This window comes from Phaseolus vulgaris, chromosome 11 (genome assembly GCF_051622355.1).
Source record: "Phaseolus vulgaris cultivar YP4 chromosome 11, ASM5162235v1, whole genome shotgun sequence".
Taxonomy (NCBI): domain Eukaryota; kingdom Viridiplantae; phylum Streptophyta; class Magnoliopsida; order Fabales; family Fabaceae; genus Phaseolus; species Phaseolus vulgaris.
The window spans coordinates 34625604-34697692 of NC_143508.1; the positions used below are offsets into that span (position 1 = coordinate 34625604).

The 72089-nt window shown below is 43.6% G+C and overlaps 1 protein-coding gene, 3 long non-coding RNA genes and 1 pseudogene across 4 annotated transcripts; 1 reads left to right on the forward strand and 4 right to left on the reverse strand.

Moving 5' to 3' along the window:
• The first annotated feature begins 4414 nt into the window (after positions 1–4414).
• On the forward strand, positions 4415–4831 carry LOC150023216 (uncharacterized). The gene has a single exon (XM_090297764.1). It carries the CDS (start codon positions 4415–4417, stop codon positions 4829–4831), a length of 417 nt encoding a protein of 138 aa, XP_090153890.1.
• Positions 4832–8002: 3171 nt separating this feature from the next.
• LOC150023217 (uncharacterized) lies at positions 8003–8733 on the reverse strand. Its single transcript, XR_016517716.1, has 2 exons — positions 8653–8733; positions 8003–8331 (listed from the first exon to the last, which is right to left on the reverse strand). It is a non-coding gene; the product is annotated as an uncharacterized LOC150023217 (long non-coding RNA).
• Positions 8734–9945: 1212 nt separating this feature from the next.
• Positions 9946–30804, reverse strand: LOC137832381 (uncharacterized; annotated as a pseudogene).
• A 4468-nt stretch (positions 30805–35272) lies between these two features.
• On the reverse strand, positions 35273–36782 carry LOC137824111 (uncharacterized). The gene is made up of 2 exons (XR_011083213.2): positions 36401–36782; positions 35273–35585 (listed from the first exon to the last, which is right to left on the reverse strand). It is a non-coding gene; the product is annotated as an uncharacterized LOC137824111 (long non-coding RNA).
• A 1838-nt stretch (positions 36783–38620) lies between these two features.
• On the reverse strand, positions 38621–39047 carry LOC137829745 (uncharacterized). The gene is made up of 2 exons (XR_011084076.2): positions 38964–39047; positions 38621–38882 (listed from the first exon to the last, which is right to left on the reverse strand). It is a non-coding gene; the product is annotated as an uncharacterized LOC137829745 (long non-coding RNA).
• Positions 39048–72089: the final 33042 nt, after the last annotated feature.

Consider the following 72089-nt stretch of genomic DNA (forward strand, 5'->3'; position numbering starts at 1 on the left):
AGTTGTGTCGCACAAACAAAGAGTTGCACCGCGGGATGCGCAACCACCCTGGGAATCGCGAAGCAGAGGATCGCGAGTGTTTCACACCACCCAGGGAGTTCCCCATGCCTGTCCATCATGGAGGCAATGATTTCACCCACGTTCGTAGGCCCGAAGGTTACGTTCACGGGGATGGAAGATCCAGAGGCACACCTCACTGCGTTCCACACGCAAATGATGCTTGTCGGTGGTTCTGACGCCGTGAGGTGCAAGTTATTCATGAGCACGCTGGCAGGGATGGCAATGGACTGGTTCATCAGCCTTCCAGAAGGCCACGTGACATCCTTTGCACAGCTATCACAGCTAATCAGGGAGTCGTATATCGCGATCCCCCGCCAGTGTCGTATGATCTCTTCGATGTGAAGCAGTATCAGGGGGAGACGTTGAGGGAATACATCAACCGTTTTGGGGCGCAACTGCTGAAGGTTGGCACCACGAAAGAGCCAATGATCGTGTATGCGTTCAGGAAGCGAATCTGCACTGGGCCATTCTACGAGTCGCTCATCAGGAATCGCCCCAGAACTTTCGCATAAATTAGGCGTTGCACGGTGGAGCACATCGCCACGGAAGGTGAGGTGTGCGAGAAACGTGCAAGTGTCGCACCCGCACGCCCTAGAGCACAGTTGCGCCCACAGCTTGCGAGGGTGAACGAGGCCGTGACAGGGAGGAGAGGTCAAGAGAGGAAGCGCCCCTACGAGGCGAGGAAGCCGTAGGCGAGGGGGCACTCAGGGGAGAATAGGCCGGTTAGGCACGACTTTGTGGTGGAGCTGAAGGACCTCATTGCAGTGCCTAACATCATAGATAGACTAAGGGTCCCTGCGAAGACAGATAAGGTGTTGGGACCACACAAAGACGCGTGGTGTGAATTCCATCAGGCGTTTGGGCATCAGATCACCAACTGCTTAGCTTTGGGCTATATGTTGGACGAGCTAGTGAAGAGCGGGTTCTTGAATGACTATCTAGCTGGATCATCCATAGCCGCGGCCTTGGTGGCATCAGTAGAAGATCAGGCCCCCTGAGATGCCTATCCATGGGGAGGTTCACACCATCTCTGGTGGTTTTTCAGGCGGAGGATGCACTGCCTCTCAACGCAAGAGGTACGTGCGGTCAGTGAATTCAGTGGCTGAGCAGGGGGCAGACGACTCGCTGGACATCGACCTTGCGTTCATGAAGGTTGATCTTCACGATGTCACCCCCCCCCCCATGATAACGACCCTGTGGTGATTTCAGTCGTAATTGCAGGGAGGAAGGTGCACCGTGTGCTCGTGGACCAGGGCAGCTCGGCAGACGTAATGTTCTGGTCCACGTTCAACAAGTTGCAGCTGTCCCCTGATCTGCTGAGGCCATATACAAGGTGCTTTTATGACTTCGCAGGGGACCAAATGGAGGTGCGCGATTATCTAGAGCTGAGGACAACTTTCATGGATAAGGTATCTGGTTGTGAACGCCAATTCGGAGTACAACATTCTGCTAGGGAGGCCAGCCTTGAACAGATTGAGGGGGTGTCGTCTATACAGCACATGAAGCTGAAACTATCTGATCTCAGTGGCAGAGTGATCGTGATTAAGTCCGATTAGAAAGAAGCGAAAAAGTGCTATGAAAATAGCCTGAAAACAAAGAAAGGCGTGTTCATGGTGGTGGAGCACCCACCCAGCGCGGAAACGCCCATGGAGGTAGAGTCCGTGGAGGAGACGCCCAAGGAGGCAGTACCCGCGGCGGAGGCGCCCGCAGAGGTGGTACCCATGGAGGAAACGCCCGCGGGGGCATTACCCATGGGGGAAGCGCGAGGGTGTAGCTCGCGCTGAAAACGCTCAGGATAGGCGTCCCAAGCCGGTCGAGAACATGGTTGAGAGGCAGATTGGTGGGAAGACCTTTAAACGGGGACGACTACTGAGTCAAAAAGAGCAGGACCAGGTGGCGGCAGTAATCTCACGTCACCTGGACGCCTTTGCATGGTCCGCCTCGGACATGCCCGACATCGACCCGGATTTTTTATGCCACCATCTCACCATGGAACCCAAGGTCCGCCCTGTGCGACAGAAAGGAGGAAGTTGAATGAGGAAAGGCGCTTCGTCATGCAGGAAGAGACCAAGAAGGTGCTGAGCGCCGACCACATAAGGGAGATCCAGTACCCTGAGTGGCTGGCCAACGTGGTGTTAGTAAAGAAGGCGAATGGGAAGTGGAGGATGTGTGTGGACTTCACTGACCTGAATAAGGCGTGCCCCAAAAGATTCGTATCCCCTGCCCAGCATCGACGCGTTGGTGGATAGCGCCTCGGGCTGCAAGTTGCTGAGTTTTTTGGATGCATTTTCGGGGTATAACCAGATCAAGATGCATCTCCGTGATGAGTGCAAAACGACGTTCATGACCGAGACATGCTGTTATTGCTACAAGGTGATGTCGTTTGGGTTGAAGAATGCAGGCGCCACCTATCAAAGATTGATGGACAAGGTCTTGGCACCCATGTTGGGTAGGAATGTGCAAACCTATGTAGACGATATGGTGGTGACCTCCCAAGAGAAGGGACGTCACACAGCTGATCTAGAAGAGCTGTTCACCACAATAGCCAAGTACCGCCTCAAGCTGAACCCTGAGAAGTGTGTCTTCGAGGTCGAGGCGAGTAAGTTTTTGGGGTTTCTGCTCATCGAGCGAGGAATAGAGGCGAACCCCGACAAGTGCGCGACGAGGTATCAATCTTTGGAGAAGGCGGCTCTGGCGGTGGTGTTCTCGGCCAGGAGGCTCCGCCACTACTTTCAAAGCTTTACGGTGGTAGTGATAATGGACCTCCCCATCCAGAAGGTGTTACAAAAGCCAGATGTCGCAGGGAGGATGGTCCGCTGGGCGGTGGAGCTATCTGAGTTTGATATTCTGTACGAGCCCAGGGGGTCCATCAAGGGTCAAGTGTACGCAGACTTTTTGGCAGAGCTCTCGCCAGGAAGCACCCAGCAAAAGGAAGAGGTTGGCTCCTAATGAGTTCTCTCGGTGGATGGGTACTCAAATCAGCAAGGGATTGGAGCCGGCGTGGTCCTGGAGGGGCCAAAAAGTTTGCTGATCGAGCAGGCCCTGAGGTTTGCGTTCAAAGCAAGTAATAATCAAGCAGAGTATGAGGCCCTAATAGCTGGGATGCTCTTAGCCAAAGAGATGGGCGCGCGGAGCCTGCTGGGGAAGAGTGATTCGTAGCTGGTCACGGGGCAGGTGATCGGGGAGTACCAAGCCAAGGATCCACATATGGCTGCATATTTGAGGTATGTCCAAGTGCTAAAAGGGGCGTTCGTGGCGTTCGAGTTGGTCCACGTCCCGAGAGAGAAGAATGCTTGTGCTGACCTGCTCGCCAAGCTGGCCAGCTCAGGCAAGGGGGGAAGGCAGAGGACGGTCATCCAGGAGACCCTCAAAACGTCACGAACGTTTGTGGTGGATAACAGGGTGGACGTCCTTCAGATCAGTGCATTCAAGGGAAGGTCGAGGAGTCATCGGTCCTTGACTCAGGACACCGCGAGGGCTCCCAATATAAGTGTTTACCTGGCCTCACCAGAAGGGGAGGACTCCATGCATGTGTGCGCCCTGGAAGATGGGGACACGTGGATGACGCCTTATAGGCGCTACATTGCGGATGGGATCCTCCCAGCAGAACCCGAAGAGGGCAAGAAGATAAAGAGGAATGGGGATTTGCGGAGCGTTGTTCAGACACGGGTTCACGCACCCGATCTTGACATGCGTGAGTGGAGATGAGTGCACAAGGTTAATGTCTGAGCTCCATGAAGGGATTTGTGGGAGCAACGTAGAAGGAAGGTCTTTGGCGTCCAAGGTGGTGCGTGCAGGCTTCTACTGGCCAATGGCGAGGGAGGACTGCGTAAGGTACGTCTAGCGGTGCAAGCAGTGCCAAGTGCATGCCGACTGGCACAAGGTACCCCCAGAAGAGCTGAGGTCAATTTACAGCCCATGGCCCTTCCACACGTGGGGAATTGACATTCTAGGGCCCTTCCCATTAGCAATAAGGCAGATAAAGTACTTGAAAGTTGCTATTGAGTACTTCACAAAGTTGATAGAAGCAGAGCCATTGGCGCAAATCACCGCTCACAAAGTACAACACTTTGTTTGGAAGAACATTGTGTGTCGCTTCGGTGTACCGAGGCGCCTTGTCTCGGACAATGGTACTCAATTTGCAAGCCAGCAGCTGGGAAAACTTAGTACAGAGGTAGGCATCAAGCAAGTGTTCGCATTTTTCGAACACCCCCAGACGTACGGACAGGTGGAGTCCGCCAACAAAATCTTGCTGAGGGGGTTGAAGAGGAGGCTTGAGAAAGCCAAGAGAACTTGGGCGGAGGAGGTGCCCGGGATAGTGTGGGCTTATCACACCACGCCCCAAACTTCCACCATGGAGACGCTGTTCAACCTAGTATACGGATCAGACGCCATGATCCCAATAGAGATCCATGAGATGTCACCGCGCTTCCAGTGTTTTGTGGCTGAAGAGTCCAACGAGGAGAGGAGGGTGAATCTAGATCTGTTAGACGAAGCCAGAGAAGAAGCGAGAATAAAGGTTGAGGCCGTGAAGAGAAGAGTAGAGCACCAGTACAACTCCAAGGTGAAGCCCCGACAGTTCCAAGTGGTTGACTTGGTGATGCGGAAGGCTCATCCATATGAGTTGGAAAACAAACTGTCTCCCAAGTGGACCGGACCCTTCAGGGTGATCGAGGCTCGGGGGAACGACTCATACAAGCTTGATAGTCTGGAGGGAGGCTCCATCCCGCGCACTTGGAACGCGGCAAACTTGAAGTTTTATTTCAGTTAAAAACTCTATGTAGTGTACAGTTAAGGGGACACTCATTTTCCCTTTCGGGGGTTTTTTAACAAGGTCACCCAAGTAAAAATCAGTTTGAGCATACATTATCTCAAGTTTTATTACGATCTAAAGAAACGCTAAGAAGAAATGACGCGGTTCAGTGAGAAACAAACCCGTCGCCTTGGTGTTTAAACACCTCAGCAGGAGTGACGCTGATGTCCCCTCTGGGCGTGGGCACCAAACCGCCTCGAACGTTTAGACACCCCGAAGGGGACTGGCGGGGGGCACACTCTTCAGGCGTGGGCATCGAGTGCCACAGGTAAGTATAACCCAGTTAAAATTTGGGCGTCTTCTCCCTGGGCAGGAGTTAACGGATTCCTTCGGGACGCCTCCTCCCCAGGTGAGAGCGACAAGCCCTCGGTCGCCCTGATGTTTAGACACCTCGCAAGGAAGTGGTGGGGCGCCTCCTTCGAGCGTGGGCATCAGGCGCGAGTAATAAAGTTCTTCTCGCCCTCGTGCGATGATGAGGCCAGTAATAAATCGGATCACCCAGATGAAGGGACACCCCGGGCGAGAGTTAATGGATTCCCTTGGGATGCCTCCTTCCCGAGCGTGAAGTCAAGGGTACCGATCGCCTTGATGTTTAGACACACCGAGGACGAAACGACATTGCATGGTGGCAAGCCTTTCTTCGGGCGTGGGCATCCAAGTGCAAGTTATAAGGACTAGTTGCATTGGACTTTAGACACACAGGGGACGAAACGGCACTGCTTTCAGCAGGCCTCTCCTGGGGTGTGGGCACCAAGCGCAACTATTGTCCCGGTGTTTAGACACCCTGAAGGGGAGTGGCGGGGGTCGCACTCTTCGGGCGTGGGCACCAAGAACGAACAAGTAGGCCTCGGCCAAGAGAAGTCCTCCTCGCCCTCGAGCGATGATGAGGCAAGTTACGCACTCGGAGGTTGGCGCCTCGAGACCGTAAGGTATAACTAAAGTCCTAAGCAAGAGCTCCTTGCCCAAGCCAAGAGGCAATGGCGAGGACAATTAAAAGTTGTGAAAGCGCTATTAGTAAAGACGCAAGTTACGAATTATGAGTAAGCATATGAAGCAGAAGGTGCAAGTAAGAATAGATAAAGATAAAGTTAAACGTCGACATAAGAGTTAAAGATGTTCAGGAGGTTACAGCGTTAAAGCAAAAAGACTAAGACAAGTTAAGGGGACGAGGCACTATGTTGTCGTCAGCCACGTGGTTGTCCGGGGTGAAGAAAGCAATGTCCACCTCAGGGTGCTTGCAAGCCACTTGAGCCAGGGCATCTTCAAACCCATCACCATAGGCCGCTGTGCCATCAGTTAAGAGTTCTGCCTCGACCTCCTTAGCTTTTTCAACATGAGCAGCAAGGGCTTCGGTTTTCTCCTTCAGTGCTTGTTGACAGGTGGCCAGCTCGCCTTCAACCTTGCCCAAAAGTACTTCACGGGTCACCTATCGCCCCTCAAGGTTGGTTATTTTCTCTTCTTTCTCCTTGAGGGTATCTTTCATATCAACTAGTTCCACCCGCAAAGGCACCACCCTGCCCAAGAGAGTGGCGTACTCTTGTCCATGCTCATGAAGTTTCCCTTTGGCCTCACGTTCAGCGTTGCGAACCACCCTCAGCTCTTCGTTGAGAGCGGTCTCTTTGTTAAGGAAGTGCTGCCCTAGCCGAGCCATTTCTTCCTTCAGCTTAGCCACCTCGCTCACCACGGCTTGACGCTGGTCCAGCTCTTCTTTCAGTTTGGCCAGTTTTTCCTTAGTAGCTTGCTCTCGGTGATCATGGATTCGAGTAAGGTAGCTCTCGAGGCTGCAAAATAGGCTTTCGTTCAGCGCATCTTCAGTTACTAAGTTCCCAGATTTAGCTTGTCGCCAACCCCTTATGAAGTGTTGAACGACGTGGGGGAGCTCAGAGGCGGTAGCAGGAGTGGGCTCAGCCGAAGTCCCCACCACCTCCTCGAGAGCAAGATGAGGTGGAGGGGAGGGGGACCTCGGAGGTTCGTCTTGCGCACCGCTGGGGGGTTTGGCGGAAGAAGAATGGGAGGTGGCCACCCTGTTGGTTTTCCTCCTCTTGAAGGCAGGTCCCCCAACAGATTCTTCTTCCTCATCAGATTCGATATGCACCACACCCTTGTTTTCTCCCAAAGGGGCTGGAGGTGAGGCAACTCTAACCTGGCCAGGGGGATAGCCTCGATTGGAGTTGGAGAGTTATGAGCATCCTTTGGAGAGCCAGGGGTGGGGGTCGCCGGGGTTGTTGCAGTTGAAGGCATAGTGGTGGAGGTAGGGGGCGCAGAAGGACCTGCCTTGCCGGCAGTGCCACCGCGAGCCAAGAGTCCCTCGAATCTAGCACGCTTTTCTTCGTTCATCACCATGGTTGCACCAGGAAAAGCAAGTTAAAGGCATTTATCGTTAAAGATGAACGAGAAAGATAAAGCATGCATAGTTAAAGGTGCATGAGAAAGTTATGCTTAGCATGTGGTTAGAGGAATGATGAAGGAAACCCATACCCAGGTATTTGGCAAGGGCGGCGGGGTCGCGCCCATGCTTGATTATTTCAGCAATATTGAAAATCATGCCTAGGCTGGCCAAGACCATGCATGTTTCGCGACTAGTTAAGGAGAGCTCGTCCAGAGTTTTAGCTTTGCTAAATTTGAACTCCTCCACCTAGTATAGGGGAAACACTACAAAAAAAAATGTGTATATTGTGGCGGTTATATTTGTATAAACTGGCGTTTATAACCGCCACAATATACGCTTGTGGCGGTTTTCCAAACCGCCATAGAACTGGCCGCCACAATGTTTAATGTGACGGTTTTACGCTACCCACCGCAATACCCGCCACTTTAAACATAGTGTAAGTAGTGGCAATTTTTATATGTAAGTAATGTCAGTTATAACTATCGCAATTTACATTTATTGAAAAAGATTATGGCACCATAATATACGTAAATAGTGACATTTTTAACTGACGTAATTTAATTCCGAATAAATAAAATTTAACCACCATTTTTTTATAATCTGTTTTATTCAATTATAAAATTTAACCACCATTTTTTCGTAATAAAATAAAATAATGTATAAAGTTATAATAATCTATTCATTTCATTGAAAATTAAAGCACACATAATAATGTTCAAAAGTTTATATGTAATTGAAAATTAAAACACATAAAAGTTCATACATCCCTAATTAAGTTTAAAATTACAACACATAATTGTTCAAAAGTTCATACATCCCTAATCAAGTTTAAGATTAAAACACACATCCCTAAGGTTAAATTGAGATTTTGCACAACTGGGATCTCCGACAACGCAAACATTTATGTCTCCTCTAAGGTTGATGCCTTCATGAGTAAATTTGTGAACACCATCCAGGAGCATAAGAAGGATAGCTATCTTTATATCTGGATGACAGTTGGAGCAACGGTTTCAACTAGTTTGGTGAAAAATTCGGGAGTATTTCTCATTCTTTGAATTTCATCCAGTTCCTGTGTTTGTAAAATCACCCAGGAAAATAAATATAGGGTTAATTATGCTTTTTCAAATAAACATAGGCAGAATAGCAATCAACCTAAAATTCTTAAATTGATTAAAACAAATGACAACAACAGTGATATTCAGTTAATAATTAAAGCAAAATTACAGCTTTTAGATCAACATGAATTATTTACAGCTCTTAGATCAACATGAATTAACACCCAACAAGTTTCATAATAGAGGTTACACCGGCCACAAAAGCTTACAATATAGAATCTAAACTAAAAGATGACATTATAAAGGATATAGATGTAGTGCATCATGAAACTTACAGTAAACAATTGGTCATCGTCATCGTCATCTACTTGTAATTCACATGTCATACTTCAATTAATCTAAATTTGGTTAGTTTCCTGCTGAAAATACCATTTGGTACCAGGTTAGTTTAGGTGCATGCTACTTAAATAAATACAAAATAAAGACCTTTATTGACTACACTTCTCTCTCCATCTTCTTGCAGGCAGTAAATTTCATGCACGTCCATTTGAAGAAATAGCTTAATATAAAACACATTGAATAACATTATATTCCCATGAATTTCTCCACATACTTATACAAGTAGAAAATTAAAAGGTAAAATAAGTAACTTCTGCATGGGAGGCTTGTAGACAGGAAGTTTATGTGCTGGGGCTTGTCATAGTTAGCAAGCCCTTGAGGGGACAGAACCAGAGCTGCAAAGAGCAGAACTACGAATCCATGTTGTTGATGTTTTAGTTGTTGAATGACACAACCAATGCTTGGTATTTATATTAGTTAGGGGACTTGCTGTTAGATACATGTCTCAGTCTATGCTAGTTATTCTATGACACACTATCCATATACCTGTCTGTATAAGGTCAATCTTTGGTATGGATTATCAATGAACGTGTAGATGTTTTTGTCTTTTTTTAGTTGCAAAGTTGGAAATTATAGGAGAACAATTATCTTTTTTCACTTTTCAATGCATCGACGTGGTACTTCCTTTGGAGGGACTTAAAATTGTGGGGTTAGTAGTTCTAGATAATTGACTAGTAGTTAGTTTCAGTTTTGCTTCTCGATTACTTTAGTAATAAAGAAAAAGTGTCTTCACAGGACACACTGAATTTAGATGTGTTTGGTGGTAAAGTAAGAGTAGCTTTATAAGAAGTACATTAGTCATATCTATAGTTTAATGTGAGATTTAAACACATCCCCTCATGTCCTGTATATAAAACCATGGACAAATATGGGTCACCCAATAACAACATTTCCCCATGCTTAGAAATAAACATCTATTGTAGATTAACATGAGTGATATAACGGATCTAAAATGGACTCAAATACAATTTCAGAATTCGTAATTAGGGGTTAACTCACCACACAAAATTGGCTTATATGGTAAGGAGTGTCCAAGCCTTATAATGGCTACATTAGTTATAATACATGATATATTTGTAGCTGATGTGGGATCTGAACAATATTATAATATTGAATTTCAGACAATTTTCCCCCACAAAAACTGTAACAGAAAAAAGTTACTTTAGCCTTCCAATTAATGCTCACTGTGTTACCATCAAACTGTTACTTTCCTGCTTCTTTGATGTTCATTAAGGCTTATGGTGAAACTAAAAGCAATGGAAAATAGAGCATCACAGTTAAGGACTTTAACTATGTGAAATATGGATGTGCAAAGCCAAGCTTTATGCTCCGCCTAAGGACTCTCCATTCAACATACCTACCAATGTTGAACGAGGGAACAAACTTGCTGAAGTTGTGTTGAAGGCTAAGCCATTTGCTTATGCTTCAAAGAAGCATTTCAAAGAATGTGAAAAGCCCAAGCCTTCACCAACTTCATACTAATTCAAAGAGGAAAAATTGTTCTTAATCTGGGCATACATACCTCTGATGTTATTTGCCTCTGCTTACTTATATCTTCAGGGACCGGGTAACAGCTTGCACCAAATGCATCACAAGTTTTCAGGATCTTTATTCTTGCTTGCTCCCCAGAGAAGAACACAACAAAGACAGTTTTCTCAACCTGAAAATAAAAACAGGAATCGGTCATCAGGAAGAGCAATAATAAATTATTAGAAAATAAACAAACTGGGCAAGGGATTGGTGAAAGTAATAGCATGTTAAATACAGATTAACAAAACTACAGCCTAATGATCAATATTCTTTAAATTGATAAGGAAGAAACCATCTCAGTTGAAATAGGATTAGCTGATGCCTGATTGAAAAGCATATTCCCTCTCGAAACAACATCCTTTCAAATCTAAGAACCTTGGATTTACAAATTATCCCACTGATAAATCTTAAACCAGATTGATTTGATGGTGCAGGCGTAATTTCCTGTGAAATAAACCATTTAGACAAAATTGAAAAAGAAAAAAGAAACTAGTAACATAATTTACACTTTATAGAGTAGAAAAATATCAACAGTAATAAGAAATGTCACAAGGAACCTATTCAAACAAAAATGGTGTCTCAACATAGTTTCCATTTGAGAAAACATTCTCCTCCAATTCTCGCTCTTCTGAAACAATAGCACCACGGCTTGAAACAAGAAAACTACATGCTTGAAATATGTGCACAATATTATATATCTTACAAAAATGAGACAGTATGTAGAAATTCGCTAATAAAAAAAACAGAATTACATTCACAGTTAAAAGTAAAATATCATTGATATTTGACGCAATACATTATAATCAGAAGTATAATAGAAAAGAAGATCAAAAAAAAATTCAACTACCTCCAGCGCGCCACCACATGAAATAGGGTTGGTTAGATTGAAATGGAAAAAAAGTGTAGAAGTGGAAGTCGTTTTCGGATAATGAACAAATCCTTCTGCGGAGGTGCCGATGGTGGCGATTTCGGATAATCGCGAAAGGATTTCGTATAGCATGGTGACAACTTCGCAACAGCTTCGTGAGGAGGGTTCATAAGGGCTTCGCAATGAAGGCTTCACAGTAAGGGCTTCGCGGTGTGGGTTTCGCGGTGACGGCTTCACAGTAAAGGCTTCGCGGTGTGGGTTTCGCGGTGAGGGCTTCACAGTTAGGGTTCCGTGTTTAGGAAAAGAGTGGTTTAGGGTTTCATGTTTAGGCAGAGTAATAGGTTTGAGTGTTTAGGCAGAGAGAGGAAATAAATTTTCGTTTCCAATAATTAACAATAAACTAATTTCGATTACCAAAAATATTTTTAAAAATAATTGAGAATAATGAGAGAAGGAAAACTTGTTTTTATTCTGAAGGATAATTGTGACAGTTGAAAATGACATTTTAAAAGATAATTGTGACAGTTGAAAAGGACATATTTTAAAAGATAATTGTGGCGGTTAGTCAAATGATGTATTATGCTGAAATTTGTGGCGGTTATTAATAATCGCCATATTAAAACCGCCACTTTTTACATGATTTTTTTGTAGTGAAAGCCATCAAGAGTCGTGCGGTCGTGGTCAAAGGCGCACACTCTGAAGAATTTCCCCCTGAATCCCTTATAGGATTGCTGGAAGAGGGAAAAGAGTACCCTCCCAATTACGCCACTGAGGCTCACCCAGAGGTTGTTCCCAGGGCTCTTTGCTTCAAAGAAGTGGAGGAAGACATCCACTGAAGGGGAGAGGCCAAGGTACCCCATGAGAAGAGAGAAGGCCCTGATGAATGCCCAACTATTGGGGTGTAGCTGGGCAGGGGCCACGTTCAACTCCGTGAGTAGTTCCCTCTCGAAGTTGTTGAAAGGGAGACGTTGCCCTACTCGTTTGAAGACAGTTTGATAGAAAAAGAAAAAGGGTTCCCCGTTGTTGGAATGGTTGTCCACACAGGCGGGTTCACCAGGTACGCAGGGGCGAACGAAGATGTAAGCATCGTCGTCCCTCCCAAACGCTTTCACTATGGGTTTGCTTTTGATATGGTCCTTCCAATCTTCAGTCGAAGTGAGGGTTGAGGACTCAGCAAGAAGCCTATCAAAGGCCCAAGAGTAGGACTCTCTGTAGTTTACAAGTGGAGGTGGAGGGTTGGCAGTGGGCTTTGTTCACGCCATGGACGAAGAACCTAGAAAAAGAAAGGAAAAAGGTTCAACAAGGGGGGCTATGGTGTCAAACTACGGAAAACCCAGAAAACCCTACCCACGCGAGAAAGTTCAAAAAAAAAGGGAACGAAGAAATGCAGAGAAAATGGGAAATGCAGAAATTTAAACAGACCCAGGCAGTTCAATAGAGCAGAATATCGAATGATAAGAGAAATGATCGGAGCAAAATGTTACCTTTGATGGTTGATCAGGGGAATGTCTTGAGCTTGGAGGAAGACGAAATGCAGGGAATCGCGAGGAAGAAGAAGAAGCTTGTGAGAGAAGTTGGCTTGATTGAAGCCAAGTGTTTGTGCACATTTCAAAGCTTATACTCCCCACCTTTTATTTGAATTTTTAAGCAAGTGACACAAGTGAGGATGATGCCCTCAAAGACTTTTCCTCATGGTTCAAATTCAAAAAGAGAATGTATCAAGGACATATCATGTATTGATGGCGGATGAAGGACATATCATGCCTTCGAAGATTTCGACCAGATAATTCTTTCTAAGATTGATTGTAGATCCAGTACATATCATGTATCAAGGACTTAATATTTCTATATGAAGTTGCCACATGTTGAGGATATATATTGATGGCATTAAGCTCTTCTCCTTGCGGTTTTTGTGGTGGTTTGCGGAAACTTCAATGGATTGTTGGTGGAACAAGGCTCTCCTAAGAGTTTTGGTAGCCTTGGAGGTGCATGAAGAGTAGGAGAGTGAGAGAGGTTCGGCCAACTCTCTTTGTAGGTGAAAGGTTTGAAGATTAGAGACCTAAAATCTTAAGAGATTTTAGGCAAGGGAGTAAGAATGACACATTTTGGCAGCATTTCATTACTCAAATTAATCTTACAAAATGAGAGCCAAGCACCTCAATTTATAGTGAGGGCTGGAAATTCAAAAGAAAGTGGAGGGAAATTCAAATGAATTCCCTCCCAAAAGAGGAGCCTAAATGAGCACATGGGGAGAGGTGTGTCTAGTTTGTATGCTCACCCCCTCCATGGGCTTTCTAGACCGACCTTGGTAAATTTAGAGGTTTTTTTACTAAGTTTACCTAGGTTTGTGTTTTAGGTGCCAAAATTAATTCTAAGAAAAATTTCAAATAAAGTTCCTATGCTAATTTTGACAAGAAATTAAAGTCTACTCTACACTATAGTTTATGGCATTTGAACATGTAAAAGAACGTCTTCTTAGATCCTGTTGGTCATAACTCTAGGGTTGGCCCAAATCTACCCTTTGGTGGACTTGCATGTGGACTTGTGCTTGGGCCTCTTCCATCATATATCTTGCATATGAACAGTTGACAGTGGATGAGAATTTTGTACATTCATGCATCAGAATTGCTGGTGCTCAGGATGCGCAACATATAACAGGTGTAGTAATGTTTCCAATGTTTAATATTGGATCTTGCTTTTTTTTTTCCAAGGGATTGTGGAACTTAAAGTCCAGATTTGATCTTTTATGTTTTGGAAATTTGAGCTGTGATCTTTGTCAAATTTTTCACTTCCTAGGTTTGACTGAGTAAAAAATTTATTCTCGAAAGAGTTTTGAAACTTATAAGTGAGAAATGGGATCCCAATTCCAAATCCATCCTGAAGCTCTGATATGTTACAATAACATCAACACATATTTTTCCTTTCAGAACTTGAAATTTTGAACTGCAAGATCCATCTAAAAACGTTCCATAGGTAACAAACAACTCTCTTCAGAATTGTGATGATGTGCCTGTAATAATCCAGTAAACTTTGTTTGCGCTTGTGTGGGTTGGCTAAATGTTGAGTGCAGATAAATTAATTAATACAAAACACCATTTGACCACATCATTTGGAAGATAAAATTTGTCTTTCAAGTACTGGTATGTAATAATGGTTACTTTACTTACGTAATTTTACTATCTTTTTGCAGCTCCTTTAGAATAGGAAGTAGCAGATGATGTTTATCCCGTTGTTATTACAGTGGGAAGAGGTTTATCTACAACGAGACTACCAAATACTTAATATTTTTGGACTGTTTTGGCCGGCTCGCTTTAAGATCTTGACGTTAACATGTTTTGGCTATTCTTCTTTTTTCTTGAGTAGAGGTTCATTTTTTTTACTTGTGCATACGTTGTGTTGGGACGATGAGGGTTACAACAAATTTGGAAAATTGTTTGGCAGTGAGGGTTTTACTAATTTGTGTCTCTAAAAAAGGACTGGAGGGTCGATGACAAGTCGGTACGGAAGCTGTTGGATGAAAACCTAATAAGAATCGGTTCTTGACTTGCATTACATGTGATTGATTTCCTAAGTTATCCTTGCTTTTCATGTTGGGTTGACCACTAATAAAAGCAATACTTTTATAGGATTTGAATAAAGAAAATATAGATCAGGGAATAGGCATGCGAATTGCTCCCGAGCGGCTTCGAATCCAGCAGTCAGAATCTGAGCAGAATTTAGCTTAAGTTCTTCAAATTGCCCTTGAAGTTCTTCAACCTGTTTCTTGAGCTCTTTGTTCTGCTGCTCCTGCTCTTCAACCTGTTTTTGGAGTTGTTTGTTGGTCTCTTGAGCATGGAGAAGGTCGTCAGTAACCTTCTTGGATTCTGTTTGAGCTTGGGCCAACTCAGCAGCCATCTTCCCTTTCTCCTTGTTTGCCTCGGCGAGATCAGCCATGGCGTCGTCCCTCGCTTTTTCTACTTGCCCAAGTAGCTTCTCGCGGTCAATCGACCTCTGCTCCAGTTCTTGCACCCTGGCGGCGTCAGCTTGAATGTGAGCCTCCAGGTCGCTCGCCTTGGTGCGCAGAGGCGCGATTTTGCTTTCTAGCTCAACTTTCTCTTGGGCAAGTTCGTGGACTTTGCAGCGAAGGTCGGCAGCTTCCTTGCGCGCCAGCCTAAGCTCGGTACTCAGGGCATCCTCTACTCGGGAGTGTTCCATTTCCGCGAGCGTCAGGCTGAATGCCACCTTCTCCATCTCAACCTTCATTGTGCTGTTCTCAGTCTTGAGGTGGTAGACATCGTCTTGGAGCCTCCTGGTGGAGCTCTCCACAGCCCTCGTTATGATCGATGGGATATCCTCTGCTATGGTTTTGAGTTTGGCAGTCAGAGGTTCCCACATCCTTGTGACTTCAAGGGAAAGGTTTGATGCTTGGAGAGGCGCCAGGGGGGCTTGTTGAGGGTTCTCGCCGCCACCTTCCTTAGCAGGATCTTCAGTGTTTGCTTCCTGACGTGGCGACGCAACCGGGGATTCGGTAATTAGGATTGGAGAGGTGTGAGCAACCTCATCCCCGGTTGGAACGTTCTCTGCAGCTGAAGCGTTTGAAGGGGGGCCCCCTCCAGCTGAGATGTGAGGCGTAGAGGCACTTGGGGGGTCCTCCAGAAAATTTGGCTCTTGAGCCTCAGCTGCTGGTGGCGCAGTGGCCAGTGGAGTTGCTTGGACTGGTGGTGAAGGGGCTTGTGGTGTTGGCGATGAGGGAGGAGGAGCGGACGTTGATGGTGGTGTTGAAGCTGGAAGAGGGGGTGGGGCAGGTGGTGAAGGTGGTGCCACCCTCTTCCTCTTTGTAACGAGGCCATCCTCAGTGACCTCGTCGTCCTCTTCCTCTTCCTCTTGGACGACTTGGGGAGCTTTCCGTTTTGGCCTCTTAAGGACCAGTTTCTTTCGCTGGATGGGTTCCTTGGGCGGTGATCGCCCATGAACGATAGCCTTCTCGACCGCCGAGTTGGGAACCGTCTGGGAACCGGTCGCCAACCCGTGGTTTCGGGCGAGCGCCTTTAAGTCGGCGAGCATGTTTTTACCCAACATATTATCTGCATGAGACGAAAGTGCATGAGTTAGCTCAGAGAAGAAAAAGATAAGTGCATGAGGTAAAGAAACAGCAAAACAGCTATATGCAGAAAAGGTAAAACCAAAGTCTTGTGCGTATCACACAAGACGCCCAGAAGCAGTATCAGAAGCAATATCACAACAAGAGTGTAGTGTCCAAACCTATTTGGAATTCTAGCTGATCCTCAAAGAATTCGAAGGAGATCAGGGTGGGGGTCAAGAATGTTATGTTGGCATCCGACACCCTCTTCCAGAATAGGCAGAGGTCTCGGTCCAAAGCTCCCATGCTATCAGGACTTCTGGGCCTCCTGAAGCAGCTCTTGGACTCCTTTTTCCCCTTGTCCACCCAGTACAAGGGGAAACCGTCGAGAAGGGAAGTGTCTTTATCGTTTGCGCGCACTTGGATGAACTTCCCCTTCCAGTCCTTGTATGATTGCTGGAAGATGGTAAAAATGGATCTCCCAGCAATGGCATTCAGGCTGACCCACAGGCGGTCTCCTGGATGCTTGGCCTCAAAAAGAAACAAAAACACGTCCACCGACGCGGGCAGCCCCAAGTGGTCGCACGTTATTTGAAAGGCTCGAACAAACGCCCAGCTGTTGGGGTGAAGCTGGGCGGCAGCAATGTTGAGCTCGGTCAAGAGTTCCCTCTCGAATCGGGTGAGGGGAAATCTTAGTTTGACCTTCTTGAAGAAAGTCGTGTAAACAAAGCAAAAGGGCCCGTCGGCGCTTACTTTGTCATCAGCGCATACTGGCAGAGCGGCGGGGCAGGGCAGCACCATCATCCTTTCATCGTGCTCCTTGTGAAACGATTGATAGGCCTCGTCCCCCTTCGTCAACCGCAAAACTGCTCCCGCAGTGTTAACCGACGAGGTCTCCTTCAAAAGGGTTGGGGTGGCCCAAGGATATAGTGTTTTGAAGTCTGGCAGAGGCACGGGGGCTCCTCCAGCGTTAGGTGGAGTCGCCTGGGCCAGAGCAGTTTGGGAAGATGCAGGCCTCTCAGCCTGCGAAGAGGAAGCGCCACGAACTTGGGTTGGGTCGTGCGCTTGTGAAGAAGGGTTTCGTGCTGAAGGAGGGGGGTTCGGGGTGATCTTTGTGCGAGTCATGATAGCAACTGCAAACAAAGAAGAAAGAAAAAACGATCAGGGGGTTACAGAGGCTGACTCGGTCATGGAAGGAAGGTGAAACGACGAACGAATGTGAGTTCGTTGCGACGATCGACGAAGCCCTAAGTTACGCAGAAGAGAAATGGAGAAACGACCCACAGCGTATGCACCAGGCAGTTACAGGATGATGCAAATCGGTGAAAATGCAAGGAATCCCAGCAGATGAAGGAAAGTAATTACCTTTCGATGATCAGGAAGACGAGGGAGGAAGATGGTGATTTGGAACGTTGAAGAGCGTCGAGAGTTTCGCAGAGGGAAGTTAGAGCGTTTTGCAAGCACGAAGAAAGTGATGGAACAGTGGAACGTAATGGGTTTAAGGGTTTTCGAAATGGTTTTGGGAAGCGCTAATGGCAGATGAAGATAGCCGTTGATGAAAGCCACGTGTCGAACGATGAGCGAAGGGTTTGGTGGAGCGTCAGAGCAGCAGAGAGTACTATCGCTTGGAATTCTGCGTCAGTGCCACGTAGACCGGTGTTAACTAAGGCTCTTTCAGTCTTTTCGCTAGACGAGTCTTCGCTTAAGACTGGGGGGCTTGTGTACCGCCCTGGTGGTCGGGTATGATGACGTGGCACCCTGCTACAGTGTAGGCGTGTTGACAAGACGCCAGGTTGGCAGTTAGGAAGGAAGTCGGGAGGCACGTGTAGTCGCCGATTGTTAAGTTGGCGTGTTCCGATCTCCAGCTTACCAGAATAGGCGATCGCCAGGTTGAGGATGAAGTCGCCAGATGCAGACTCAGGCGACCAAGCAGTCGGAGATCGCCAGAACAAGCACATCGCCGAAGATGAAGGAGAAGCAGATTATGAAGGCGGCCGGCGAGACCACAGGGAAGGTGTATGAAGGCCCTAACTCGCCAGTTTCAGTAGAGATCTCACTCCTAAGTTTGCTATGCACTGGGCAGTACCATGCATACGTAACTTAGCCAAAATGAGAGTAGAAGCAGCGCCAAGTCAGGGAGCCTCCAGATGATGGCACGTGTACAGTCGGATGCGAGCCACGTGTCCAAGTCTGTAACTGCCAGGAGAGAGAAAACCACCAGGTATATAAGAGTTCTTAACAGATTTTCTGAGGTACGCACGTTCAGTTCATACACTTTACGCTTGCGAGTGACAGAGCTGTTTGTGAGAGAGAGTTTGCACGGTTCTAGTTCTTAGTATTTGGTGATACCGTCACTGACTTGAGCGTCGGAGTGCGATCGGCCGCAGCGGCGCCGTGTCGTTTCTTGGCAGGTTCTTGAAGTAGATCCAGGGAGGAACGAAGGCGATAAGCGGTGCGCACGTCGATCCTTTGACGAGGCATTCTCCAGCGCTCCGGTCAACAGGCAGGATCACTTTACTTACGTAATTTTACTATCTTTTTGCAGCTCCTTTAGAATAGGAAGTAGCAGATGATGTTTATCCCGTTGTTATTACAGTGGGAAGAGGTTTATCTACAACGAGACTACCAAATACTTAATATTTTTGGACTGTTTTGGCCGGCTCGCTTTAAGATCTTGACGTTAACATGTTTTGGCTATTCTTCTTTTTTCTTGAGTAGAGGTTCATTTTTTTTACTTGTGCATACGTTGTGTTGGGACGATGAGGGTTACAACAAATTTGGAAAATTGTTTGGCAGTGAGGGTTTTACTAATTTGTGTCTCTAAAAAAGGACTGGAGGGTCGATGACAAGTCGGTACGGAAGCTGTTGGATGAAAACCTAATAAGAATCGGTTCTTGACTTGCATTACATGTGATTGATTTCCTAAGTTATCCTTGCTTTTCATGTTGGGTTGACCACTAATAAAAGCAATACTTTTATAGGATTTGAATAAAGAAAATATAGAATCCAGCACAATGATGTTTATGTGCCCATTTTTTTTTCTGATGAATTTTGTTGGAAAGAACACCGACCATATCTTATCATAGGAAACTAGTCAGTTATATAAATTGTAAATCATTATTTCCGCGCTTGTAAACTACTTCCTCAAAAATATGATTTTTCGTAGGCTAAAAACTAACGAAAATAACTAAAAACTGACGCATAAGCGTCGGATTTCAGTGGGCTACCAATTCGACCAAAAAACAGAAAAAAGAGTGGAAGCAAATGCATATTAGCGACGGTCACCAAATGGATGCATTTTAGCGGCGGTCACCAAATGGATGCATATTGCATGGACCAAGCCTACACAAAATTGACGCAACTTTCATCGGACTAGCCGATACAAAACAGACGCAATTGCGACAGTTTATGCGTGGGCCAAACCGACACAAATTAATAAAATCATGTAAGACTTTGCGTGGGCCATGCCCACGCAAAAACCGACGCATAGATTTTTTAATATAAAAAAATAAAAGTTTGCTTGGGTCAAAAGTCGATGCATGAATGGAAGGAAAAAAAAACCTTTATTTTTTGTTCAAGCCAATTTTAACCTGTAAACAATAAATACCAACCAAATCACATTTAAAATTTAACATAACAAATTAGTATCATTCATACCACACTCACAATACAAAAATAATTCAAATAAACATCATTTAGATAATTTGATCATCCAAATATGGAAAGAGGATATGAATACTTAAAACAAAACTTAAAATTAAAGTTGTACTTTACAATTGAAGGAAAAGCACTAAAGAACTTTAAGGGACAGAGTAATAAAATTAATTAAATTTTTTTGAAAAGTTTAAAACTTTACTTGTCTAAGATGACCTTCGTGAAGCAGGAACCAAGATAGAGGCGATAAAGAAGGCTGAACCTAAAATGAAGAATAAGAAAAAACTTAGAAGATCATAATGACTAACACGTTCACATAGCAATATTCACAGACCAACACAACCCAAAAAGAGCACCAGCCTAGTAGAGAACACCAGAGCAATAAAATTAATTAATTTTTTTTGAAAAGTTTAAAACTTTACTTGTCTAAGTTGACCTTCGTGAAGAAGGAGGCAGAACTTGACAGAGGCAGTGAACAAGGCTGAACCTAAAATAAAAAATAAGGAAAAAACTTCGAGGGGGAACGAAAATGGAGAAGAAGCAAAAAAGGAAGATCAAAATAGAAAAAGAGAAAAGAATCAGTTGATGGATATCCACTACGAGAGGATTTTATTAATGAAGGAAGAGGATTTTCACCTACACATTTGAAGTTCTTCCTTCTAGTCTTCTCACAAATTAAAAGAAGTCAAAGAGAAGATCAAGCCTAAAGATAAAGAAGTCTACAAACTCTCAAATAATAGGCTTCATATTAAATATCTCACTTTATAGTTTCTTTTAAATTGTAAATAATATAGAATAATGTTTAGAAAGGTGCTTAGAGGGAAACATGAGACACCTCTTTTGTAAAAGCATCTTTAGGCTTTAGTTTAGCAAATTCTAGAAGCTTGGGGAGTGAGCTTAGTAAGGGGGGTGTGATCTTAGGAGTTTTTTGGGTAGCTTAGGGAATAAGCTATGTAAATGACCAGCCCTTACTCCTATAAAAGGAGGGCTTAGGTCCTTCACAATTCAGATTGGAATTTTATAGTAGAGAGATTATACTCAATTTTGGAGAGAATTTGTGAGTTTTGAGTCTTCCTCTTCTTTGCCTTATCTTGTGAGCTATGGTGAGCTTCAAGTGGTGGCACTCCATCACTTATCTTGGTTCAAGGTTCCAAGTGGCGTGAATGGCTTCTTCCAATCCTCAAAATCCAGCAAGCATCTTCTTATAAGTCTTCTTCTTCCCTTTTCTTCAATTTTCCACTCGGTAGTTTTGATTCCTAGAGTTTTACTTCTTTTTCTACCGTTTAATTTTGTGTTTCCAGCATTGTGTTCTTAATTCTGTTTGGTTCAGTAGTTAGCTTTTAAATTCTGTCCAGTTTTAATTCTTGTTCTTCTTTCCTTGTGTTTTGGTTCAATTTGACAATACATGGACTTCCATATGAGTCTTGGTTGGTGCTAAGTTTTGGTGAGTTCTTGAATTTAGAACATTGATCCAATTCTAAAGTAAAGTGCCTTTCAAATCCAGCTCAAGTTGTTCCTAAGAATGTCAAGAATCATGTGTTCTTGTAGTTACATTCACATCATCAGTGCACAATGTCAGAACAGTGACGACGACAAGCGTAGGAGCGCTAACGGCAACAATACATTGCAGCAGTGGAGTACAACGGCGAAATGCAGCGATAAAGTGTAGCAACGAGCAGTGGAGGTAGAGTGAAAGGGAGGGAAATAAATTTAGGTTTTTCAATTTGAGATTTGGGGAAAACCTTGAGTGGGACAATAGGGTGAAACTTTTGGCTTAAATAGGTAGACTTTTTTACAACATAAAATTAATTTAATTTATATAACAAAATAAATTTAATTATACAAACAAAATTATTTTTAATTGAAAAAAACATTAATTTAATTTATACAAAAAATAATCATTTGATTTATACAACAAAATGTTAATTTAATTTATAAAAAAAAATTAATCTATACAACAAAAAAATATATTTAATTTATACAACGAAAATTTAATTTAATTTATATAACAAAAATAAATACATAATTAAATTAAAATTTGGTTTGGAAAATCATTTATCCTTACAAGTGTTCTGTCTATCTACTATGTGTTTCAGTTGGAAAACAACAATTTCTTTTGGAGATCATATTCAGTAACTATAACAATTGCATTTATAGAACATGTGGTCAAGTTTGGGGTAATCTAAGAATTAAGAATAAGTTACTTACTCACACATTTAGTCTTAATATATATGTTTGTATCATAAATATTATCGATAAATCTTTAAAATGATCTTATACTTCATTTATGAGAAGTAACATCTTTTAAATCACAATGAATATCAAAGTAAAAAATCACCAGTTCATTTATCCATTACACAAATATGAAATTTAAATTTATTTAAGTTATCAATAAAAAGTTTTATCTCTCTTTTTATTTTCTTAAGTTTTGTTATCGTTGGCTCGAGGTCTGTTGGAGTTTGTATGGGCTCCTCGTGATCTCCCTCCAAGATGGTCTGGTTTAACCTTCAGGGAACAAAGTGGGAGCTCCACCTGCGATTACACTCTGACGCTCAAGTCAATAAGAGCACAAAATATGATGTGTGTAGCGAATGCAGTGCAAAGATGTGAGTTGAGATACTCCCTCTGGATGGTTGTCTATTTATAAGTCTTCATGGGCTTGGATCTTGACTCTGGTTTCTCCCAGCATTAACATGTCATATTATGGTAACTTTCTATAAAATCTGGATATATTTGAATATCCTGTAATATAATCGGATATTCATGTAATATAAATAAGGGATATTAAATAAGTGAATTATAGCATTTATGAAATATAATCAGGGATATTGTGTAGGTAATAATAACATTTATCAGACGTAATCGGGAATATTATACCAATATTTGTGGTTTTTTTACCATCATGGAGCATTTTTTTTTTTGGTTTTTACCAAAATGAGGTCGCTGTCAAAAAAATTACAAATCTGGAGCGAGTCGTGCCAACTTGGCATGACTTCATATGTAGAAGTCGTGCCAAGTTGGCACGACTTTGTCACGTCAGCCTGAAGTCGTGCTAAGTTGGCACGACTTCTGCCACGTCAACCCCTGAAGTCGTGCAAAGTTGACACGACTTTGTCACATCATATTTTTTTAAAAAAAATTATTGTTTTTGAATATATATATATATATATATTATAATTATTTAATTATAATTAAAATTATAAGTTATGTAATATTAGAAATTAATTTGATATAAATTTTTTATGAAAGAATAAATACTTAGGTAAAGAAAATGAGAAAATTAATAATCAAACTTGAAATTGAATTTTATTATCAAGCTTGTTTGTGCGGACAATTGCTTCTGTAGTGACTTTCGGTTTTGCAATATGAACATTTTTTTTGTTTCTCATATTTTTTTAATCTAATAACCAAATTAATATATTAAATTATCGTCAAACATGATCTATACAGAATTATTCATTTTTTTATTGTTTAAAACTAACACCCTTAGAAAATTATGTATCAAATTAATTTTAAACATTACATAACTTACTACTCAATATATAAATAAGAAAAATTTACAAGAAAATTTAATATATATATATATATATATATATATATATATATGACGTGAACAAAGTCGTGCCAAGTTGGTACGACTTCAGGGGTTGACATGGCAGAAGTCGTGCCAACTTGGCACGACTTCAAGCTGACGTGACAAAATCGTGTCAACTTGGCACGACTTGCCCATATTTGTAATTTTTTAAAAGCAACCCCATTTTGGTAAAAACAAAAAAAAAAGACTCCATGATTATCAAAACCCAATATTTGTGGCATGTAAAGTTACGTTATGACAACCCCATCGTTATTGGACCTAACGATAAGGCTCATTGGGCTAAACCAGCCACGTGGTGAAGGGGCTTCGATCGGGCCCGTGTGTGGTCTCGTGATTAAAGGGTCGGTCGGACCCGTACCCGCATGCAGGGGTGCTCGTTCGACCATTCAGAATATTTGACGGGTCACATGGATTGGCTTTAATCCTACTGAAGATCATGGGACAACACAAGTTATTTTTAGATTTTAAAATAAACTAATTATTTATTTTAAATACATCCATTACATTTTACTTAATTACTTCATATTCCTAAATTTATGTATATTTTACATAATATTTACAAATTTTAAGTACGTATTTCTTTTTACTCAACTATATTTTTCTACATCTTTCAATTCTTTATAAACTTTATAAGATAGTTTTTTTAAATAGTTTTAAAATAAAACACTTAATCAATTTAATAAATTTAATTTAACTAATTTATATCAAATATTAAATACTTATTATAATATTGTAAATTAAATTAATTATTTTCTAAAGAATTAAAGTATTTTATATAACATTTATAAAATTTAAATACATTTTTTCTTTTTACTTAATTATTATTTGTCAACATTTTTTGATTCTTTTTAAACTTTTTAAGATAAATTATTTAAATAATCTAAAATCAAACACTTAGTCATATTGAAAAAATTAATTTAACTAACATATATCAAAATCACTAAAATTAAAAAAATATTATAATATTAGAAAAAAGTTAAATAAAATAAATTATTAAAAAAATGTTTATTACTATATTATATATAAAATATATTTAAAATCAATAAATTCTAACAATTTAAAGGCAATACATTTTTCGTCCATTATGCGTCGGACAATTCATGAAAATTATTTTGTGTCGGATTTTCGTGATATTTTGTGTCGGATTTTCGTGGATTTGGTACATGCAAAGTGCATCCACACTCGGTCCATGCAAACATGTGGGAGATAATCAACTGTTTTCTTTGTAGTACGGATTGTTTCTCTGTTTTCCTAAAGTCATTGCTGCTATGTTTTCATAGTTTAAGGATTTCTCATAGCGGTAGATCGTGTTTGAAATCACGTCCATTTTTTTTATGTGAAAAATAAGTCAATAGAGTAATATCATTTTGATGTAAAAAATCTCCCTTTTTCCTATTAAAAATCCTACTAGATACCTTTCTCTCATTAGTGACCTGTACTCCGAAATATCAGCTATTTCATATCCATTTTTTTCATGACTATACTATGTTCTCATTTCTATTATTCCTATTTATTTTATCATTAGTTAAACGAAAATTATCTCACATCATCATCTTACGCAATAAATGATAATTAGTTCATCTGGTTCTCCATAAAATCTGTTAGCTATAATATTTTATATTCATTTCATAAATACATCTAAAATGAGAATCGGTAAGGAAAAATTATATTATGTTAAGCCTTCATGTTGTTGTTTTTTTATCAAAAAAAATAAAAATAATTACAACGGTATACTTCAGAGATATAAGATCAAAATACTTTCACCATCTAAAAGTAAAGGTTCCCACAATAAAATAGTCCAAGCTGCACTAATACTGCACTAGTAGTGTTGCTACATCACCAACATACCTGCAGCCAAACAACAAATTCCTAATTTCCTACGTAACAATTTTAACCCGTGATTGGTACCGTGATTGGTACATTCCTAGTCATTGCTGCATGATAATTTAACACTGCAGATCCATATTCGACCCACACAAATGTTAAAAAGACTGCACCCAAAGTTGTATTTTACTCTAGAAAAAGCTACTTATAAATATGGTTATTTATAAGCTGCACAATCCTTTGCACTTTTAAGCCTTGTTGTAATCATAGTCTTGTAGGAAAGTTTTTGCTTTCGTCTTTATAAACTTTCACACTGGTACTTAATTTATATAATTCATCTCTTGCGGTAGTTTCACCATTCTTTTCTCTTTGTTTCCATTATAACTTAATCCATTTATCTAAATATCATGGTTGAATGTGAACTACATGTGTCATTCTTTTGTACTTCAATTTATCTATTATTTCATATTCGAGCAGGTACTAGAAAAAATGAGATATACTTACGGAAATACTTGATATCCATATTTATCAAAAACAATAAAATTATCACTAGGATTGTCCATCAATAACAAGTTGACTAATCCGAATCAAAGAAGAATGCAGATAAATCATAGAACTATAAGATTAAATTAATAAAATGAAAGCAATGTATATTTGAGGTATTTTACTTGTATTATCATCAAGACGGTGCTAATATTGAACCCATAGGTGAATAATGTTGTTTAGTTTTTTATTATTATGTCTATTTTTATACTTTTATATCTACATTTTGTAAATTTTGTTATTTGTTTCCTTTATTAATGTTACATTCAACTATAAATTTTAAAATCTTTATATTTTAATATTTTTTCAGTTGTTTCAAGAATTATGTGCATTAAAAAAAATTATTGAAAAAAAACACAATACATTTAAGAAAACACAAAAAGTGAAATTAATAGGGTTTGGAAAATCCTACAAGTGACGGATTTGAAAAACCCTTGAAATTAATGGAGGTTTATAGAACCGTCGAAAAATAATTGTCATATAAGGGATTAGTAAATGATAATCCATTAACGACGTTGTATCTTTCATAAAAGAAAAAAAGTAAACCGTAGATAATACATTTAGAGAAGACTAATGCTAAATATAATCCTGTTAAAAATAGTTTTTCTTATAATGAATCATGTAATCAGTGAACATCAATAAGAAGTGAACAAAAATGTAAATGATGAGCTCAAGGAGCTGCAAACATCATTTGAAAACTAATACAAATGCAGGATTAAAATAAAAATAAAGTGTTCTATTATACAACAGATTGTAGATATAATTGAAAATACCCGTGGAAAAAAAATATATATGTGCATTGGATCTCTCACATAAGTTATATCTAATTGAAAATCGTTATATCAAATTAACTAGATATTAGTAGTTGCTATAAGTTTTACGTTTTCGTTTTGACAACTTTAATTCTTAAGATAGTTACATGGGATCTATTTGTTTTGAGATATTATACCTATTCGTTTTTTTATCAACAATGAATAAATTAAAATAAGAGGGATACTTTAGGTGTATCTCAACCCGTATACAAAATCTCATGCTTACTCCTCCTTATGACTTATAACAAGACCTATAATGGCTTAATCCACCTCATTACAACCCCAAAGCGGAATACACATAACCACATCCATACTTAGGAAACACCTACACTACAAAGCATGTAGCAGCGACTTGGAGCAGCAACCAAAGGGTGCTCCAATCATCTCAGGAAAGTTTAGAATAAATGTGGCATCAACCAAACCAGATGGGAAAATATGCAGCAATCAAACCAAATAAATTATGCAGCAATTTAAACAACAATTAACTTGCCAGACAGCTTTGCTAGCACTACACTCTACTACGTAGATCAGCAAGTCAAGACCACAGTTGGTTTGCTCACGGCCACTTGCCCTTGCATGCAGCAACCTTCAACATCGAACCTGCAAGTTCCTTCAGCTTATGCATTAAGAGAGAAAACCTTTGAGCATACGAAGGATGGCAATCTTAAAAACCATCTTTCATCCACCTATAGACTATGCCAAACATAGTTACCACAACTTCAGCTGCTACATAACAAAGACCCTGCAACCTTAGCTCCAAAAGATGTAACAATTAGGCACCCAAGCTGCATGAAGTGTTGCAACTGCAGTCCACACGCACACCTATCTTCCACGAACCAGCGTTCCACTCCACAACTCCAGTTGCTTCGTGGCCTCAAAGCCAGCTGATAATCCCGCCCCCTGTACTTGTATTGGCAAGGAGTAAACCATCAAAACTTGGCTCTGCACTTATACAGGGCAGACCCCTATGTCTTCCTCTCCAATACCACGTAACCTGTAGGAGTAAACAAAATTAAGCCTGCAACGTAACACACTACAGCAGCTGCAGAAACACACCATGGTTCTTAGGCCAGAAACCATGTTCCAAGTCCATATAGCCATAGAGTGAAATTATTGAACAAGTCACTGAGCTCCTTCCATCTAACTGGATCTATCCTTGCTGCCACTCCACACACCCTAAACCTTAAACCCTAAACCCTCCCTACATCCCTCTACTGCCCCTTATGTTGACAAATTTTTATACAAAGCGCATGGAATTTCTCCCATCCCATTTCCACAGATCCAGCAGAGGGAACACTCTACTCATTTACCCTTAATTCACTCCTCTCAGCCACTGGTTTAGCGTTGCATTCCAACCACGTCCCCAAACACTGAACATAGATCCCCTGTTTCACTATGGCCGAAAAAACTCACTCCCACCCTTCCTGTTCCCACAAGACCGAACAAGTTCTGTTACACGGCACCCTCCACTTCAGCAGCTTTGTAGACAGTGAACAGGATTAAGAATCAAATCCGAAAAATAGTAACTAAAAGGGGTAGTCCCAAACTTCAATTTAAGCCATATTGACAGTTGGGCAAGGTGGAAAATCTCTTCAGCATCAGCAATCCCTTGCTTGAAGACAACCAAATTTCTCTGGTCCCAAATATTTTGGACTATAGAAACCCAAATACCTTTCTAGATCTGATTTTGTTTAACATTAAGATGAAGCAAATGAAAATTCTCGAAGTGGTCAGAGATATCCTTGTGTTGGACAGACGAAATGTCTATCCATCTTAAGCATAAAAGCCAGACACACTGTGCATAAACACACTCTAGAAAGAGGTGTTGGGTTGTTTCTTGTGATTCATTGCACATGAATTTACAACCACACCCCTACCAATAAGATTATCAAGTGTTGGAAGTCTACCAAGCAAAATCCTCCATGCTGTAACGCTTTGGGTGTTGTTACAGCTCGCCACAGAAGGGAGAAGACATTATGTCGGCCGTTATTTCCTTGGCTATTCAGAGTCAAATAAGCAGATTTCACAGAAAACTTGCCATCATGATCCCCATTCCATATTAACGTATCCTGAATTTCCTGACACACAATCTTTCCTGAGATGAGGTTTAACAAATCCTCCTCCATAGGACTCTCCCAACAAAACCTAGGTCTTCTCCAACTTAGCCTCCAATTCCATCCTCCATCCTCCCAATTCCCCACTTCAGCCACCTACTTTCCTTGATCCAATGAAATAGAAAACATCCTAGGAAACATAGTTTAGAGCTTATTGTTCTCCAACCATGTATCTTCCCAAAATCTAACTTTGTCACCTGCTCCAACTTTCCATGTAACTGATTTCTGGAACCATCCATCACCTTCTCCCTTTTTACAGACCTTAGACAGGTCTCTCCACTACCATGAATAGCATCGGCTCGAGACTTGGAGTCTTGCTCCCCCCGTATAGTACTTGGATGCAAGAATCTCCTTCAATTTCCCCTTTTCCTCACTAAACAACCTCCAATACCATTTCGCTAACAATGCACTATTAAATAAACTGATATCCTTAACCCCCAAGCCCCATTCCTCCTTGTCCTTACATACTGTCACACACATTCTTTTCTACGTGCATTACATCTAGATAGTGTCTGACATCTAACTTACACCAATACGGAAGATAAAAAAAGATTGATCTCTTCTTCCATATTTCACTCACAGTTTGCTTCTTCTTCATTTTTCCAAAAGTCACATTAACATTTTTTATTTTTTCATAAATTTCAACACCACTTAAGGGAGTGGGACAAATGTCATGTTCTTGGTGTCCGTTAAAAGCTTTTTTCAATCTACGATACGGATGATATTTCTTTAGAAATCTACGATGCCCAAGATACACGGTTTTTCTTCCATGTTTCAACTGCTCATATGATGTCTTCTCTTCACATATTGGACATGCTCTATGGCCTTTCACACTATAACCTGGAAAGTTCCCATATGCAGGAAAGTCATTGATAGTACAAAATAACATCGCATGCAATCGGAAAGATTCATTCTTAAACGCATCAAACACATCAACCCCTTCATTCCACAATAACTTCAAATCTTCAATCAATGGATTAAGATAAACATCTATGTCATTTCCAGGTTGTTTTGGACCAGAGATCATCATACATAACATCATGTATTTACGCTTCATACACAAAGTAGGAGGTAAGTTGTAAATCACTAACAAAACGGGTCATGAACTATGATTACTACTTAAATTTCCAAAGGGATTCATTCCATCAGTTGCCAATCCAAGTCTTAAGTTTCTTGACTCTTTTCCAAATTCTGGAAATTCTTTATCAATCTTCTTCCACTGCAAAGAATCAGCTGGATGACGAAGTAGTCCATCACTTTTTCTATTATCTGCATGCCACCTAAGGTTTTTAGCATCATCTATATTTGCAAAGAAACGCTTAAGCCTTGAAATTATTGGAAGATACCAAACAACCTTAGCAGAAGGACCTTCCTTTGTGAATTCATCAATTTCATCATTCTGACCAACTTTAACCTTATAACGTGACAAACCACACCTGGGACATCTTCTTAAATCTTCATACTCATTTCTGTATAAAATACAATCGTTAGGACATGAATGTATTTTTCTATACTCCACACCCATTGGACAAAGTATTTTTTTTGCCTCATAATTTCGATTAGGCAAGGTATTTCCTTCTGGAAGCATGTCCTTAAGCAATTGAAGCAATTCTATAAAACTTTTGTCAGTCCATCTATTCATTGCCTTCAAATTCATCAACCTTAACACTACTGATAATCGTGTGAAGTTAGTTGAACCAGGATACAAATGAGTCTCTCCATCATTAGACATATTTTCGAAAACTGCATTAGCAAAACATTCTGCACCCACATCACGAATCATGTCTTCTAATCTATCATCCATTGAGAAATGAACTTCCTCTGAAGCTTCGCGCACACTTGGCAAGTCTAACAATTCACCATGCCACGTCCATGTTGTATAACTTTTCAAAAATCCATCACACAAAAGATGTTCTCTAATTTCGGAAACACTCAAAATCCTTCCATTCAAACAATTGACACAAGGACATCTTATTCTTACTCCATTATTACAACTAACGACATTATGTTCTGCAAACTGTATGACTTCTTCCACCCCTTTTTCGTAAGCATCACTTATTCGTGGTGTATTAATCCAACTCCGATCCATAGAATTGGTAAACTAAGAAAATCTAAAAGTCACACACTATTCCATATAATCAAATGTACTATCTAATTCATTATAAAACTAAATCAAAATTGCCAAAGGTTGGACATCTCTGAACTCAGAATCAGTACGTTCATCAGGTAAAAACAATATCTAATATATATAAATCAAAATTGCTGAAGGTCGGACACCTTCGGACTCAGAATCACAACGTTCAACACATTTAAACAATATATAATAACAATATCTAACAATTATTAATTAATAAAATATATATAAATAAAAATTAATATATTATTAATTAAATAAATACTAACTTGGAAATGGAGCGAAACAAGAGTAGTAGAGAAGTTGGCGCCTTTCCGCGGGAGTGCAGAAATGTTAGCGCAACGGATTATAAGGCAGCGACGAAGTCTTGCTGTGACGAAGAACACGCGTGCGGTGGTCACGACCGAAGGACCCACGCGACGTCCAGACTGGCAGCTCACAGAGGACCCACGGGCGAGGCGAAGCCGCGATGAAGAAGCTCCGCAGGTGCGACGCCAAGACGACCCACGACGTGGGGCTGGGCGGTGGTGACGAGGAACGAGAGCTGCGACGCGAGGTGAGGTTGCGCGACGGTGACGAGCCACGACAAGTGTCGTCCAAGTGGCGATAGGTGTTAGCGGCGACGACCGGTTTGGCGGGCTCAAGGACGGCAACACGAACGTTAACAGTGAACGACGGCACGAAACGACGTGGGGCTGGGCACACTCAAGGACGGCGCGACACAAAAACTGATGGAGATCAAGATCAAGATAAAATGGAGGCCAATAATCAAGGACAAGAAGAGGTAGAGGCTCAAGTGATAGACGCTCAAGGAGTTTTTAGCCCACCTCAAAGGCTTACAAGAAGCCAATTTAAGGCATTAGGAAATAATGGAAGGTTGTTTTCTCTTTTTATAGTTTCTTGTGTAATAAAAAGTGCTTAGAGGGAAACATGAGACACCTCTTTTGTAAAATCATTTTTAGACTCTAGTTTAGGAGCTTGGGGGTGTGAGCTTAGTAGTAAGCGTGAGCTTAGGTGTGAGCTTAGTAGGGGGTGTGTTGTAGGAGTAGGTAGCTTCTAGAATAAGCTTGTATTTGGTCGGCCCTTGCTCCTATAAAAGGAGAGCTTGGGTCCTTCATAATTCAGAATTGAAATTGGTAATAGAGAAACTCTACTCAATTTGAGAGAGAATTGTGAGAACTTTGTCTACTCCTACACCTTGTCTTATCTTGAGTGCATTTGGTTCTCTCAAGTGGCGGCAATAGCTCACTTATCTTGGAGCCTTCACCATCCAAGTGGCATGATCACCAAACCAAGTCCTTCATCTCCATAAGTTCTTCTCTCCTTCATCTTCCATTCCATCTTCCATGCTTTACGAAATGATAAATATGTCTTAAGCTTCTTTCTCTGCGGTTTTGTGTTTCCTTTTCACTTTATGTTCGGTTCTTTTCTGTTCTAGCTGGATTTGTTCGGTTCATTTCTGTTTTTAAAGCTTTCTATTCTGTTCATTTGCCTTAATACACATTTTAATCGGTTCAATTGGCAATAGATGGATCTTCCATATGAGTTTGGTGTTTGGTGTAAGTTTTGGTGAGTTCTTGAAACATATAACATTGATCCAATTCTATTAAAAGTGTCTATGCTATCTCCAACTCAAGTTGATTCCATAGAATGTCAAAGAATCATCTCTACTTTGCTAGTGGAATCATATCATGTGGTATCTAGAGTTTAGGTTTGTTCTTGTTTAATTTTGAGTTGTGTTGCACTTTTAATTCAAGAGCTCTATATTTCTTGTTGTTTACCTTTCTGTTTTTAGGCTTAATTTGAGTTTTATTGTTGTTTTCTTAATTGTGCCTATCAAGTGTTTGTGTCTTTTCCTTTTTAAATCCATACAAGTTTTGTTATAGTCATGTTTTTCCAAGAATGTCATCACTTCTTGTAGTACTTTTATTGAATTTTTTGTTTCTTGCTTTGGTGTAATACAATTTTCTGAATTTGTATCTTGATCCTTTGTGCATTTTCTGTTTTAGTATTGAGTTCATACTTGTATGTTAGATCTATACAAGTTCCTATACATCATTTCCATTATGTCTTTGCTAGTTCTTAATTCTGTTTTTCATTCCTGTTAGGATTCCTCTGTTTTTCTGAAAACGTGCTTACTGTTTCGATTTATTGCAATTGATTTACTCACTGGAAATTTCTGAAATTCTGGATTTTTATTCTTTAAAGTGTTATAAAAAAAGTAGCAAAAAGAAGTACTTCAAAATTCAAAGTACAAAAAAAATGATAAATCAAAAACAAAAATTGTGCAATTCTGCCGAAAAAATTACGGTAATCTGGCAGCGATTTTAGAAAATTTATCTCAATTAATTGGCTTACTGTTTTTGAGTAATTCCAGTGCCATTGTTGAGCTAAGATCTTGAACTTTCTGTGGTTAAAATTTCATAATCCAGTTCGCTTTATATCGTTCCAGTTAAATCAGTGAACATCAAGCACAGTTTGCATAAAAAAACCCTTTGGAAAAGTGAAAAGCAATGAAAAGAAGAAGTGAAGAATAGAGAATGCGCTGGCCAGAAATTTGAAATCTGAAGAGAAACAAAGACGGTTCCCTTGGAACCGTCGTGGTATGTCCAACTTATAAAGACAGTTCCAGTAGGAACCGTCGTGATATGTCCATGTTTGAGGTTTTAAAGACGGTTCCAGTAGGAACCGCCGTGATATATCTAACTTATTTACAAAATTGCCACCGTGTTTTTTATAATGATGGTTATTTCTAAGCCGTCTTTGTTGGGAGTCGTTAATGAAGCTTTTTGTACTAGTGCTATTACTACAAAAAAAAGTGTATATTGTGGCGGTTATTTTCGTATAAACTGGCGGTTATAACCGCCACAATATACGCTTGTGGCGGTTTCCCAAACCGCCATAGAACTGGCCGCCACAAAGTTTAATGTGGCGGTTTTACTCTACCCGCCGCAACACCCGCCACTTTAAACATAGTGTAAATAGTGACAGTTTTTATATGTAAGTAGTGTCAGTTATAACTGCCGCAATTTACATTCATTGAAGAAGATTCTGGCACTATAATATACGTAAGTAGTGTCAGTTATAACTGTCGCAATTTACATTCATTGAATAAGATTCTGGCGTCATAATATACATAAGTAGTGACGTTTTTAACTGACGTAATTTTAATTCTGAATAAATGAAATTTAACCACCACATTTTTATAATTTTTTTAAGCGGTTTTATACAATTATAAAATTTAACTACCACTTTTTCATAATAAAATAAAATATTGTATAAAGTTATAATCATCTATTCATTTCATTAAAATTAAAACACACATAATAATGTTCAAAAGTTTATATGTAATTGAAAATTAAAACACATAAAAAGTTCATACATCCCTAATTAAGTTTAAAATTAAAACACACATCCCTAATCAGTTTTGCTTCTAGCACTTGATCCTATTACTTGATTAGGTGATGGAACACCATTTCCATAATTGATACCTGAAATAAATAATTTTTAGTTAATGAATTTGTATGTTTATAATTATCAAATAAAAGACACCAATAAATATTTAAATATATTAATAGCTCATAGTATACAAATAATCAAAACAATCCAGATTCACTATTCACCAATTTCAACTTACAAAGAAAAATCAAATAGCAATTTTAACACAATTGTAGATGGTCATACAGTACCTAAATGAACATGCACACTTGTATATTCTTAACCTTTAATTTTTATTAATGTGAAACAAAATTCATATTTTCACTTAAAATTTCAATTTACAAATAAGCACTAAACAGTAATTTATGTGCAATAAAAACGTGGACCCTACATGTATTATTTCAAGATTGAGTGTCGCATCAAAACATCATAGACTGAAATTGAATTGTTCTAAACCCAAAAAAAACAAATGGCCCCACAAGTATTAAATTTGGCAAATATATAGAGAAAAATGAAAACCAATTCGACGGTGGACTCACTCACACCAAGAAATAACCATGCAACAATTCTAAATCGTGAATAATTGACTTCAGTCACAATGTCAAGGATATTATTCTTTAAATTATATTATAATAGAAATTACAATAACAGAAAGAGAAAAACAATGAAACATTAATCTTGTAACTTAAACCTTGAGTAACACAAAATCAATTTATAAAATAAAATTTAATTATATATTATTATTTTATCATATTTTTAATTGACTTAAGATTTTTACACTTTATCCTACTGAAAATATAACCTCTATGTAGAAAGAAAAATAAATGATAGAGAGTGATAAGATAAGTTTAAGAAAAGTTGTGATTACATCTTAAGGTATATAGTGTACCGTTTATTTCTTTTTGTTTGATTATTCATCTTCGTCTTTGTATGCTACTGCTAAAGCTGAAATATTGCATGCTAATGGACTTGAAAAGTAGAAATATTTTTGAATGCTTTTAACATCTTAAATATTAAGAAAATTATTAAAATTGTTCAAGAGTTTAATTTTGTCCCTCTTTAACATTTTTTAGAGTTATAGTACAAGCCCTTCATTATAAAAAGGTAGATGAAATAAAATTAATGAAACTGCTCATACAAGCAGCAAGGTAGAGAAAAGTAAGTAACTTGGCTTTGAAGTGTAGAAGCAGACTGCATGTATATATCATCAACATCATCCATTCCATAGCTAACGGTTCATCTCCAATTCCCTTTTCACCTCTCTCAAGTTCTTCCAATAAATCTCAAACTCCTAGAAACTGCGTGCATAGAGCAGAAATTTAACAGAGGAGTAAAATTATAAATCTACATTCTAGAACAAAATATTTTTAATAAAAGATAAACACAATCAATGATTAGTAATAAATTACATTTACAAGTTGGAAAAAGGGATAACGCGCAAATCAATTCAATAACATTAACTTGCAATCCACAATTCTAGAGTATATTTTTGTCACTTCTGAATATCTCAGTTCACACATCTATAATTGATAAAAGGAGAATGAGTGCAGCAAGATACAATTAATATAGAGAGAATATGCTCCGTCGAAGCCATGCCCATACCACTCTTTGTTGTGCCATAGGCAGCTCCCACACCTTCCTCTATCATTTCAAACAACTCTTAGTAAGATAAATCAGAGAATGAAGAGCTAACAAAAATTCTCACAATCCCTCTTTCTATGTTTAAATACACAGCTATTCAACCTCTTCTACCAAGCAATTTCAAGAATCAAAACAGAGTGAAGAAATTTCAACAAACTAATTTTGTCCATCGAAACCCAAACAAAGCAATGAATAACCAAAAACTATCCAGTATCAACATCAACCTATATCTATGAGAAACTAAATCTACGATTTGAAGCTACGCAATTGAATCCAACAAAACAATTGAACCACATAAACTACAAAAAAACAACTGAATCAATCATAACATATATTGTTTACCTTTTTTCTCTTTCATGCAAGGATCAAATTAAGCATAGGACAACAAAAGTTCCTAAAAAATTGAAACTCGAAAGACATCATGTAACTATTCCAAACACAAATCTAAATGAGAAGTTAGGGATTGAATTACAAGAGAAGATGAGTGCAACTGCGGCTCCAATAAATTTAAACCCTCTCTGCAGTCCCTCGACGACGCCGATCCTGATGACCTCCTCCGCTACTTCGACAAGCCTAACATCCCTCTCAACAAACAAAAGCGTCTCGCCAACATTGTCTTCGACGCCGTCCTCGATAGCGTCCATCGCCACCACCCACCGCAAAACCCTCCAGAAGGTCCGATGCAGATCTCCACCTACATCAAAATCAACGCATTAGAAACGAGACAGTTTGAGCGGGCTTTGATCGTTGTCGACAACAGGAGCTTTGTGAAGTATTTGGAAGGATTCATTGCTCCATCTTATGACCGGAACCAGCATCACGCAACGATGAAGGAGTTCTGCCCTCTATAAACTGGCGTTGGAATAGGGTTTCAAAGGTTTTAGAAAGTTTTAGAGGATAGAACGAGAATTTGGAAAATCAAAATTTTGAATAAGCGTGGGAAATGAAAATGGAGGGAAATAAAGTAAATAGGATGGAGGGAATAAAAATGAAAAATCAAAACATTGTATATTTTATAAAATGAGAGTTTTAAATGTCATATTTTGAATATGAAATATGACGGTTATTTAAGTGTCGTATTATATTGATAATTATGACAGTTTTTAATAACCGTCATATTAAAACTGTCGTTATTTACATAATTTTTTGTAGTGTATCTAGTTCCCTCTCCAAGCTGACCACGTTTTCTGTACCAAAAAATCTCACAAAATCGAATCTTCGGCCCCATCTATTCCTTCTCCTTGATATGAACACTTCCTTGACTCTAGCCCATTTCTGGAAGAATTTCAGCATCTCGTACTCCCCGTGGCTAGCCGGAAAGTTAGAGAAGAAGAAAGTTGTGAAGGAGTTGGCATAGGATTGGTTCTTTCGCATCCCAAATTTCCTCCACGATTCCTCCATTCGATACAATTTTTTTTATTCGTTTTTTTTATATAACAGAACTGAACATTTTAAAAAGAAATTTATTTTAAATTAATAAAAAAAAACTTATATGAGAAAAAAATTCTAACTTAAATCAGTCATGTTTACACAATTGAAGAATGTGGGAGCACAAGGCCCTGCATTGTGAAAAAAATAAAGTTGGCTTGGAAACCAGTTAAGGAAGAAAAAACAACGACACACAACTCAATGTGTTAAAAAGACAGCTATGGGCTGTTTTACAAACTCTGTTGAAGCTGAATTACTAGAGTCATGTATGCTATTAAGATTTTCATACACATAATTTGCCTTATTTTATATTCTCATAATTTTCTTTTGGATTTTGCTGCACTAGTCTCCCACTTGTATTGTTTTCTTGTTAATGATTGATGTTAATTGGGGTCTCCAATCTAATTGGATTGTAAACAACATAACAAGTTGCCCTTTTTTAACCAATTTTTTAATGCTTACTATTTTAACAATATAATTAATAGACTCATAAATTTTCGACATTCTATTATATTTAATCTGTTATATAATTTATTATTAAATTTAACAATTAATATAATTTGATTTACATTGTTTCCAATAGAGCTATGGAAGCTCATGTTTCAAAGAAGAAGCTTCAATATATTACACATAAATAAAGTGTTTATCTCACTACTATTGAATTTATAAATTATATTTTCATTGATATTTAAATTGTAGTGCCAATCAATAAAAAAATCATAAATGTAAATATTATGTGGTGACACATATGCAACCAAGTATATATTCCAACATTATTGACTCCTGAAATAAGATAATGTATAAGTTAAATATCTTAATCAATTAAATATGAATTACACTTTTTATTGATTATATCAAATTTAAAATTTGTAGATATTTAGTGATTCATTACATTGAACAATGAAAATATGAAGAAAAAAAATATGTTTTTGTAAGGATTATTGGTGGATTTTTTTTAGTTAATTTTATGATACATGTAATATTAGATTTTGAACTTTGTATACCGTGTTTATCTTATATAAATATCTATAATTTTTGTAGTATGAATTCCTATCTATTGTTAAACATAGTAAATTCAAAGTAATTAACCTAAAAAAGAATTAGCATAATAATAAAAATTATAACGATTTGTTTATTTGATATTTTCTTAGTCTGAACACTAATAAGGTCTATTATTAAGTTTTAAGCCATATAAAGGTGAGGAATTTGAAGCATATATTTAAGTTTTAAGGCATAGAAAGATAATGAATTTGAAGTAATGTGATGAAATCGAAAATTTAATTTATCATGAAACATATTAATTTATTAATTCTCAATGACATAATTATGGATGAAATGTGTAGCACATCACTGATCACAAGGGCATTCGCATCTGTGAGTTGCCATATTACAAAACGCCTTGCATGGTGGTTTGCAAAAATTCAAGCAATCACGGTTTGTATCACACTTTTGTATTCCGTCAACTTGGTTGTTCTCAGAATATTTGTACACATCTCTTGTATTTGGGATGCTCAACACACCATTCCCTGCAAAAACATACACAAATTCAATAACAATTAAGAGTCTTTTCATAAACTCAAATATCAAAATATGTTCAAACAATATACCATAGCATGCTATTAGAGCAAATATGACAACACTCAAAGCTATCTTATTAACCACACCCATCTCTCTCTGCTTTCTGCTTTCTGCTTTCTTTCTGCTTTCTACTTTCTTTGTGGGTTTCTTACTCTCTCTTCATTTCAGTTTGTACCTTCTACTACATATTTATACTACTACTTAGTCAATGTTTTGTTCTTTCTTTTATTCATTTCTAAATTACTATTAAATAAAATAGCAATCAAACAAAGCAAGTATTAACACTACATTTAAAACCTTTGAAGATTCAACATTACCATTATATTTAATTTATTGTTGACCATAGAGACACATATTTCTCATATTATTTGAAAATCTCCTTTATAATCGCATTATTACTATGAATATTAATTAATATAACTAATATGGTTATTAATATTACTAATATTATTATTAATATTGTTTTTAATTTTATTAATGTTATTATTAATATTACTAATATTATAATTAATATTGTTATTAATACTGTAAAAACCCAAAAAGTTCCTACACACTACACTTTGAACTAATTGAATGGTCTTGTAAAACTTATAGTAATTCAACTATAAAGTAAAGATATACACCATATATATAAATATATTTTTTTACAAAATGAGGTTAAAATTTATTATCTATCATTTTATCACTCTTGCAACTATACTATATTTGCTTGTGTATATACTATAATTATCAGAGTTTATAATACAAATAAACAATGGAATCTTTACTGTTAATTAATTTTTTTTGCCTTAGATTTCAATTGTATTTGATTTTTTTTTTACTTTCACTTCCAATGTGAACGTTGATTCGTTAATATTGTAATGTTTGAGTTTTTCCTTTCATTCAGTGTTTCTTTTTCTCACAACTTTCGTTGCCAGGAAATCATCTCCAAACATAACTTAGAGGAAAGTCTTGGTACTTAAGTAGTTCATTGTGACTCACCTCACTTTCTTGGGATTTCCAAAGATTCTGAAGTTCCCAGTGATAAATGTAATACAAAAGGACCCACTTTTGTAAGGGCACTAGTGCAGAAATGTTAAACAAGGACGGCTATTTTACATTTACAATGGCGGCTATAGAGCCGCATTTGATCAGCACGCATTTGTAAATCAAAGAGATACAAATGCGACTATATAGCCACATTTGTTTCTTTTTTATCAACAAAGAATTAAATGAATATAAAAGTGTACCGCCCTGGTAGTCGGAAGTGATGACGTGGCATCCAGCTACAGTATAGGCGTGTTGACAAGGCGCCAGGTTGGCAGAGGGGAAGGAAGTCGGGGGGCTCGTGAAGTCGCCAGTTATTAAGTTGGCGTGTTCCGATCTCCAGCATACCAGAGCCGGCGATCACCGGGTTAAATATGAAGTCGCCAGATGTAAACTCAGGCGACCAAATGATTGGAGATCGCCAGAGCAAGCACATCGCCAGAGATGAAGGTGGTGCAGATTATGAAGGCGGCCGGCGAGACCACAGGGAAGGTGTACGAAGGCACCCTAACTCGCCAGTTCCAGTAGAGATCGCACTCCCAAGTTAGCTATGCACTGGGCAGTACCATGCATAAGTAACTTAGCCAAAAAGAAAGTCAGAAGCAGCGCCCAAGTCAAGGAGGCTCCAGATGATGGCACGTGTACGACTGGATGCGAGCCACGTGTCCAAGTCTGGAACTGCCAGGAGAGAGAAAGTAACCAGGTATTTAAGGGTTCCCCAACGAACTTTTGAGGTACACACGTTCAGATATACTCTTTACGCTTGCGAGTTCTTGAGCATACTGTGAGAGAGAACATTGCACGGTTCCTTGAGAGTTCTTGAGTGTTATTGCTCTTAGTATTTGGTGGTTCGGTCACTGACTTGGGCGTTGGAGTGCGATCGGCCGCAGCGGCGCCGCTCTGTTCTTTTGCAGGTTCTTGAGGTGGATCTTGGCGGAGGACGGAGGTTGAAGCGGTGCACACGTCGATCCAAGTTTGACGAGGCAAGTTCCAACGTTCTGGTCAACAGGCAGGATAAAAAAGGAACACTTTAGGGGTGTTCCAACCCTTATACAAAAACCTTATATTCCTCTCACACAAAACTAACACTAACCATTTTACATTCTCAACATGTGCAGTTTTGCTAACTAGTAACTACTATTTGAAAATTCAAACAATTGAATCCTCCACCACCTACTTGTCAACCGCTTGATCCGTCCAACCTTGCCCAGACTCTATCTAAATAGAGACTGCTATTCAATGCCAAAATGACAGGATACTCTAATCCTGCACAAAAATAAAAACCTGCCCCCACTCATACCTATTCCCCAATTCCAACAGGCCTCCACTTGGGTTTCATCTACCTGAGACAATCCCACTCATCCAGTCAATCCTTACTCCTAAGCCTGTTTTACTCTTCCTGCAGATTCATACCATTTTACTACCCTCATCACCACCAAAAAACCACATATGCTTGTTTGATTAAAAAGTTCCACCTGTATGTGTCAATACTGTATCATTACAGCACCAGAGCAGAACATCATTTGGCCACCATGATTCCTTTAGCCTACCCTCTTCCACCACCTGCCTTCCAATTTACTTTCTCCACCCTCCTTTACTTGCCTTCCAATACAAGTGTTATGCATCATTTATATTATCAATAGATTATGCAACTTCAATTAATGATTATGTAGTACTATGCAGTATCAGAGAGCTACCTACAGCTTTGCAAACCTGCAACCCGACAGATCCCTCCTAGTAACCTGTTTTACTCTTCCTATAGATTCATACCATTTTGCTACCCTCATCACCACCAGAATACCACATATGCTTGTTTGATTAAAAGGTTCCACAGGTATGTGTCATTACTGTATCATTACAGCACCAGAGCAGAACATCATTTGGCCACTAAGATTCCTTTAGTCTACCCTCTTCCATCACCTGCCTTCCAATTTACTTCTTCCACCTTCCTTTACTTGCCTGCAGCTTTGCAAACCTGCAACCCGACAGATCCCTCCTAGCAACCCCTGCACCACCTTACTCTGTTCTTTCTTATTTCCTTTAAATTGTATTCATTTCTTCACATGAAAAGGCTGCTTAACTTCAATTAAGATCATCCTAACCTCATCTAGATGTTAGGTATCAGCTTACTAGTTTTTATACAACATTCTACAGCAGGAGCACTCCTTTAAAAGGATATATCAGGCGCACACTAAAATCAAACCTGCAGCAGGAACACTCCTTTAAAAACCACAGAGCGTGCTTATCCACACACCCTCAACCACCAGCCTCACCCATTTACTTGTAGCTTCTAATGCAAATAAGGGGGTTCAACATCCAATCTGTAAAAGAATAGCTAAAAGAGGGACCCTTGTGCTTTAGGCATTGCCAGGACTTGAGCTGGACTTTCTGAAAAATCTCCTCCACATCTGCTACCCCTTGATTAAAACCAATGGAGTTCCTTTGCTCCCATATACATGCCATTATAGTTGCCCATACTCCTTTCCATAAAAGATTTTGTCTACTGCTGAGTTGGGGTAAGTAAAAACTTTCAAAGTGAGATCAGATGGCATTCTGCTGTACAAACACAATGTCAATCCATCTAAGACATAACGACCACACCCTCTGAGCAGCAGCACATTCTATGAATGTATGTTGACATGTTTCCTCCTCTGACTCACACATAGCACAAAGAATTGTGTTCATGATCACCCGTCTTCTACTCAAATTTTCCCTTGTAGGTATTCTACCTATAAGAACCCTCCACGTTGTGGTTAACACGTCGGGGAAGGTTTTGATTTTCCAAAGGTATCTGAACACATCATTATGGGAGCTTCTAATAGGGTGAGCTATACATTCATACGTAGAATTTACAGAGAACAGCCCCGAGTCATCAAACCCCCATACCTGTATATCTTCCTGATCCCTTGATAGCCTAACTCGTGATAAGTGCATAGCCAATTCTGATTCCAACGTGCTTTCCCACTCTAATCTTACTCTTCTCCAGCTATGTTTCCATTCCCACAATTAGTCTACCTAAGAACCAACCTCTTCCACCTTTTGGCCCTGGTTTAAAGAGATTGAATAAAGTCTGGGAAATAAGGTTTTGAAACTACTATTACCGGCCCATACGTCCTCCCAAAATCTTACTTTGTCTCCACGTCCTACTTTCCAAACGACTTGCTGATGAAACCAACCTACTCCTTCTCCCTCCATGCACACTTTATGTAAGTCTCTCCACCACTTGGATTGGACTTTTATTGGTTCTTGCAGGCATTCTAAATCCATCCCATACTTTGAAACCAACAGCTCCTTCCACCTCCCTTTCTCTTCAGATATCAGGCGCCATCTCCATTGAGCCTGAAGAGCATATTTAAACTTCATTATATCTCTGATCCCCAAACCACCTTCCTCTTTTGGTTTACACAGCACTTCCCACTTGACCTAAGCAATCAGTTTGTTCTCCTTCCCCTAACCCCATAGGAACCTCCGTTGTAGGCTGATTATGCTTTTGCACACGCGATCTGGTGCTTTATAAAGAGATAGGTAGAATAATGGCACTGCTGTTATAACTGATTTGATGAGACATATTCTCCCTGCCAAAGATAGAAATCTCCCTCTCCATGCATTGAGTCTGGCTCTTAGTTTACTTAGGACAGGCTCCCAGAAAATGGTCTTCCTTTGATTCCTTCCCACCTCTAGGCCCAGATACTTAAACGGAACTCCTATCTGGTCACAATTCAAGGTTTTTGCATAGCATACCATGGCGTTTTGATTAACATTTACGCCTGCAATTCTGGATTTATGGATATAACCGCATTTGTATATGCTTCTGAATCAGGTGAGAGGGTTTAAGGGTATAGCATTTACCAATGCGATTATTACCATAGTCGCATTCGTAAATGTGATTTACAATGGCGGCTTTGGTAAATAGATGTTGTACCCTCTAGGTCTCGGTTGACCGTTGATCGTTGACCAAAGTAGACATGGGACCCCCGAAGGAGGGGCCCACGCGGAAGGTTCATTTGGTTAGGAAAGAGTCTCGTTAGGCTCACATGGAAGAGGACCGAGGAGGTGTCGGCCTGGAGGAGGGGCGAGGAGTCCTCGGCCCTCGGCCACCGAAGGGGAAGATGAGTCAGAAAGGTGGCTTGAAGGCCACATCCCAACTATCAGTGTAGAGAAGCCCAGACCACCAAGACCATGCATGAGGGTGTAGGGAAGCGGTAGTACGCCCCACCACTAGATAACCACTGGAACCGATACGACTCGGTAGAGTCTCGTTTAAGCGGCGATCGGCATGCATGGGACGTGCGAGGGCAGTGTACGCTCAACCTGGATGAACCCTCTGATATTGGGCGTATGAGTTGACACCTGAGGGATCATCCCGTGCCAGTTGCACTTCGAGAAGGGAGTCTTACACACTGGGATTTCCCTAAGTTGGGTTACAGTGTCGTAAGGCCACCCATGCAAAGATATGTTTAAGTCAGAGGAAGACACGTGGCAGAAGCACCGGGAAGGTATATAAGCCTTTCTGAAGGGCTTAGCAAGGTACGTTTTAGACATTTGACGTTTTACACATTCTCACACTTTACGCACAAGTGACTTGAGAACGAGAGAGAATTTAGTTACAATTCAGTTGCGTGCTTCCTGAACACGGTGTCTGTGGTGTTCTGATACGGAGGTGTAACGGTGTTTTCTGCCAGTACTGACTTGAGCGTCAGAGTGCAAACGGCCGCGAGGGCGCCCTTTTGTCTCTCTGTTTTAGGTATTCACGGCGGCGAAGGGTGAAGATTGGAACGAAGACGAAGGAGTCCTTGATACGCAGCTCGTAGTTACGCACGAAGGCAATCTGGTTAATCAACAGGAACATTTGGTGCCCACCGTGGGGCCTGATCTAAAACAGCAGTCCCACCGCAAGAAGTTCGAGTTTCAGTAGCGACAGCAAAGTTCGTGCAGGTTTTCCAAGATTCTTGCAAGATTCACCAAAAATCTTCAAGATTTTTTCGGTTCCATGGAAGAAAGTTCCAAGATTTGCAGAAACAGTTCAAGATTCTCCAAGAAACCGTGAAGAATGAGGACCACTAGGCAGAGTTCAACAGCGCGCAGAGAGTCAATGCATGACCTTGCAGCAGGTCATGGAGGTGATGCAAGGCCTTCAAGAGGTGATGGCGGCGTCGAGGGCGGAGCAAGAACGCATTCAGTTGGAGCTTGCGGCGTTGCAGGAAAGAAACGAAGAGGTGTGCCGCGCGAACGAAAAGTTGCGCCGCAGGATGGGCAACCACCCTGGGAATCGCGAAGCAGAGGATCGCGAGTGCTTCACACCACCCAGGGAGTTCCCCATGCCTTTCTCGCAGTCCATCAAGGAGGCAGTGATTCCACCCACGTTCGTAGGCCTGAAGGTTACGTTCACGGGGATGGAAGATCCAGAGGCACACCTCATTCCGTTCCACACGCAGATGATGCTTGATGGAAGAGTCCCAAGCACAAGCCCACATGCAAGCCCACCAATGGGTAGATTTGGGCCAACCCTAGAGTTATGGCCAAGAGGATCCAAGAAGACGTTCTTTTACATGTTCAAAAGGCATAAACTCTAGTGTAGAGTAGACTTTAATTTCTTGTCAAAATTAGCATAGGAACTTTATTTGTAATTTTTCTTAGAATTAATTTTGGCACCTAAAATACCAACCTAGGTAAACTTAGAGTTTCTAAAAAAACCTCTAAATTTACCAAGGCCGGTCTAGAAAGCCCATGGAGGGGGTGAGCATACAAACTAGACACACCCCTCCCCATGTGCTCATTTAGGCTCCACTTTTGGGAGGGAATTCATTTGAATTTCCCTCCATTTTCTTTTGAATTTCCAGCCCTCTAAACACTATAAATTGAGGTGCTTGGCTCTCATTTCGTAAGATTGAATAGAGTATTGTTATGCTGCCAATTTTGTGCCATACACTACTCCTTGCCTAGCATCTAGGTTTTAATCTTCACTTCATCACCTTCAAAGGGGCTGGCCAAACCTCCCCAATTCCCCACTCTCATGCACCTTCAAGGCACCCATACTTCTTAGGAAGGCCTTGTTCCATCAACATACCACAAAGCTTCCGCAAACCACCCACAAAACACAAAAGAGAAGAGCTCAATGCCATCAATGCTTGTCGGCGGTTCTGATGCCGTGAGGTGCAAGTTATTCATGAGCACGCTGGCAGGGATGGCAATGGACTGGTTCATCAACCTTCCATATGGCCACGTGACATCCTTTGCACAGTTATCACAACTGTTCAGGGAGTCGTATATCGCAAACCGGGCTCCCCCGCCGGTGTCGTATGATCTCTTCGATGTGAAGCAGTTTCAGGGGGAGACGTTGAAGGAATACATCAACCATTTTGGGGTGCAGGTGGTGAAGGTTAGCACCACAGAAGAGCCAATGATCGTGTATGCCTTCAGGAAGGGAATCTGCACAGGGCCATTCTGCGAGTCGCTCATCAGGAATCTCCCCAGAACTTTTGCAAAAATCACGCGTCGAGCGGTGGAGCACATTGCCACGGAAGGTGAGGTGTGCGAGAAGCGTGCAAGTGTCACACCCGCACGCCCAAGAGCACAGTTGCGCGCACAGCCCGCGAGGGTGAACGAGGTCGTGACTGGGAGGAGAGGTTAAGAGAGAAAGCTCCCCTACGAGGCGAGGAAGCCGCAGGCGAGGTGGCGCTCAGGGGAAAACATGCCGGTTAGGCACGACTTTGTGGTGGAGCTGAAGGACCACATTGCAGTGCCTAACATCACAGATAGGCTGGGGGTCCCTGCGAAGACAGATAAGGTGTTGGGACCACACAAGGACGCGTGGTGTGAGTTCCATTAGGCGTTTGGGCATCAGATCACCAACTGCTTAGCTTTGGGCTATCAGTTGGACGAGCTAGTGAAGAGCGGGTTCTTGATGCCTTGGCGGCACCAGTAGAAGATTAGGCCCATGAGATGCCTATCCATGGGGAGGTTCACACCATCTCTGGTCGTTTTTCAGGCGGAGGATGCACTGCCTCTCAGCACAAGAGGTACGTACGGTCAGTGAATTCGGTGGCTGAGCAGGGCGCGAACGACACGCTGGACATCGACCTTGCGTTCACGAAGGCTGATATTCACGATGTCATCCCCACGATAACGACCCTGTGGTGATTTCAGTCATAATTGCAGGGAGGAAGGTGCACCGTGTGCTCGTGGACCAGGGCAGCTCGGCGGACGTTATGTTCTGGTCCACGTTCAACAAGTTGCAGTTGTCCCGTGATCTGCTGAGGCCATATACAGGGTGCTTTTATGGCTTTGCAGGACCAAGTGGAGATGCGCGACTATCTAGAGATGGGGACAACTTTCACGGATAAGGTATCTGGTTGTGAATGCCAATTCGGCATACAACATTCTGCTGGGGAGGCCAGCCTTGAACAGATTGAGGGGGGTGTCGTCTACACGACACATGAAGCTGAAACTGCCTGATATCAGTGGTAGACTGATCGTGATTAAGTCTGATCAGAAAGAAGCGAAAAAGTGTTATGAAAATAGCCTGAAAACAAAGAGAGGCGTGTTCATGGTGGTGGAGCACCCACCCAGCGCGAAAACGCCCTTGGAGGTAGAGTCCATGGAGGAGACGCCCACGGAGGCAGTCCCGCGGTGGAGGCGCCTGCAGAGGCGGTACCCTTGGAGGAAACGCCCGCGGGGGAATTGCCCATGGGGGAAGCGCCTGTTGAGGCGATATCTGGAAGGCAAGGCCGCGATGGTGTAGCTCGTGCGGAGAACGCTCGGGATAGGTGTCCCGAGCCGGTCGAGAACGTGGTTGAGAGGCAGATTGGTGGGAAGACCTTTAAACTGGGACAACTGTTAAGTCAAGAAGAGCAGGACCAGGTGGCGACAGTAATCTCATGTCACCTGGACGCCTTTGCATGGTCCGCCTCGGACATGCTCAACATCGACCCAGATTTTTTATGCCACCATCTCACCATGGACCCCAAGGTCCGCCCTATGCGACAGAAGAGGAGGAAGTTCAACGAGGAAAGGCGCCTCGTCATGCAAGAAGAGACCAAGAAGCTGCTAAGCGGCGGCCACATCAGGGAGATCCAGTACCTTGAGTGGCTGGCCAACATGGTGTTAGTAAAGAAGGAGAACGGGAAGTGGAGGATGTGTGTGGACTTCACTAATCTGAATAAGGCGTGCCCCAAAGATTCGTATCCCCTGCCCAGCATCGACGCGTTGGTGGACAGCGCCTCGGGCTGCAAGATGCTGAGTTTTCTGGATGTGTTTTCGGGGTATAACCAGATCAAGATGCATCCTCGTGACGAGTGCAAAACGGCGTTCATGACGTAGACGTGCTATTATTGCTACAAGGTGATGCTGTTTGGGTTGAAGAATGCAGGCGCCACCTATCAAAGATTGATGGACAAGGTCTTGGCACCCATGTTGGGTAGGAATGTGCAGGCATATGTAGACGATATGGTGGTGACCTCCCAAGAGAGGAGGCGTCACACGGCTGATCTAGAAGAGTTGTTCGCCACAATAGCCAAGTACCGCCTGAAGCTGAACCCTGAGAAGTGTGTCTTCGGGGTCGAGGCGGTTAAGTTTTTGGGGTTTCTGCTCACCGAGCGAGGGATAGAGGAGAACCCCGACAAGTGCGCGACGATTCTGGCAATGAGGAGTCCCGCCTCGGTGAAGGAGGTGCAGCAGTTGACGGGGCGAATGGCCGCTTTGTCCAAGTTTGTGTCTGCTGGAGGAGACAAGGGGCACCTTTATTTCCAGTGCTTGAAAAGAAACAGTGGGTTCGTGTGGACCGAGGAGTGAGAGGCGACATTCCTCAAGCTCAAGGAGTATCTGGCGGCTCCTTCCGTGCTTTGTAAGCCATGGACAGGCGTGCCCCTCCGGTTATACTTTGCGGTGACCGAGTGGGCGATCAGTGTTGTGCTGGTTCAGGAGCAGGACCAGACCCAGAAACCTATATACTTCTTAAGTAAGGTTCTGCAAGGACCGGAGGCGAGGTATCAATCTTTGGAGAAGGCGGCTCTGGCGGTGGTGTTTTCGGCCAGGAGGCTCCGCCACTACTTCCAGAAGGTGTTACAAAAGCCAGATGTTGCAAGGAGGATGGTCTGCTGGGCGGTGGAGCTATCTGAGTTTGATATTCTGTACGAGCCCAGGGGGTCCATCAAGGGTGAAGTGTACGCAGACTTTTTGGCCGAGCTCTCGCCAAGAAGCACCCAGCAAGAGGAAGAGGTTGGCTCCCAATGGGTGCTCTCGGTGGATGGGTCCTCAAATCAGCAAAAGTTTTCTGATCGAGCAGGCCCTGAGGTTTGCGTTTAAAGCAAGTAATAATCAAGCAGAGTATGAGGCCCCAATAGCTGAGATGCTCTTAGCCAAAGAGATGGGCGCACGGAGCCCGCTGGCGAAGAGTGATTCGTAGCTGGTCACGGGGCAGGTGACCGGGGAGTACCAAGCCAAGGATCCACAGATGGCTGCATATTTGAGGTATGTCCAAGTGCTGAAAGGGGTGTTCGTGGCGTTCGAGTTGGTCCACGTCCCGAGAGAGCAAAATGCCCGTGCTGACCTGCTCGCCAAGCTGGCCAGCTCAGGCAAGGGGGGAAGGCAGATGACGGTCATCTAGGAGACCCTCAAAACGCCGCGAACGTTTGTGGCGGATAACAGGGTGGACGCCCTTCAGATCAATGCGTTCAAGGGAAGGCCGAGGAGTCATCGGTCCTTGACTCAGGACACGGCGAGGGCCCCCAATATAAGTGTTTACCCGGCCTCGCCAGAAGGGGAGGACTCCATGCAGGTGTGCGCCCTGAAAGACGTGGATGACGCCTTATAAGCGCTACATCGCAGATGGGATCCTCCCAACAAAACCCGAAGAGGGAAAGAAGATAAAGAGGAATTCTGCGAGGTACATTGTCGTGGACGGAGCGTTGTTCAGACACGAGTTCACCCACCCGATCTTGACATGCGTGAGTGGAGATGAGTGCACAAGGTTAATGCATGAGCTCCATGAAGGGATTTGCGGGAGCCACGTAGGAGGAAGGTCTTTGGCGTCCAAGGTGGTGCGTGCAGGCTTCTACTGGCCAACGACGAGGGAGGACTGCGTAAGGTACACCCAACGGTGCAAGTAGTGCCAACTGCATGCCGACTGGCACAAGGCGCCCCAGAAAAGCTGAGGTCAATTTACAACCCATGGCCCTTCCACACGTGGGGAATTGACATTCTGGGGCCCTTCCCATTAGCAATAAGGCAGATGAAGTACTTGATAGTTGCTATTGAGTACTTCACAAAGTGGATAGAAGCAGAGTCGGTGGCGCAGATCACCGCACACAAGGTACAACACTTTGTCTGGAAGAACATTGTGTATCGCTTCGGTGTACCGAGGTGCCTTGTCTCGAAAAATGAACAGTTTGCAAGCCAGTAGCTGGGAAAACTGTGTACAGAGGTAGGCATCAAGCAAATGTTCGCATCTGTCGAACACCCCCAGTCGAACGGACAGGTGGAGTCCGCCAACAGAATCTTGCTGAGGGGGTTGAAGAGGAGGCTTGAGAAAGACAAGGGAACTTGGGCGGAGGAGGTACCCAGGTGATAGGTGCATAATTTCAGTAATATTTCATATTAAAATATAGGCACTTATGAGGATTTATTGTTAATTTATATATAAAATAATCCCTAATTTATGAATTTATACCTTTTTACATTTTTATGAGCTTTATTTGAATAAGAGCATTTTATTCACAAATTTGGTGTTAATTGCAGATTTCTAGGGAAGATTGAAGATTTGGATTAAAGATGAATGATTTGAGCTAAAAAGATAAAGATGGAAGGTCCTAGAATGGAAAAAGATGCATTTTTATGTTTTATCATTTAGCCCATTAGCGCGACACAGGAAACAACCTCACCCTAGAAAACTATGATAAATAGAGGGCTAGAGGCTCAACCCTTGTGTGTCAGATTGAGAGGAAAACACCATAGAGTGAATTGTAACCCAATTGGGAGAATGAAAGGTGCTAGAAGTATGCGTGGCTAATTCTACCCTTTGGGATTGGGAGTAATCTGCTCAAACTCTTATGTATTGAGGTGATATCTTATATTTTAATATTCAGTTCTTGATTGATTATTGGTATTGTTTTTTTACTTTTAATTTTCCGTGACAAATTGAGAATCTTAAATCTGACCGGGAGGTATTTTTATGGTTTGGACCTAAACAACAATACTTAACATATTTAAGTGCTAGGAATAGACTTGAAATGTTTATTGCTATTAACGTCTAAGCTTCGTTCTAAGTTGTTCTTATAATTATGCGAGGGATCGATAGTTAGGGAACATTCTTAAGGATTTTATATGCGAGGAATCGATATAAATAATTTTTATACGGGCATCAATTTCAATTAAAGAACTTAATATTGACATGCTAATTGTACCGCCCTGGTGGTCGGGTGTGATGACGTGGCACCCTGCTACAGTGTAGGCGTGTTGACAAGGCGCCAGGTTGGCAGTTGGGAAGGAAGTCGGGAGGCACGTGTAGTCGCCGATTGTTAAGCTGGCGTGTTCCGATCTCCAGTTTACCAGAATAGGCGATCGCCAGGTTGAGGATGAAGTCGCCAGACGCAGACTCAGGCGACCAGGCAGTCGGAGATCGCCAGAACAAGCACATCGCCGAAGATAAAGGAAAAGCAGATTATGAAGGCGGCCGGCGAGACCACAGGGAAGGTGTATGAAGACCCTAACTCGCCAGTTTCAGTAGGGATCGCACTCCTAAGTTGGCTATGCACTGGGCAGTACCATGCATAGGTAACTTAGCCAAAATGAGAGTAGAAGCAGCGCCAAGTCAGGGAGCCTCCGGATGATGGCACGTGTACGGTTGGATACGAGCCACGTGTCCAAGTCTGTAACTGCCAGGAGAGAGAAAGTCACCAGGTATATAAGGGCTCTTAACAGATTTTCTAAGGTACGCACGTTCAGTTCATACACTTTACGCTTGCGAGTGACAGAGCTGTTTGTGAGAGAGAGTTTGCACGGTTCCAGTTCTTAGTATTCGGTGATACCGTCACTGACTTGAGCGTCGGAGTGCGATCGGCCGCAGCGGCGCCGTGTCGTTTCTTTGCAGGTTCTTGAGATAGATCCAGAGGAGGAACGGAAGTGAGAAGCGGCGCGCACGTCGATCCTTTGACGAGGCATTCTCCAGCGCTCCGGTCAACAGGCAGGATCATCAGGCGCCCACCGTGGGGCCGTGTAAAACGTGCTCCCATCCACAGCGTGAATTCGTGGAAGTTTTCGAGGTTTTCGGCGTGGTTGTGTGCTGGTGCAACCGTCGTTCTCGGTTTCTTTGAGTTTCGTTCGGTGAAGTTTGCGTTTTAAACCTTTCGTTTGGCTTTTCGATCGCTGGATTCGAGTTCTTTTGTTTGGTTGTTTGGTTCGCGGGGAAACGGTGGTTTTTGGTGAAGCTGCGATCTTCTTCGAAGGTTTGCGGTGTTCTTGAGTTCTTGCGCAGTTTCTTGAGTTTTCTCCGGTTGATCACTGGTTCGATCGTGGTTGAAGTGTTATTTGCTGTATTTCTGTGGTTCGCTGAAGTTAATGAGAAAGATGAGAAGCAATCGCTCCAGTCCCGTGGCTCCTGTCGCTGCTGAAGGCGACACCGCCATGACCATGGCGCAGATGGCAGAGATGATGCGCTCGTTGCAGGCCACTGTAGAAGCCTCGCGCGTCGAGCAGGCAAGGATACATGAAGACCTGGTCGCCTCTCGCGCCAGGAATGAGGAGCTCAGCAAGGTGGCTGAGGAGCTGCGTCGAGCTCTTCAGGAGCAGCAGGGTCGTTCTTCAGCTGAAGAGGTGGCACCGTCGACGCCGCCTCGTGTTTTCCCAATGCCCTTCATTCAGGCGATTACCGACACGCCAATTCCCACGAGCGTGGTCCCGGTTAAAGCTGTTTTTACCGGCGTGGAGGATCCAGAGGCTCATCTGACCACGTTCCACACACAGATGATGCTGTCGGGAGGGTCGGACGCCGTCTACTGTAAGATGTTCGTGAGCACGCTCCAGGGAACGGCGATGGAGTGGTTTGTGAGCCTGCCTAATGGCCACATAACTAATTTCCAACAATTCTCGAAAATCTTTGTCGAGCAGTATATCGTGAACAAGGCACCGCCCAGGGTGTCCTATGATCTGTTTGATATAAGGCAGTACCATGGGGAGTCCCTTAGAGACTACCTCAATCGCTTCGGAGTGCAGATGGTCAGGTCGCCAGCGAAGGATGAAGAAATGCTGGTCTATGCCTTCAAGAAGGGCGTGCAGCCAGGGCCATTCTGCGAGGCCTTGATCAGGGCTCATCCAGCGACGTTTGCTGAAGTCAGGCGACTTGCAGTGGCCCACATCGCCGACGAGAGCGAAGTCGCCGAGAAGAGAGGCAGCGTGGCTCCCGCCAGGCCACGCGCCCAGACCAGGATCCAGCCACAGAGAGTGCTGGAAACGGCGGCGACCAGAAAGGACCAAAGGACTCGCTATCCTTACGATAGGAGAAATAAGGGAAGAAGTCAAGCGCGCCAACCGCCAGCACGCCAACAACCAGCACGCTGGGAATACAATCGCCCGCCTAAGCACAAATTCGTCATGGGACTAGCGGACCTGATCGCTATCCCTAACATATCTGCTAGGTTGAAAGCGCCTGAGAAGGTGGGCGACAAGGTGCTGGGGTCAAAGCCGGACGTTTGGTGCGAGTTCCACCAGTGCTTTGGCCACAACCTGGACTCGTGTTTGTCTTTAGGATACCAGCTCGACGATCTGGTTAAGAGCGGGTTCCTAAACGACTATCTGCTGGACAGAAGGACCGGAGGAGCGTCGAGTTCCCAGCCTGCAGGTGGAGAAGCCCAGCAACACGAGATGCCTATCCATGGGGAGATCCACACCATTGCAGGGGGTTTCTCAGGTGGTGGATGCACCGCATCGCAGAGGAAGAAGTATGCGCGATCGGTGATGTCAGTGGACATGTTTGAAGATCACTCGTCGGAAGTGGACATTACGTTCACCAAGCAGGATCTTCGGGACGTTGTGCCTCATGACAACGATCCCATTGTCATTTCGTTGATCACGGCGGGGAGGAAGGTCCACCGAGTTCTGGTGGACCAAGGAAGCTCGGCAGACGTAATGTTCTGGCCGACTTTCACGCAGCTGGAATTGCCCCTTGACCAGCTGAGACCCTATGGAGGGTGCTTATATGGATTCGCTGGTGATCAGGTAGAGGTCAGGGGGTACATTGAGCTGAGAACCACGTTTACAGATGAGGCTGGGTCGAGGACGGAGAAAATCAAGTACCTCATCGTAAACGCCCCTTCAGCATATAACATCCTGTTGGGAAGGCCCACTCTTAACAGGATAGGCGCCATTCCATCGACTAGGCACATGAAGGTGAAGCTGCCGTCCATGGAAGGAGTGGTGATCACGATCAAGTCGGACCAGAAGGAAGCGAAAAGGTGCTATGAGAATAGCCTGAAAAACAAAAGGTCCGTGAGCTATGTAACGACCACCCCACCTCCCGGTGTGAAGCCCAGACCGCCGGTAACAGAGGAGGCCGCTGGAAGGGATGTAGAGATGGTAGATGCTGAGCTGGGGGGGAGGAATGCTGGCCTGGAGGAAGAAGAGGCGCGGAATCGCCCTGAAGAAGCAAGGGAACTGGGGATCGCCAAGGCGGTGATCGCCAGAGAATCCAGGCCCAAACCCGTCGAGCAGTGGCTCGAGAAGGAGATCGGGGGGAAAGTTTTCAAGCTCGGATGATCTCTGGAGGTCGATCTCCAGGACCAGATCGCCAAGGTGATTGAGCGGCATCTGGACGCGTTTGCATGGTCCGCCTCGGACATGCCCGGGATTGATCCCGACTTCCTGTGCCATCATCTGGCGATGGACAACATGGTGAGACCAGTGCGACAAAGGAGAAGGAAATTCAACGAAGAGAGGAGGCAGGCGATCAGAGACGAAACCCAGAAACTCCTCGCTGCAGGCCACATCAGGGAAGTCCAGTACCCTGAATGGTTGGCGAACGTCGTACTGGTGAAGAAGAGCAACGGGAAATGGCGCATGTGCGTCGATTTCACCGATCTGAATAAGGCTTGCCCAAAGGATTCGTATCCTTTACCAAGCATTGATGCCCTGGTTGATAGTGCTGCAGGGTGCAAGCTGCTGAGTTTCCTGGATGCCTTCTCGGGCTATAATCAGATCAAGATGCATCCCATGGATGAAGAAAAGACAGCCTTCATGACGGAGAGGTCGTGCTACTGCTATAAGGTGATGCCGTTTGGGCTGAAGAACGCGGGGGCCACGTACCAGAGGCTGATGGATCGAGTGCTTGCACCAATGCTGGGAAGGAACGTGCAAGCTTACGTCGATGACATGGTCGTGACCTCGAAGGAGAAAAGCAAGCACGTTGCAGACTTGGAAGAATTGTTCACCACGATCGCCAAGTTCAAGTTGAAGCTCAACCCGGAGAAATGCATTTTCGGCGTGGAGGCTGGAAAATTTTTGGGTTTTCTCTTAACTGAAAGAGGAATAGAAGCTAACCCAGACAAGTGTGCCGCCATCCTGGCGTTGAGAAGCCCGGCTACGGTGAAAGAGGTCCAGCAGCTAACAGGTCGGATGGCAGCTATGTCTCGCTTTGTATCAGCTAGCGGAGAAAAGGGGCATCCCTATTTTCAGTGTCTGCGGCGCAATAACAAGTTCGCTTGGACGAAAGAGTGCGAGGAAGCTTTCGTCAAGCTGAAGGAGTATCTGGCGAGCCCGCCGGTTCTATGCAAACCGCTGGCGGGAATCCCTCTCAGGTTGTACTTCGCTGTGACTGAGAGGGCGGTGAGTGCGGTGCTCGCCCAGGATCAAGATCAGGCTCAGAAGCCTATTTATTTTGTGAGCAAGGTGCTGCAGGGCCCAGAAACGAGATATCAGGCCCTGGAAAAGGCTGCGCTGGCGGTGGTGTTTTCGGCGAGGAGGTTGCGCCACTACTTCCACAGCTTCACAATACTGGTGATGACCGATCTGCCCATCCAGAAGGTTTTAAAGAAGCCTGACGTTGCAGGAAGAATGGTGAAGTGGGCAGTGGAGTTGTCAGAATTTGACATTAAATATGAGCCCCGAGGCCCGATCAAGGGGCAAATCTTTGCAGATTTTGTAGTTGAGCTCTCATCAGAGGCGACGCGGGTTGAAGGAGATGACTTCCGTTGGGTGCTCTCGGTGGATGGATCGTCGAACCAGCAGGGTAGCGGTGCTGGAGTCATATTGGAAGGACCCAATGGCGTGCTGATCGAACAATCGTTGAGATTCGCCTTCAAAGCCAGCAACAATCAAGCAGAGTATGAGGCGCTGATCGCCGGGATTCTGCTGGCCAAGGAGATGGGAGCTAGGGTGCTGATGGCTAAGAGTGACTCGCTGCTAGTCACAGGGCAAGTAACAGGCGAGTTCCAGGCTAAAGATCCACAAATGGCGGCTTACTTGGCGTATGTGCAGGAATTGAAGAGTTCCTTTGCCTCTTTTGAAGTGGTCCATGTGCCCCGAGAACAGAATGCCCGAGCTGACTTGCTTGCTAAGCTCGCCAGTTCAGGCAAGGGGGGTAGGCAGAGGACGGTGATTCAAGAAACTCTGAAGACGCCGAGGGCATTTGTAGCAGATCACCTGGTCCTTCAGATAAGCAAGTCGACGGAGAGAGCAGCGAGAAGCCATAAGTCTTTGACGCAAGAAACTCTGAGATCGCCGAGAATCAGAGCATGTCGAGGAGAGAAGGTGGACGTGATGCAGGTCTGCGCCACCCATGAGCCAGACACTTGGATAACACAGTACAAGCGGTGCTTGGCAGATGGTCTCCTCCCGCTGGATCCAACAAAAGCTAGGAAGGTAAAGAAAAATTCCAGCAAGTATACATTGATTGATGGCGATCTGTACAAATTTGGGTTCACTCACCCACTCCTGGAGTGCATACACGGCGAGAAGTGCACGAGAATTATGGCAGAGCTCCACGAAGGAGTATGTGGAAGTCACGTCGGGGGTCGAGCTCTGGCCGCGAGGACTCTCCGTGCAGGCTATTATTGGCCATCCATGAGAGAAGATTGCAAGAAATATGCCCAGTGCTGCAAACAATGCCAGCAGCACGCCGATTGGCACAAGGCACCTCCCGAGGAGTTGAAGTCGATCTATAGCCCTTGGCCGTTTCATACTTGGGGAATCGACATCCTGGGACCTTTTCCCCTGGCGATCAGGCAGATGAAGTACTTGGTAGTGGCGATTGAGTACTTCACCAAGTGGATTGAAGCAGAACCAGTGGCCCAGATCACCGCACACAAGATCGAAGGCTTTGTGTGGAAGAACATCGTGTGCCGGTTTGGAGTGCCTAAGCGCCTGGTGTCTGACAATGGGACGCAGTTTGCAAGCCACCTGTTGAAGAAGCTTTGCGAAGGAGTGGGAATTCAACAAGTGTTTGCATCCGTCGAGCACCCTCAAACAAATGGCCAGGTGGAATCAGCTAATCGGGTGTTGCTGAGAGGTTTGAAGAGAAGGCTCGAGAAAGCCAAGGGAAGTTGGGCTGAGGAGGTACCCCGTATAGTTTAGGCGTACCACACCACCGAGCAGTCAGGAACCCACGAGACCCCGTTTAGCTTGGTCTATGGGTGTGATGCTATGATTCCAGTTGAGATCCAGGAGAGCTCGCCGAGATTCCAAAATTTTGTAGAGGAAGACTCGAATGAAGGGAGAAGGCTGAACCTGGATCTGCTGGATGAAGTCAGGGAAGAATCGAGGCTAAAGGCCGAGGCGGTGAAGAGGAGGGTTGAGCGAAGGTACAACTCAAAGGTGATGCCAAGGCAGTTTAGAGAAGGCGATCTGGTGATGAGGAAGGCCCACCAGTACGAGATGGAGAATAAACTATCACCCAAGTGGACTGGACCGTTCAGAATAACCGAGGCACTCGGGAACGGAGCCTACCGCTTAGAGACGCTGGAAGGAGGGGCGATCCCTCGTACCTGGAACGCCACACACCTGAAGTTGTACTATAGTTGAGAGCTTTGTAAGTAAAGACAAACACAAATGTTATATTACAATGTCTCTGTAAAACAGTTTCAGGGGGGCACTCTTTTTTCCCTAAGGAGGGTTTTTAATGAGGCCACCCAATAAAAGAAGAGTTTTCGAAGTATAAGGTGTTTTCAGATTGCATGTGTGTTATTTTCGAAAGTTTTGAAGAAAGACCTTGTCATTCGTACATGATTTAAGGCAAGAAAAGATATATCGCGTGCTTTCTAAAAGGTTTTAAGTCCTCATCGTTTTTCGGCGATCAGAGGCACCAGTAAAGTTTTAAGTCCTCATCGTTTTTCGGCGATTAGAGGCACCAGTTAAGTTTTAAAGTCCTCATCGCTTTTCGGCGATTAGAGGCACCAGTTAAGTTTGTAAGTCCTCATCGTCTTTCGGCGATCGGAGGCACCAGATGGAAGACCTCAACGCCCTCGCGCGTTTTGAGGCAAGTTAAAGACCTCCTCGCCGTTGAGCGAGTGCAGGCGAGAAAGAGGAAAAAGTCCTCCGTGTTTCTGGGAGCGAGAAGATGTAACTCCTGGGGCAACGTCGAGGCAAGTTAAAGACCTCCTCGCCGTCGAGCGAGTGCAGGCGAGAGAAAGGAAAGGTCCTCAGTGCATCCAGGGGGGAGGAGATGTACACCCTGGGCAAGTTGAGGCACCAGACAAAGTCCTTCTCGCCGTCGAGCGAGTTAAGGCCATTTAAAGTCCTTCTCGCCGATGAGCGAGTTCAGGCGAGTTAAAAGACCTTCTCGCTTATATGCGGGTATAGGCAAGATAAAATCCTTCTCGTCTTGAACGAGTTCAGGTATGGCGAAGAGGGTGGAAGAAGCTTGAAAGGTGGCTAAGGTAGGTTCGAAGAGAACGCCTAGCCAGCCGGTCTTCAGCTCTGAAGTTCAGGGGAGTAAAGGAAGATCCCAAAGGGCATTTCTGCCTCAGATAAAGAAATGGCTGCCAAAGCATGAGGCGGGGGAAAGCTGGTGTTATCAAGAGGTTTTGGCGATCGGGAAAAATTCAAACACGGCGAGAAGATTGAAAGACTTGTTTGATAAAGCGGGTCGAGTGGGACGTTGTTTGAACCGATGATTGAGTTACAGTTCGTTGCTTGGAAACTTTTCTTATGATCAGGTTAGTGCCACAGGGGTACAAGTTGTTTAAAGCGATTATTGCTTAAGTTTGAATCGGCTCGAAGCAGTTACGCCAAAGGTCGTGTTTGCCAAATCGCTAAGTTAAACGCAGCAAAGTTAAACGTACAAAGAAGGTAAAAGCGCTCAAAAGAAGTCAGAAGAAATATCCAAGTTTCGCTATTGAAATGAGTAACTGTTCAAAACACATGTGCAAGAGTTTTTACAAGGTAAATACAGGTGAATTTATAAAGAAGCAGATGGGGTGGAAGTGGTTGAGCCTTCGGCGGGAACGACCTTTCCATCTACTACTTCATTGTTTAACGACACCATGCTGAGGTCGAGATCAGGGAATAGGCATGCGAATTGCTCCCGAGTGGCTTCGAATCCAGCAATCAGAATCTGAGCAGAATTTAGCTTAAGTTCTTCAAATTGTCCTTGAAGCTCTTCAGCCTGTTTCTTGAGCTCCTTGTTCTGCTGCCCTGCTCTTCAATCTGTTTTTGGAGTTGTTTGTTAGTTTCTTGAGCATGGAGAAGGTCGTCAGTAACCTTCTTGGATTCTGTTCGAGCTTGGGCCAACTCGGCAGTCATCTTTTCTTTTTCCTTGTTCGCCTCGGTGAGATCAGCCATGGCGTCATCCCTTGCTTTTTCTACTTGCCCAAGTAGCTTTTCGCGGTCGATGGACCTTTGCTCCAGTTTTTGTACCTTATCGGCATTAGCTTGAATGTGAGCCTCCAGGTCGCTCGCCTTGGTGCGCAGAGGCACGATTCTGCTTTCAAGTTCCACTTTTTCTTGGGCAAGTTCATGGACTTTGCGGCGAAGGTCAGCAGCTTCCTTGCGCGCAAGCCTAAGCTCGGTATTTAGGGCATCCTCTACTCGGGAATGTTCCATTTCCGCGAGCGTCAGGCTGAATGCCACCTTCTCTACCTCAACCTTCATTGTGCTGTTCTCGGTCTTGAGGTGGTAGACATCGTCTTGGAGCCGCCTGGTGGAGCTCTCCACAGCCCTCGTTATGATCGATGGGATATCCTCTACTATAGTTTTGAGTTTGGCAGTCAGAGGTTCCCACATCCTTGTGACCTCGAGGGAAAGGTTTGGGGCTTGGAGAGGCGCCAGGGGGGCTTGTTGAGGATTCTCGTCGCCACCTTCCTTAGCAATATTTTCAGTGGTTGTCTCCTGGCGTGGCGACGCAATCGGGGACTCGGTGATTAGGATTGGAGAGGTGTGAGCGACCTCATCCCCGATTGGAACGATTCCTGCAACTGAGGTGTTGGAAGGAGGGCCCCCTCCTGCTGATATATGTGGTGTAGAGGCGCTCGGGGGGTCCTCCAAGAAATTTGGCTCTGGGGCCTCAGTTGCAGGTGGCGCAGTGGCCAATGGAACTGCTTGGACTGGTGGTGAAGGGGCTTGTGGTGCTGGTGATGAGGGAGGAGGAGCAGGTGTTGATGGTGGTGTTGAAGCTGGAAGAGGGGGAGGGGCAGGTGGAGAAGATGGTGCCACCCTCTTCCTTTTCGTGACAAGGCCATCCTCTGTGACCTCGTCGTCCTCTTCTTCCTCTTGGACGACTTGGGGGGCTTTCCGCTTAGGCCTCTTAAGGACCAGCTTCTTGCGTTGGGTGGGCTCCTTGGGTGGTGATCGCCCATGAATGATGGCCTTCTCGACCGCCGAGTTGGGAACCGTCTGGGAACCGGTCGCCAACCCGTGGTTGCGGGCGAGCGCCTTTAAGTCGGCGAGCATGTTCTTACCCAACATGGTGTCTGCATGAAATGAAAGTGCATAAGTTAGTTCAAAGGAGAAAGGGGTAAGTGTACAAGATCATGAGACAGCAAAAACAGGCATATGCAGAAAAGATAAAACCAAAGTATTGTGTGTGTCGCACAAGACGCCCAGAAACAATATCAGAAGCAATGTCAAGACAAAAGTGCAGCGTCCTAACCTATTTGGAATTCCAACTGGTCCTCAAAGAACTCGAAGGAAATCAGGGTGGGGGTCAAGAATGTTATGTGGGCATCTGCCACCCTCTTCCAGAATAGGCAAAGGTCTCGGTCCAAAGCTCCCATGCTATCAGGACTTCTGGGCCTCCTGAAGCAGCTCTTGGACTCCTTTTTCCCCTTGTCCACCCAGTACAAGGGGAAACCGTCGAGGAGGGAAGTGTCTTTGTCATTTGCGCGAACCTGGATGAACTTCCCCTTCCAATCCTTGTACGACTGTTGGAAGATGGTGAAAATGGATCTCCCAGCAATGGCGTTCAGGCTGACCCACAGGCGATCTCCTGGGTGCTTAGCCTCAAACAGGAATAAAAACACGTCTACTGACGCAGGCAACCCCAGGTGGGCGCACGTTATCTCGAAAGCTCGGACAAACGCCCAGCTGTTGGGCTGAAGCTGGGCGGCAGCGATGTTGAGCTCGGTTAAGAGTTCCCTCTCAAATCGAGTAAGAGGGAACCTGAGTTTGACCTTCTTGAAGAAAGTGGTGTAGACGAAGCAGAAAGGCCCGTCGGCGCTCACTTTATCATCAGCGCATACTGGCAGAGCGGCGGGGCAAGGCAGCACCATCATTCTCTCATCATGCTCCTTGTGAAACGATTGGTGGGCCTCGTCCCCATTGGTCAATCGCAGAACCGCTCCCGCAGTATTCACCGACGAGGTTTCCTTTAAGAGGGTTGAGTTAGCCCATGGGTACAACGTCTTGAAGTCTGGCAGTGGGATGGGGGCTCCTCCAGCGTTTGGTGGAGTCGCCTGGGCCAGAGCGGTTTGGGAAGACGCAGGCCTCACGGCCTGCGAAGAGGGAGCACCACGAACTTGCGTCGAGTCGTGCGCTTGTGAAGAAGGGTTTCGCGCTGATGGAGGAGGGTTCGGGGTGATCTTCGTGCGAGTCATGATAGCAACTGCAAACGAAGAAGAAAGAAAAAAAATAATCAGGAGGGTTACAAAGGCTGACTCGATCATAGAAGGAAGGTGAAAGACGAACGAATGTGAGTTCGTTGCGACGATCGACAAAGCCCTAAGTTACGCAGAAGGAGAAATGGAAAAACAGCCCACAGCGTATGCACCAGACAGTTACAGGATGATGCAAATCGGTGAAAATGCAAGGGAATCCAGCAGATGAAGGAAAGTAGTTACCTTTCGATGATCAGGAGAACGTTGAAGGGAGGTGGTGATCTAGAGCGTCGAGGAACGTCGAGAGCTTTCGCAGAAGGAAATAAGAGCGTATGCAAGTGTGAGGAAAGTGATGGAACAGTAGGAGCGTAAGGGGTTTAAGGGTTTTCGAAATGGTTTTGGGAAGCGCTAACGGCAGATGAAGATAGCCGTTGATGAGAGCCACGTGTCGAACGATGCGCGAAGGGTTTGGTGGAGCGTCAGAGCAGCAGAAAGTACTATCGCTTGGAATTCTGCGCCCATGCCACGTAGACTGGTGTTAACGAAGGCTTTTTCAGTCTTTTCGCTAGACAAGTCTTCGCTTAAGACTGGGGGGCTTGTGTACCGCCCTGGTGGTCGGGTGCGATGACGTGGCACCCTGCTACAGTGTAGGCGTGTTGACAAGGCGCCAGGTTGGCAGTTGGGAAGGAAGTCGGGAGGCACGTGTAGTCGCCGATTGTTAAGCTGGCGTGTTCCGATCTCCAGTTTACCAGAATAGGCGATCGCCAGGTTGAGGATGAAGTCGCCAGACGCAGACTCAGGCGACCAGGCAGTCGGAGATCGCCAAAACAAGCACATCGCCGAAGATAAAGGAAAAGCAGATTATGAAGGCGGCCGGCGAGACCACATGGAAGGTGTATGAAGACCCTAACTCGCCAGTTTCAGTAGGGATCGCACTCCTAAGTTGGCTATGCACTGGGCAGTACCATGCATAGGTAACTTAGCCAAAATGAGAGTAGAAGCAGCGCCAAGTCAGGGAGCCTCCGGATGATGGCACGTGTACGGTTGGATACGAGCCACGTGTCCAAGTCTGTAACTGCCAGGAGAGAGAAAGTCACCAGGTATATAAGGGCTCTTAACAGATTTTCTAAGGTACGCACGTTCAGTTCATACACTTTACGCTTGCGAGTGACAGAGCTGTTTGTGAGAGAGAGTTTGCACGGTTCCAGTTCTTAGTATTCGGTGATACCGTCACTGACTTGAGCATCAGAGTGCGATCGGCCGCAGCGGCGCCGTGTCGTTTCTTTGCAGGTTCTTGAGATAGATCCAGAGGAGGAACGGAAGTGAGAAGCGGCGCGCACGTCGATCCTTTGACGAGGCATTCTCCAGCGCTCCGGTCAACAGGTAGGATCACTAATCAAAATACATGATAGTGAGAGAGATGAAACCTAATCCCTATTTTTCCAATTGAAACAACTAATTCTTTGTCTGTTTTCTTATTGATCATCGCCAACACAACCATTTTCAATACACTTTTAATTGTTTTGTTCTATATTTAGCGATTATTGTACTTGATAATTCACTGTTTCCTGTGGGATCGATATCCGTCCTTAGGGACAATTATTACTTCTGATAAACGCGGTGCACTTGCCGTAAAAAGTCATCACCAGGATAGTGTGGGCTTATCACACCACACCCTAAACTTCCACTATGGATTCGTCGTTCAGCCTAGTATACGGATCGGACGCCATGATCCCAGTAGAGATCCACGAGAGCTGACTGCGCTTCTAGAGTTTTGTGGCTGAAGAGTCCAACGAGGAGAGGAGGGTGAATCTAGATCTGTTAGACGAAGCCAGAGAAGAAGCGAGAATAAAGGCTGAGGCCGTGAAGAGAAGAGTAGAGCAGCAGTACAGCTCCAAGGTGAAGCCCTGGCAGTTCCAAGTGGTTGACTTGGTCATGCGGAAGGCTCATCCATATGAGTTGGAAAACAAGATGTCTCCCAAGTGGACCAAACCCTTCAGGGTGATCGAGGCTCGGAGGAACGGCTCATACAAGTTTGAGATTCTGGAGGGAGGCTCCATCCCGCGCACTTCGAACACGACAAACTTGAAGTTTTATTTCAGTTAAAAACTCTATGTAGTGTACAGTTAAGGGGACACTCTTTTTCCCTTTCAAGGTTTTTTTAACGAGGTCACCCAAGTAAAAATCAGTTTGAGCATACATTGTCTCAAGTTTTATTACGATCTAAAGAAACGCTAAGAAGAAATGACGCGGTTCAGTGTGAAACAAACCCGTCGCCTTGGTGTTTAGACACCTCAGCAGGAGTGACGCAGATGTCTCCTCTGGGCATGGGCACCAAACCGCCTCGAACGTTTAGACACCCCGAAGGGGAGTGGCGGGAGGCGCACTCTTCAGGCGTGGGCGTCGAGTGCGAAAGGTAAGTATAACCTAGTTAAAATTCGGGCGTCTTGTCCCTGGGCAGGAGTTAACGGATTCCTTCGGGACGCCTCCTCCCCAAGTGAGAGCAACAAGCCCCCGGTCGCCCTGATGTTTAGACACCTCGCAAGGAAGTGGCGGGGGGCGCCTCCTTCGAGCGTGGGCATCGGGCACGAGTAATAAAGTCCTCCTCGCCCTCGTGCGATGATGAGGCCAGTAATAAATCAGATCACCCAAAAGAAGGGACACCCCGGGCGGGAGTTAATGGATTCCCTTGGGATGCCTCATTCCCGGCGTATGTCAAGGGTACCGATCGCGTTGATGTTTAGACACACCGAGGACGAAACGGCGTTGCATGGTGGCAAGCCTTTCCTCGGGCGTAGGCATCCAAGTGCAAGTTATAAGGACTAGTTGCCTTGGTGTTTAGACACACAGGGGATGAAACGACACTGCTTTTAGCAGGCCTCTCCTCGGGCGTGGGCACCAAGCGCAACTATTGTCCCGGTGTTTAGACACCCCGAAGGGGAGTGGCGGGGGGCGCACTCTTCGGGCGTGGGTACCAAGAACGAACAAGTAGGCCTCGGCCTAGAGAATTCGTCCTCGCTCTGGAGTGATGATGAGGCAAGTTACGCACTCGGAGGTTGGCGCCTCGATACCGCAAGGTATAAGTAAAGTCCTAAGCAAGAGCTCCTCGACCAAGGCAAGAGCAATGGCGAGGACAGATAAAAGTCGTGAAAACGCTATTAGTAAAGACGCAAGTTACGAAGTATGAGTAAGAATATGAAGCAGAAGGTGCAAGTAAGAATAGATAAAGATAAAGTTAAACGTCGACATAAGAGTTAAACATGTTCAGGAGGTTACAGCAGAAAGACTAAGACAAGTTAAGGGGACGGGGCACTATGTTTCCGTCAGCCACGTGGTTGTCCGGGGTGAAGAAAGCAATGTCCACCTCAGGGTGCTTGCAAGCCACCTGAGCCAGCGATCTTCAAACCCAGCACCATAGGCCTCTGCGCCATCAGTTAAGAGTTCTGCCTCGACCTCCTTAGCTTTTCCAACATGAGCAGCAAGGGCTTCGGTTTTCTGCATAGTCCCGCCACTGAAACCCCTCATCAGATGCATGATTGGAGGAGGGATGGCGATGAAGTCGGGGGCAGCAGCGTCGGGAGCCGGGGGAGCAGTGGTTTCTGGCGGCGGCGGAGGCGGGGCAGATTCGGCGCCTTCGCCCCTTTCATCTTGGAGTATCCTAGGAGGGAGTGAGGTTGCGCTTGGAGGGTTGTCCATAAAGGGGTTCCCTCCCTGTGGCGACGTCTCTACCAGCAGAGGAACCCGCGCGGATTTTCTCCTTCTGAAGGGTGCCACCCCTTCCGAATCCTCGTCATCTGACAGAATCTCCAAAACCCTTTTCCCTTTGTCAAGGGGGGTTGGAGCCGGTGACGAGGCCGCAGCTAGGGGAACAGCGGCGATAGGCGGAGGAGAATTGGGAGTTGGAAGCACGGCGGAGCCAGGTGGAGACGTCGGAGATGGGCTAGAAGCAGCTTCAGCAATGACTGGAGGTGGCGGTGACGGAGCCGGTGGGAGAACCGGATTGGCAACAGGGCTGGAGGAGACGCCTGCCTTGGCGGCACGAGCCTCCTTCAGTGCTTTCGCCAACATTATTCTTTTGGAAACGCCCATCACCGATCCTACATCAAGACAGGCCAATCAACAAGGATTAGCACTAGAACAGTTATGCGAATTCACAATACATGAAGAGGCGTGAAATGCAAGTAACATTGTACAGCGAAAATTGGTAGCATAAGTTTGATTCAGATGAATCAGAAGGAAGATTCTATGGCCAAATACATGCAGATAACCACAACAACTAATGCATCATAAATCACCAAGAGCAGATACCGAAGTAGGTAGAAAGCCCATGGGCATTGAATTCGTTCGCGATGAGTTTGGCGGTATCGAAGACTATTTCCAGTCCCACCAAGGTTTTGCATACATCCCTGTCAGGTGGGGCGAGCTCGTCCAGAGCCAAGGGCTTCATGGTTATGGGTTTGTCTGTCCAGTACAGGGGAAAGCCCTCTAGGATAGTAGGATCGCGCTTGGTCGCGCGTATCTTGAAGAATTTCCCCTTCCATCCTTTGAACGAATTCTGGAAGAGCGTAAGGATGATGCGCCCGGCGATGCCAGAAAAGCTCATCCAAAGGCTCTTCCCTTGCTTCTTTACCTCGAAGAAGTGAAGAAAAACGTCCACAGAGGAGGGAACGCCTAGATAGCCGCAGAGAATTTGGAACCCCCTCACGAAAGCCCAACTGTTGGGATGAAGTTGGGCGGGAGCAGTGTTTATCTCTGTCAGTAGCTCTTTTTCGAAGGGAGTGAGGGGTAGACGCAGGCCCACCCTCTTGAGCACCATCTCATAGAGGAAGAAGAAAGGGCATCCCCCAGTATCCCATGAGTCCACACAAACGGGCATCCCAGGTCGCACCCGGCTTACCAGGACTTGGGAGTCGTGATTTTTGTGGAACGCATTGAAGTTATAGAGAGCAGGGTCCCCCCTATGAGCCTCCACGTCCTCAACAGAGTTCAGGAGGGAACATTCGTCCAGAAGTTCGTGGGGGCCCAGTCGTATTCGCCCTTATAATGAGACTTGGGGAGCGGGGGAGGCGCGGTGGTTTTAGTTTTCGCCATCAATGCCAATGCTGAAGATCAAAAGAGAAAGAAAGGGTTCAGAGAAAAGGGGTTCGGGAGAAGAAAAGGGAAAAATGGAAGAACCCTAGGAGCGCCCTACCCACAAGAGAACGAAGGGAAACGAGAGGAACAAGGAAACATACAAACGATATCCAGAGAAATGCGGTAATATGGACAGTCCCAGGCAGTTCATACAGTAAAGAGAATCATCAAGGAGGGACAAACTGTAACTTTGGAGGCTGAAGGGTGTGGAGAGCGGAAACACGAACGAACAGGGGTCGCAAGAGAAGGGATTTAGAGAAGATGAATAGTGACTGAGGGCAGAGAAAGTGAATGTAACAGTAGTGGCAATCGCGGGGTTTGGTAACTTAAACGTTACGAGAAGCGCGAAGGGCAACAAAGGGTAACCGTGTGATGACGCCACGTGTTGCAAGATTAAGCGCTCAAGGGAAGCGCGAGGGGTTCTTGAAGACGACCGCACGATGAACCACGTGGCACGCGATTAAGCACAACTTCAAAAGACATCATTTTTCCCATTTCAGGGATGTCCAATCAGCCATTAAGAATACCTCTGGTTTAGAAATTGTCACGTCAGTAATTCGAAAAAATTGCTGAGTCAGCAGAGAATGACACGTCATCAGGAAGGCACGTGGACGGCGTGGGCGAGGCTTTAGTCTTTGCGCTGAAGACAAGTCTTCGGCTTAAGACTGGGGGGCTTGTGTACCGTCCCGTATCCGGGCGCTGACTAAGTCAAGGTCAAAGTCAACGACTGGAAGGTCAAAAGTCAACGCAAGGCGTCGCCTAGGTGTAGAGATGCCAAGAGGAAGCGTCGCCAAGGCCAGGCGTCGCCAAGGCAAGGCGTCGCCAGGGGAAGGCGTCGCCAAGGCAAAGCGTAGCCCAGATGGAGGCATCGCCTCGCTAGGGCGTCGCCAGATCAAACAGTGCTAAAGTAAGGCAATCACGGTGTGGTTCCCCGATACCCATGGGTAGGAAAGACCATGGAGGGAGCGACGCCGTGAGAAGGCCTCAGGTCCCAATAGCACGGGGCAGCAGTAAAGAGAAAGAAAAGGTGGCTTCAAGGCCATAGTAACAGTACCAGTGAAGGGCAGCCTGACTCGTGACGTGCTCCTGCCGCCCCAGAGACGCCCGTCGGGCAGATACGACTCAAGAGGAAAGTCACGCCCAGGGCAACCGGGTGCAGAGTACAAAAGGAAGGCAGATACGCTCTCAAAGTAAGTGACTAGATACTTGGGGGCATGAGTTGGCACCCCAAAAAGTCACCCCTAGCGCAGTAGCACTCCCAGCAGGAGGACTCACACGTAGAAACGTCCCCAGGTGGGCCGAAGCGCCCCCTAGATGGGGTCATGGCGTCGTGAGGCCCTCCACGTGTACGACAGCCATGCCAGAATAGAAACACCCTTTAGTCAGGTGCCAGGTAATTAGAAGTTATTCAATACAGTTTCCCTTTCGAGCATTCAGGTACTATAATGGCTCCCGAGCGTTTCAAACGTCTTAAATGCGCTACGTTTTCTAATTAAGCGCTTTAATGAGTGCGTTACGTTTGTGAGTAAAAGCGCTTTAAGGCGCTTTAAATGCTTGGGTAGTTTAAATAGGGCGCTCCCAAGGCGGGTGACCCAGAGATCATGTGCACGAGGAGGCATCCAGGTGGTCACCCCGTTAGAGGTTGCACTCCAATTAGGGAACCCCACGCGCTAGGTTATCCTAAGAGTGGGTAACTGCGGCGCTGGGGCCCACCCCCTCAAGAAGCCTATTTTGGGTAATGGAAATATTGGAAACCCTAGTTTTAGCCTATATAAAGGGAAGTAACGAACTTAGTAAGGTACACTATTCATTTGCGCTGCTTAACACACATAGTTACAACCTTACGTTAAAAATTTTGGGTGTTTCCCAGCCTGAAGATTGACTTGAGCGTCGGAGTGCAAACAACCTCTAGGACGCCCCTTTGTCTTTGTGTTTTCAGGTGTTCCAGGGGAAAGCACGACTGGACGCAGGGATTCTTGGGCATTGTAGCAGTAGCTACACGTCTCGGTCATGAACGCCGTTTTGCTTTCATCATGTGGATGCATCTAGATTTGATTGTACCCCGAAAATGCATCCAAGAAACTCAACATCTTGTAGGGCTTTGTTTGAGAGATAGTAGGCAATCCAAGCTTATCTACTACTTTTGTACTAGCCACATTTGCACAACTACCTCCATCCACTATCAAGGAACAAATGTTGTTTTGAATAAGACATCTTGTATGGAAAATATTTTCCCTTTGACTTTCATCAAAAGGTTGTGAAACTTGTCCAAGAAGTCTTCTCACAACTAACAAGTCCCCTTCAAGTGGACATTCGCTCTCTTCCTCACTAGATGCATGAGACTGCAATGAATGCTTAGGAGAATCCGAATCATGCTCACTAACTACAATGCCCTCATGCATGTACATACTTCGTTTGGAAGGACAATTTGCAGTTATATGACCATAACCCATACATTTAAAGCATTTAGTATTAGATGTTCTAGTGGGAGACTTAGGTCTAGAAGTAGATGGCTTAGTTTCCTTGGGTTTGAAAGAAGAATCTTTGGAAGGATGTTTAGAAAAAGAATTTTTGTTTCTCCAAGACTTGGAGTAGTATCCATCATTGGAAGCATTTTTGAAAGAGTTTTTCTTAGCAAGTTGGGCTTCCACCTTCATTGCAAGATGAACTAAAGAGCCCAATGATGAATACTCTTGTAACTCAACAATGTCTTGAATATCCTTCCTAAGACCACTCACAAACCTAGCAATCATAGCTTCCTCACTTTCTTCTAATTCAATTTTAAGCACAAGCGTCTCAAGCTCCTTATAATATTCATCCACATTTAGCGTGCCTTGTTGAAACCGTTGGAGTCTCAACATGAGGTCTTTCCTAAAATGTGGGGGCACAAACCTAGCGCGCATATGATCCTTTAAAGAGTTCCAAGAGTCCACGGGAGGACCCTTGTGATAGATAATGTCCTTTACAATTCCATGCCACCATTTCATGGCATAATCACTAAACTCTAGGGTGGCTAGCTTAAGCTTATGCTCATCTTGGATCTCATGGATCTCAAATATTTGTTCACACTTAGCCTCCCAATCTAAATATACATTAGGATCACTAGAGCCATTAAAACAAGGTAGCTTGACTGAAGGAAGCCTTGACTTTGCATCATGATAGAAGCCATTGCCGTAGTGAGTTCTTTCCCCTTGGTGATGATGTCTTTGTCCATGGACTTGAGGTGGAGTTCTCCTTCTCCTATGCTCATCTTCACGGCCAAAATCATTGGAAGAGGCTCTTGTTGAAGGTCTATGATGCTCATCATGAATTGAAGGAGATGGACTAGCTTGTTGCACCTCCATCTTTTGCAATTTCTCCTCCAACCGTCTAATGGTTCTTTGAGCTTCATGTAATTCACCAAGGATTGAAGCTTTGGAAGGAGAATTCTGCTTGTATGATGCATCACTTGAAAATCCAGCCATTTTGCAAATGAAAAACAGCAAACACACAAAAACAGCAAACAAGTTAAGAAACAAAATTAGCAAAAACAGTAAGCTTGGCAATGAAATTGCCGAAGGGAATTGAGGCAGCAAAATAGGTCACCCTCAAAGAAATAATGTCCTTGCACCAATCTGATCTTGAGGCCTTGGAATCCTCAAATGAAAGATGTCAAAGCAAGCACACCAATCTCAAAAGCAACCACCACAAAGCCAGTGAAACAATAAAGACAAACAAGAAAAGGTATAAGCAAGGAAAGGTAATTGCAAAAGGAAAACTATATGTAAGATAAACTCAAAGAGTAAAGAATGAAAGACAATCAAGAAAATAAAGAACTCAATGCGAAAGTAGGCACACAAAAGAATACTTAAGGAAAAGCACTAGAGTAGATGAAGAAAACAAAAATTTAGCTACTGATTTTTTTTTTTTAAATGCAAACTGTGCTTGATATTCACTGATTTAACTGGAATGATGTAGAGCGAACTGGATTATGAAATTTAAACCACAGAAACTTCAAGATGTTAAATCAATAATGGCACTGGAATCAAATAAAAACAGTAAGCCAATTAATTGAGATAAATTTTTTAAAATCGCTGCCAGATTACCGTATTCTTTTCGGCAGAATTGTACACTTTTTTTATTTTATTTATCATTTTTTGTGTACTTTGAATTTTTGAATGATTCTTTTTTCTACTCTTTCCTAACACTTTGAATATCAGAAATCCAGAATTTCAGAATTTTCCAGTGAGTAAATCAATTGCAATAAGGAAAAACAGTAAGCACTTTTTTTCAGAAACAGAGGAATCCTAATAGGAACAAAAAACAGAATTATGAACTAGCAAAGACATAATGGAAAATGATGTATTGGAACTTGTATAGATCTAGAATACAAGTATGAACTCAATTCTAAAAAGAAAATGCACAAAGGATCAACATCAATTCAGAAAATTATATGACACTAAAGCAAGAAACAATCAAAAACAATAAAAGTACTACTAGAAGTAATGACAATTATGGAATAACATGACTAAGACAAAACTTGACATGATTCAAAAAGGAAAATACTCAAACATATGATAGGCAAAAGAATTAAAACAGCAAGTAAACTCAAAATAAGCCTAAAACAGAAACTTAAATTGCAAGAAATTAAAAGAGCTCTTGAAATAAAGTGCTACACAACTCAACAATTAAACAAGAACACACCTAAACTCATGATACCACATGATGTGATTCCACTAGCACAGTTAGAATGATTCTTGACATTCTTAGGAATCATCTTGAGTTGGTTAAGAGCTAGGCACTTTATCATAGAAATGGATCAAAGTTCTATGAACAAGAACTCACCAAAACTAGTGCCAAAACACAAACTCATATAGAAGATCCAATTATTGTCAAATTGAACCAACAAAAAGAGGTAAAACTTAAATCCACCGAATAGAATTGGAAGGGAAGCAAATTGAACCGAACAAAATGTAAAAGAAAGGCATAGAACTGAAAATACTTGCT

Excerpts from the sequence above, each read along its gene's own strand:
- LOC150023216 (XM_090297764.1), top strand. The coding sequence starts at position 4,415 with ATGGAGACGCTGTTCAACCTAGTATACGGATCAGACGCCATGATCCCA.